Source organism: Alosa alosa, chromosome 11, assembly GCF_017589495.1.
Source record: "Alosa alosa isolate M-15738 ecotype Scorff River chromosome 11, AALO_Geno_1.1, whole genome shotgun sequence".
NCBI lineage: Eukaryota > Metazoa > Chordata > Actinopteri > Clupeiformes > Clupeidae > Alosa > Alosa alosa.
In genome coordinates this window covers 30611868-30683956 of record NC_063199.1, presented here as the reverse complement: position 1 = coordinate 30683956, position 72089 = coordinate 30611868, and the positions used below count along the sequence as shown (strand labels likewise).

General features: G+C 40.8%; 2 protein-coding genes across 2 annotated transcripts in view; both read right to left on the bottom strand.

Moving 5' to 3' along the window:
• Positions 1–395, bottom strand: part of lmf2a (lipase maturation factor 2a) — a 14458-nt gene extending 14063 nt beyond the window's left edge. The window contains 1 exon segment of the mRNA XM_048256095.1: positions 282–395. Coding sequence (XP_048112052.1) covers positions 282–375 — 94 coding nt within the window. The 5' untranslated portion in view covers positions 376–395.
• A 29270-nt stretch (positions 396–29665) lies between these two features.
• On the bottom strand, positions 29666–55782 carry LOC125303999 (alpha-N-acetylneuraminide alpha-2,8-sialyltransferase-like). The gene is made up of 5 exons (XM_048258044.1): positions 55215–55782; positions 51551–51695; positions 35932–36041; positions 32917–33009; positions 29666–31544 (listed from the first exon to the last, which is right to left on the bottom strand). Exons 1-5 carry the CDS (start codon positions 55391–55393, stop codon positions 31085–31087), a joined length of 987 nt encoding a protein of 328 aa, XP_048114001.1. The 5' UTR covers positions 55394–55782; the 3' UTR covers positions 29666–31084.
• Between the last annotated feature and the right edge of the window lie 16307 nt (positions 55783–72089).

Here is a 72089-nt window from a genome sequence, read left to right as displayed (position 1 = left end):
TTGGCTGAATCGGCCATAACGTTACTTCAAACTGGCTGACGTTGATATAAAGTTCATAAGTTACTCTGCGGCAATGGGTAGCTACACATGCACATAGTATGTGCACTTTTGGCGATGTAAGCCTATAACTACACTGTCAACTTCACGACAAAATAACACTAGGTTCATTGCACAGTATCACTGTACTGAAACATGTCGCTTGCATGTTAGCCATTGAATGCTAACAAGAATTTGCCATGAATTTGCTCAGAACAGTTTATCAAGGGAAACGGGTGAGTCACCTGGTATCTGTACGTATAGGGAAGCAAACGCAAACATGTAGATGGTAGACATGCACCAAAGGAACGCTTTCATTGCCAACCGTATTTCCCCCATCTTGCCACGCCAGATTCCTGAGACTGTCCAGCAAGAGTGGTGGTGGAAGTCGGGACGGATGTAGCCACGCACGCACGCACGCACGCACGTGAGGGCGGACACGTACAGTAGGAAGAGTCAGGAAGGAAAACTCATGTCCTGCAGCGAAGGCGCAATATGTTACACCAATCTCATAAAACGGGCACCATCTACAGGCGATGAGATCAGGAACAGGTTTGGCTTGAGTCATTTCTCTCTCTCCCAGCCAATTCCCGAGCCATACAGCAGTGCGGTCGACCTTGAGTTTCGGCCTTTTAAGTTGGAACCACTGCAACAATAGGCACATGAACTGTAGGCGAACAGATTGAAGCAAGATAAAGTAAATACAAAAGCTTCTCTATTCGATCGTCTTAATGTCATACAAGTATTGGCTATTTTCTTCCCTAATCATGACTCAGAGTGATGTAACTTACAAAAACAAAAAATGGTTAAGATCAGCATAATCAAATGTAGCCTACTAAGACAAAGGCATGCAACTGTAGGCTATGTTGTTTGCAGAGTGTAGCCTATGCCTCAACAATTAGCTTTCAATGGCTCAGTTAATGTCCAGCTCCTACACAGCTGACTCCATTGGAGAGTTCTTGGCAGCACTCACCTATCCCGAAGGTCCCCACGGGTCATGGAATTTCTGGAATATCAAGGAATTTTGGAAAGTCTATTCCAGACATGGAAAGTCAGGGAATTTGATCATTTTGGGGGCAAAGTGATGGAATATTGGGAATTGTGTTGTAGCAGGATAAAATATACTTGCCAAAATTATATTTTGGTGTACTGCTTGCTTATGGTCATGGTTAGCCCAACTTTGTTTATTCAGTGCCCATTTAGTCATCTCCCGCTCTAAAAAAGTCAGAGTCTTGAACGCTATGTGGCTGCTCTGAAATCTTTGGTTGGTATATTTGTACCATTCATTATAGTAGGTCATGGAAAATCAGTTTTTTTGTCAGGGAAAGTCAGGGAAAAGACATTGACATTTGTGGTGGGCGGTAAAACAGTGTGCCACCCGGTCTGGGTGGCGTCAGTCCAGGACCCCTGCATCCTCGGACTGGACTTTTTGACGAACATGGGCTGGGGAACGGCCTGTCAACATGGCTCCACCCCCCCGGGCTTCAACCCTACAACACCGCAGGTAACCACTGTGTCAGCCAGGGGAGCAGGAGATATTTTCAAAGTGAAGGGGACCAAATTGTGAACACAAACCCATAGTGAGATCAGATTTCCAGATATCGGATCGCCACCTCTGGCCCACTTTCGACCATCATATTTTAAACTTGCCAGAATATTAAGATAATACCATTGATTGTTTTCAAAATATGTTTTGATAAAAATGGTCAAAACTGTGAGATGAGCAAAACGCCAGATCTGCCCTCAGACCAGCTTCTTGCCATGTGCAATTCTACTTTTATTTATTTATTTTAGATTTATTTCACACTATTTGGGCCAATGGTAGAATACTCTAAAAGCAACATGGGATGTTGATATTTTATGAAGCCATGAATGAATCATCATGCCTATGATCCAAACATAGACTACATGATCAAATAGCCTAGTAAGGCCTATACTTAAATTGTCTGGTATAAACCAAATCAACTCTCCACTATGTGTTTGCAGTTAATATTTATGCAACGTTAGAACATGTTGGCTTAACAAGTTACCAGTCCAGAACACACAGAAAATTGCAACAGAAAGTTGACTTTATAATCAACTAGGCCTACTATTTGTTCCAACAGCATTTAAACAAAGCATTTATAAAATGAAAAAAAAAAAAAAAAAAAATACTGTTACTGTAGGCCTAGTAACTGTACCACATTATCCCAAGCTTCAAAGAGCTCCCCACGTCTGTGACAGGCAGACGTGACACCGCTAAATTCTCAGCTTGTTTATACCCCACACTGAATGCGTAAGAACGCTATACTGTAGGCCCATCACTCTGGGGTGTGGTAGCCTGCTCTCTGGGATGTATGCACCAAAGTAACTGACGTATCCAATTTGTGTCTTGAAATTATGTTTGAAATAAATGTCTTAGAACAAAAACGTTGGGTAGCCTATAGACTTGTATTTATAGGCAATGTTACCCCATCTTGTATGGGAACCTGCCTTTATTTGTCCGGCTATAAATAGAATCAATCCCGGGCATAATTTGAGGATTTATGGTAGCCTAGTCTCCTGCTCAACATGACATTAGCTGTTATGTTTATTGATAACAAACTCAACTAGCCTACTGATCAACTCGTTTTCACTAGCCTAATTGCCAGGCTGAAGCCTACATTTAAACACAATTGTTGCACGACTCAAGGCATTCTAGCCTACGAATTTAAGTACTAAATCATGCATAATTAAACAATAACTCAATTTAGGCTACTTGGCAAAAAGGTTTCTATAGGCTACAGCACAACCCCTATTAAATGAACGGCTGCCTTGTCTCGCAATAAACAGCGGCACTTGTTTCACTTCAATGTCACAATCCCGACACTTTTTCAACTGCATGAAACATAACAGTGAACCATCAAATATCTCCCAGATTTCAGTGTCCATCAGTCTCAACATTTAGCAATATAATCAAACAGTCCAAAAGTAAAGTAAATCCCAGACCAAACCGAAAATTGTATGCTTTTGATAGCCTACCGGTATGCCTCTCCAAACGAAACGCATGTCTAAATGCAGGTTAGGAACTGTTTTCATCTAGACCCCCAACAGGGTGAAAAATTGTGGCAACTATTGCTACATTTCAAAGACTTTTTGCATTTAAAGAAGGGGATGTGGGGTGCTTTCAGACATACTTGTAAGACCGGAGGTTCTGCGGATGTAAACGGTGGGGCCGTATATCTGAACGACATAACCGGTTAGGCGTGCCTGCAGGTGTATGTCCGTACGCACTGTGCGTACCATCAGGCTACTCAACGAGAGAAAATTTCCCTTTTGTGTGTGTGTAATGTGTATTCACACCAAATTGGCCCACCATACTTCCCAACTATGCACAGTATCCCATTAGATGCATGCCATCAGGCTATTTACAATTTTCTATTACGTAATTTAGTGAACGCATTATCAAAATTAACGTGCACACATTTGGTTTGAGCAGGAGACAGAATATGCATGCAGGCACGCAACTAGGCTACTTGTTTTCTTTTACTCGGCTATCTGGTTATCAGCACACAATGTTGAGCTAATTCACTAACTCAATACTCATCATGGATATCACAAGTAGTATCACAACGAAAACAGAAAGTATGGAGGCAGCAAAGCTAGAGGAGTTATTCCAGGTTATTCCAGACAAGTACAAGGTGTGTGCTTGTCAGAACGTTAGACTGCATTACAGCTGTTTAAAGCCAGACGTCACGGTACGCTAGAACAAAACAAGGTAACTTTAGCCTGTATAGGGCTGTATCAAGTTGTCCAAATGAATAGGTCATTGTAGACGTTGTTGTTGTATTATTGCATGTGGGTGTTGTTATGCTATGTAGGCTATTTTTTTGCTGACCAATGCACGGGGCTAAATTTTTTTTTTTGGGGGGGTCAACGGAGCCAAAAAGCCCAGCAGAACAGTCAGGCTGATCCAGGAAATGAGCCTCGTCTTGATCTGCAGTGCTGACTGTCGTTCTACATTGTGAGCAGTTTATACTTAATGACCTTTATGCAAGCTAAACATTTTACATATGATCAGTTATTTTTATTTACTTTTAGCCTTTGTAGCTCAAACCATGCCCTTCCTTAGTTGAAAAACCTTTGTTGAATTGCAAGAAATTGAAGACTGAAACTAGGGAGTAGTCTAGTGGGTGTTGAACGTTAATGAATGTTAGCTCAGATGCTCACATTTATTTTGTGTAGACTTTTTGTGATCTTTGTGGTCAGTGCAACATTTTGCACTGACGGGGCCACCAAGAACTGTGAGCAAGTCAACAGCATTTAGCAAGCAGAAGTGTCCCAGCCCTGTGTTTGGGATGCATATAGACAGGTAGCCTATCTATGCCTTTTACTGTCTATGATCTATGCCCTGCTCATTGTGATGGCTAACTAACTTAGTTCCTGTCAGTTTATGTTTCACAAATACACCAACAATCAAACTAGTCTCCATCACTCAACCAATGCATCACTTAACCAACATTACCTATGGACATAACATTAAGCTGGTGTAAGATTAACGTTCTTGCAGTAAAAACCAAGCATGTCCAATAAACATTCTCAGGTTTATTTCGGCTTCAATAAGAAATGGGAATGACATTTCACCTGAAAATCATCCTACCATGATGTTGTCGTTGTAAGTCACTCTGGTAAAACCAAGTAATGTCAAGTAGGCCTAATGCATGTGTGTCTTGAAGGAAGATGCTGCGCCATCTGGTGGACAAAATATGTAACAGCAATACTGGAAATGCAGCCAAAATGAAGGATCAATATTTGGTTTTCCTTTACTGAATTAAAAATGATTTATTGTGCATTAACAACTTTTGTTTATGCTTGTATGTGCGTGCCTGTGTGTGTGCGTGCATGCGTGTGTGCCTGCGTGCGTGTGTGAGTATGTGCGTGCCTGACTGTGAGTGTGCGTACCTGTGTGTTTATGTGTGTGTTTGTGAGTGCCTGTGTGTGTTTATTTGTGTGTGCGCGTCTGTGCGTGTGGATGTGTTCGTATGTGTGTGTGTGTGCATGCGTGTGTGGATGTAAGTGTGTGTGTGTGTGTGTTTATATAATTGTGTGTGTGTGGCCCCGAGGACCAAACTAAATTTTTCCGTAAAAGTCTAGTGGGGCTACATGCCCACCAAGTTTCATGTGCCCCGGTGTTTCGGTGTCCCAGGTATCGTTGACCAAAATTTCATCAGCCAATCTAAGCAAAATGACTAACATAGTCACATACTTTTCCCAATATAGATATCAAAGAAATTACTTGTTCCTTCTGTATACAAGGTCTCCCGCACACACTTGGCAACCTAAAACATGCAACACATAAATTATAACGACAGTATTTACATTATGTGATACTGTGCAAGTGAAGATCGTCTGGCTGTAAATGCTACATGTTTTTCCTTTTTTTAAATAGAGATGCTTGATCTGACATCCATTCATCTGTCTTTAAGGGCAGTGGCGCCAGCAGAACATTTTGACAGGGGTGGCCAGGGGAGGCCATTGCAAATCTTAGGGTGGCACGATAAAATGGGTGGTGGGGGGGGATTTAAATTAATAGTAATATATCAGGGCCACATAAGAAGAGTTTGGGTCCAAAATGCTATATTCTCCATTTTAAAGCATTTTCATAATTCATTTTTAAAATTAAATGATTATTTTGTTTTCGGATCTGTAATTGGGTAATTGTTATTTACTCAATCAAAACAACACAACTGCACTTTTATTTATTTTACCTGAAAAACACAATTAAATAACATGACTTATTAATGTTTACAAAAATGGATTTATAGCATTTTGGAAAAGAGCTCTTCATATGCTAGGCTATATCGTTTTCAAGACAGTGTAGCCTACCCATACCTGGGAAAGTGTGATGTGATCATGCTTGCATATATCTTAGGTCTTTATATTAGGGAAAAATACTTTGTGTCTGCATCCATGCCACCTGATGCATGCTGGTAGAAATATCTATTCAAAAGCACAGTTGATCTGTGCATGCCATGACCAACTTTCGATTCTTTGATTTGGAAAGCAATTCAATTCAATTCAAAAAACTTTATTTATCCCCGAGGGGCAATTTTCTCTATGCAGGCATAGTGACATATAAGACATAACACAACATATAAGACATAACACAACATTTAAGACAGGACAGACAAAGAAAGAATAGGACAGACAGGAGTGTAAGAGAGGGGGGGGGTTAGTCCCAGGAGATGGAGGAGGAGGGGGCTCCAAGTTCAAAAGGCGAATAGACTCAAAAGTAAAGGCTTCTACATACCTGACGCACCCGTCAAATGACCTCTGGGGCCAGGGTTTGGGCCGTGTAGCACGGTGGCGCTGACAATGTGGACGTTCAAAATGTTTTGTTACAGTAATAGTTCTCTAACAAAGCGTGAAACTCTGCAACATAGTACATTGAGGAGACTAAACTAAGTTACGTTACAGTATGCAATCAAGCAGTATCTCAGAGCTAACGTTAGAATACTGTTTGGATGTCAAGTTTAGCATGCTTACTTGCAGCTGCTTGTATTCGTTATTCATGCAGGGCTCATTTTATTGACTCTGAATGTTTGCAAAATCCCGATGTAAATGGAAAAGTGTTTTCCAAGACTCAAAAGTGCTTGTCCAAAGGAGAAGTACGAACCGTTATTTGATAACTACGTTATGCATTGCATCCACACATCAGCAGCCTTTTAACTGTGTTAATGTTAATTGCAAGGATTCCCACACGAACGTCTTAAAATGACTGAATTAGACATAGGCCTACACTACTGAACTTTATTGAATGCTACCTCTGACTAAGAATGCATTACTTTGCACTTGTATAGTCTTTTATTTTGGAATCTTAAGAGCAATAAACATATATTGCAATGTTAAAGAATTCATGTTTTTTCATTCAGATATGTAAATAAACATGTATAAGTTGCTATTAGTGAATTAATGGGGAGATAATCTAATCGAATCGAAATCAAATCGGACTGAAAAAATGAATTGTTAGATTAATCGATGCATCGAAAAAATAATCGCTAGATTAATCATTTAAAAATAATCGTTTATCCCAGCCCTATAAAGTACCTATCTATATATCTATCTATCTATCTATCTATCTACCTGTGCACACACCTAGGAAACTACTAGCCTCTGTGATGGTACTTCAGACTTTGGTTGCTACTATTCACAACTAACCCTAACTACTAGTGTTTCTTACATTACTGCAGCTTCTTCTGCTGTGTAACGTAGTTAACGTTAATCTTTTCACAACAGCGACACCTCTGTTCAGGAGAATATTGCAACTAGTGTCGCGACCACCACGCGCGAGTATAAATGGTTATGGCGCTTCTGTGATGTCACATTGTCGCACAACTGGTCGGGTGCGTCGAGTATGTGGCGCACTTAAAGGTGGCCTTCCTCCTGTTAGTCCTAGCCAGAGGACAGCGCAGACGCCTGCCGAAGGGCATCCATTCAAAAACCCTGTGTAGGACATGGGAAGAGTCTTTTAGGATGCAGTTGGCTTTCCTTAATGTTGCCTTGTCGTGCAGTGATGTCAGAGACTGAAGAGGGTGGCCAATGATTTTAGAACATGTGTTCACAATGCTCTGGAGGTGTTTTTTATTTTTGACTGAGAGGGAGTGAAACCAGCACATGGATGAAAAGGTCAGTATACTTTCAATAAAGGAGGTGTAAAAAATGCTAAGAATCTTCCTGTTCACTCCAAAGGAGTAAACTTCACTAGGTGACGATCAGCATGGCGGCTTCTACAGTCATCTGTGTACAAGATGAAAAGTAGTGGTGAGAGGACACAACCCTGGGGTGAGCCAGTGGACGTGTATCTGATGTCAGAGAACCTCTTGTTGACCAGCACCGTCTGTGTTCTTTGGGTCAGAAAGTCTGTAATCCACAGAATTAGCTGATGATCCAGGTTGAAATAGTCCATAAGTTTTTTAGCCAGCATGTGAGGTTGAATGGTGTTAAAGGCAGATGAGAAATCTGCAAATAGGAGCCGGGCAAACGAATTTGGGCTTTCTACATGTTCATGGATGGCATTCAATATGTAGATTTTGGCATCATCCACCCCTCTTTTGGCACAATTTGCAAACTGAAGAGGATCCATCTTTGAAGCAGTGGCGCTGATAATGTGAGCTTTCACAATCCTCTCAAAGGCCTTCATAACAAGGGAGGTGAGGGCTATGGGTCTTAGGTCATTCAGGACCTTAAGGCTGCTCTTCTTGGGAATGGGAATGATTGTGGAGTGTTTCCATGACTGTGGGACATTGGCAGTAGATAGAGACCTCTGGAATATCTGCTGGAAAACTCCTCCAAGTTGCTCAGCACAGTATTTCAGTGTGTAACCGCAGATGTGATCTGGACCAGGAGCTTTCTTGATCTGTGTCCTCTTCAGACATTCCACCACAGACTCAACAGCGATGGTGATGGGGTCACTCGGGGTCAAGCTACTGATGATATCCGCCAACTGAGACTGGTGATCTTTCTCAAACCTGGTGTAAAAAGAGTTAAGCTCATTGGGGAGCAATTCCTCACTGTTGCCAGCCACACACACAGGTCTGAAGTCAGGCACAGTGTTGACTGCTGCCATTGTCTTAATACCCTGCCAGGCCTCGTGGAGATTACCTTGTGTGAATTTCTCTTCGATCTTGCTTTTATATGCTGCTTTAGCTTTTTTGATGGCCTGCTTCACCTCTCTGTTGACTTGTTTTTTCTCCAACATAGATCCAGTGTAGAACAGTTGTTTCTTTTTGTTCAGGATAGCTTTAAGTTCTTTAGTGACCCAGGGTTTATTATTAGGAAAGATGGTGATTTCTTTCGTGGGGATGATATTATCTACACAAAAAGATATATAAGATGAAACACTGTCAGCTTGCTCATTTAGGGTGAGATCAGGTTGTAAAAATATGTTCCAAGATGTACACTCAAAACATGCCCTTAGTTCATCAATACTTTGCTCAGTCCACTGATTTAACCACTTTCTCTCTTCTCTTGACAACTGGTGCGTATTCAGGTGCAAGGAGGATAGAGTTATGATCAGCAGTTCCCAGAGGAGGGGGGTAGAGATTTATAAGCCCCTGATATAGAACCATAGCACTTATCAAGAACTCTGTCAAAACGTGTGGCACATGTCATGTATTACTGGAATTTTTTCAATGATTGGTCTATAGGGCAGTGGTTAAAATCTCCCAAAATAAATTTGGGTGAGTCAGGTGAAATCAGCTCCAGTCTATTCACAGTGTTCATTATAGCATCAGAGGCTGTGTTCACATTGGCTTTGGGGTGAATATAAACAAGAATAAAAAATAGTTGGGGAAACTCTCTTGGTAGATAAAAAGGACGGAGTGACACGGCCAGGAGCTCTATATAAGGCATGGACAGACTCTCGCGAAGGATAGCTGTAGAGCACCAGCGGTTGTTGATATAAAGACAAACTCTGCCTCCGTGTGCTTTTCCAGTGCTACATTTGTCTCTATCGTGCCTTAACGGAGTGCTGAAGCCTTCAATAAAGAGTGCATGGTCATCTATGCTGCTATCAAGCCATGTTTCTGTGAACACCAGGATGGAAGCATTCCTATATTCATGCATATAGTTAATATTTGCTTGAAGCTCGTCTATCTTATTCCTTAAGGAACGGACGTTACTAAGGATGACAGAGGGTAGCGCTCTGTGTTTACTTTCTCTTTTGAGTTTAGTTCTGACACCAGCTTTCCTACCCTGTTTCCTTAGTCGTCTTCTTTGATTGTCAGCTTGAGTTAACTCCGCTGGAATATCCCATAGGCTTATCCATGAACATGTCAGCAAGTCAGCTTGCAGGTTTCTCCGGTTTAGTAGAAATTCCCTTGTGTATCTGAGAGGTTGGTCATCATCTAGGAGACTGCTTCCAGTTTTCCAATCAGAGAATCCCATGGCTGATGGAATCGAAAAGTAGCCTTGTGAAGTTGCGGTAGCTTGATACAAAAACAAAAGCGTCGTCCTTTCGCGTTCCATTACTATGCAACTCCAAATCTGAAGTTTTCTGTATCTTAAGCCTTCTGAGATCAAAAAGCAGCAGTGTCTTATATCGTTATAACGTAAAAACAAAGAGGAAGATGATGCACGGACATTAAAAAACATGTTTAAAAAACATTAAAAACCCCGATAAACAGACAATATAACAAAAAACACTATGCCATACACAGCCGGTCGCCACAAGAGCAGCGCCACCACGTCACCTAGCAACTATTACATTACAACAAGCAAGTTTAGGCTATTATTTTGGGCTGCTACTAGAATTAAAATGTCAGCTCAAAGTTGGATAACATGTAGAATTTTGCTGCAATTAATTACTCGGGATCCGCTTACTGTACAGAGTGATGTTTCATATATCCGTGTTCGGTAAGGTCTGCTGTTTATTTTGATATATGGTTTGCTATGTTTTGACCAAAATGTTTGTGAGATATACCACCAGATATATCACAGAGTAATGGGTGTGGAGATAGACGAAGCGCTGTGTGCACAATGGAAGGGGTTCACTCTTTATTACGACATCCCGTTATTACGACGACCCTCTATTACAACATACCGTTATTACGACATGCCTCTATTTAGACATGCCCCTACTCCGATTTTTTTTAGTACCGCTATTCCGACATTACCAATGCTCATTTTCAATTTATCTCTGCAGTTCCTGTATCCTATCAAATTCCAACATCCTAGATGCATGGATGAGCTGTAGTCTAGGGCTGAAACGATTCATCGAGTTACTCGAATAAATCGATTACAAAAATTACTCGAGGCAAAAACCCTGCCTCGAAGCCTCGTTAAATTCCTATGACGCGTATAGCGCAGGGATTTTATTGTTCCACACGGACCGTTGTTCGGAAAGCACACCACTAGCGCGTGAATCGTGATACATTCTGAATCATAGATTATGTCTATGTTCTGAATTAGTCAAGATGTCCGTAAATGGCAGAGAATGTGTAAAGTTTTCAAAAAGTTTTGGGATCATTACATACTCAAAAAAGGAAAAGAACAAGCATCTGAACCGAAAACATGCACTCCATGCTGTTTCACCAAGCGTCAATAAATAAAGTAGGCACTATCAATCTATCTAGCCTATCTATCATCTATCTACGTAGCCTATAGCCTACATTGATGTTGGCTGATTTTAATCACATACTGTATTTGTAGCGATGTCGTGATATAATGTTTAGCTTTTTATGTTTTTAAGTAGTAAACTTATTCACGTTCAATTGCAAGTATGCCTAAAAAAGAACCCATTTTTATACACGCATGCATGCACCCTCATCTTCCCTCACGCACTGCACGCACACACACACACACACACACACACACAGGTTGCTGGGTTACCATAGCAAATAGGCTCACCCCAGAAATTATTTTTTAGTAGCCTAATGGTAAAATTATTTGTTATAGCCTAATGGTAGGCTATTTTTTAGTAGCCTAATGGTAACATTATTTGTTAGTAGCCTAATGGTAAATGCTGCAGGTGTAGAAATCTACATAAAACAGATATTTACTTTGATGTCAAGTCTAGATTACAGCATGAAACTTGTTATGCATATTAATACATTAAATTGCTTTCCCTCTTCTCCCTCCCAGCACTTCACAACATAGTATGGACAGCTTTGTTCGCCCAGCTAAGTCATGCACAAGAGGCTGCAATTTTACAGAGAGCATTTTGAACATTATTTAATTGTTGGCACTGGCACTTATAAACACTAAATGGGTAAATTGCAATAAATGGGCTTAGTTTTGGAGCCAAATGTTGGAGTTAGAATAAATACCTCTGTGCCAATTGCTTGATCATTTTACAGCCATGTCATTTTTGTTATGCATTATTTGTTTTGGTTGTTTAAAAATGCAAAAAAAATGTTATCTGATTAATCGATCGATAAAGTGCTAGATTAATCAATTACAAAAAGAATCGATAGCTGCAGCCCTACTGTAGTCATGTCATCTGCACCTGCAGACATCAACAATCCACCCGCCATCCACTCCAAACAATGTTTTTCCCAATAATTGATATCGGCACACATTTCAGTCAAAACCTTAGGTGATTTTGAACTGGCCATGTGAATAAATGTTACACATTATGTAAAACACAGGTAGCTCTCCTCATTTTATTCTCTAAGCTCTCAGGGGAGAACAGTCGGAAACTCCATGCATCAAACAAACTCTGTGTGCAGGCCACCTATTAATTAATTAATTGTCGTCAATCAATGACCAATTGCGCAAAGACGGGCGGAATTCTTACGCTCCAGTAGCCTAAACCATTTCAGTGAACGTTCAAATAACCCCCAGAGTTCAGTTCATCACGGTGTTCAAACTGGGTGTGCGATATAGCCTATTCAAGTTGATAATAGGCTATTGCATTTTAGAGGACAATGATAAAGCCATATGCAACGCATTTTGGCTTGCCGGCAGGTTGGATAAACTCAATTTACTACACAATAATGTAGGCTAGGCCTATATTTTTTACATGTCAGGCGTGCAGTTGTTGAATTGCACATTACATGTCTGCATATTTATTATGACCGCTTGCCTTAAGCGCGTGTCATATAGGTTTAGTCAGATTTTTTTCTTTTTTTTTTTTTTTTTTCATGTCCAAATTTCCGTCAATGATTCCCGACACTGAAAGACCGGGGTAGACAAAAATTTGGTGGGCATGTAACCCTATATGGATAGCATGGAACCATCGTTTTTCGTTTTGATCTGTAGCCCCCACGCTGGACTGCACCCCGAAAGGAGGGTAGGGCAGACACAGTTTTCTGTGAATATCTCGAGAACCGTAAGGTTTAGGAGGACCACCTTTTTTTTATATGTTGATCTCAAGGGGCCATGTCAACCCATTCCATAACCACTAATTTCATGTATAAAGCCACCTAGTTAAACACAAAAAGTAAAAATGAGGTGTTGTAATTGTAGGTATCTGTGACCTAACATAGTCAAAAACTGCAATTAAATTGGAAGTGTAGGATCATTTTGACACCTTCTGAATGCACGCCAAGTTTCGTGGAATTTTGTTCATGGGGGCCACACAATAAATTAATTTATGTTACTATACACCAACTGGCCTGTAGGTGGCCGGAGACAGTTTTCTGTTAATATCTCGAGAACCGTAGGGCCTAGAGGTCCACCTTTTTTTTTGTATGTTGGTCTTAAGGGGCATGTCAACTCATTCCATTACCACTTATTTCATGTATAGCGCCACCTAGTTAAAAAAATTAAAAGCAAAAATTAGGTGTTTTCATCTCAATATCTCTGGCTGACAAGGTCAAAACTGCACGAAATTAAAAGTGTAGGATCATTATGACACCCTCCGAATGCATGCCAAGTTTTGTGTACTTTCGTTCATGGGGCCTTACAATAAAATAATTTATGTGTACATTCAGTGACATACACCAACAAGGATTCCTGGACACTGAAAGACCGGGTACACAAAACTTGGTGGGCATGTACCCCCACATGGATAGCATGGAACCGGCATTTTAGTTTTCATCTGCAGCCCCCGCTGGACTGGACCCCGAAAAGGGTAGGGCAGACACAGTTCTCTGTGAATCTTTTATGGTATGTTGGTCTCAAGGGCCCACATCAACCTGGCTCATAATCACTCATTTGTGATTTGCCCCGTAAAAATGAAAATCAGTAGGATTAAAAAAGCCAAAATAAATATTCATCATCATCATCATGGCTGCATTTTCAGTATTGGCGAAGTAGTCGTTTGTCCACTAGATGGCGATCGTTGCAGTGAGACGTAATTTTGTTGGAAGTTAAAAGTGGGTTGGAAAAACAATGGACGCTTCATACAAGGACTGCAATTTACCTCGCTAACATCTAATAAGGATAGGGGCCGATGTTCACATGAAGTGTAATTCCCATTTCTTCTTGAAGCCTAAAATAAATCTGAGGATGTTTATCGGACATGCTTTGGTTTTACTGCAGGCAATGCGTTAATCTTGTAATATCAATAAGGACCTAGGTAATGTTACCGTTAAGCGTTGGTTGAGTGATGGAGGCATTTGATTTATTGCATTTGTAGAAAACTATAAATGCGGTTATACCAAGCAAAATGTATAGCAGCACTGTTTTTTATCTTTCGACTGTCATTTATTGCACGTGCTACAAAAATCATTCTGTGCAATGGAAGATTTACCAACGTTACACCGGTCTGATACAGTTTTGCCTATACATGCGAGACTGAGGCGCCTGTTTATTTTGTTTTAAGTGCGCAGGGTGTGAGAGGGGAATCGATGTGCTTTGATTACAGCTTGGTAGTTGTAGTCTGTGAAATTAAAAGCACGCGTGTGTGAAGTATCCAAACAATGACACCTTCATTTCATTATGGCTGCTTTAGCAAAACACCTTAAGCTACTGTGTAGTGGGTCCCATTTAGAAGTGGCTACTTCATTCGCTTTCCTTGACTCATGGAGCTGCGTGAATGTTATTACAACTTTTCCCACGATATCACAGTTTAAGTCCGCTTTGATACTGTAAGGCGTAAGCCATTGGTTTCCAAAGGAGATTTTATTTGTGTCGCCAGAATAGCCTATTGACAATACCTTATAATCCTACCTGTAGCTTAGGGAAGCTAACAGCTTTCTATTAGGATCTAGTTTGTTAGTTACCGTTTTGTCATAACTCCCTGATGCATTTTGCATTTAGAATAGCCAGAGCGTGTATATCTCAATCGAAAATTAAACAATATCGGTGCCTATGGACTAGGCTGGGTGAACCCAGCCTGATCTCTCCCGCTATTTTTTTTGATTTCTTAAAAGATTGAGCTTGGTCTGATGAAAGCCAGACTAGCCATGGACCTCAGTTAAACAATGCAAGGGAACATGAATCAGCCTATATTTGCACTAACAATAACGGACAAAAGCTCTTCAACTTTGGCCCGTTAAAATGTGTATGAACAGTCTAGCGACGATTTCATCAAGGCCCATTTGGACATGTCAGTTATTTGCACCACTGGTTAGATGTAAAACAGCATTTCGTTTCAGACTAGGCTACTGTTACTTAATTTTGTGCATTAACAATAACGTTTCAGACTACTGTTACTTAATTTGTGCATTGACAATAAAGTATTACATGAACTAAAGATGACTAAAAATCTTATGTAGAAGAAGAAACATTCACAAAAAAATCCATCCATCTAAAATGACCTTTGTTTTGATAGCTGTTGAAAACGTATGGAACTGACAGAGATGTTTTTGTTTAAAAATACATAAAAAATAAATAAATAAATAAATAAATAACATTATGCTGATACCTTTTGCTTTTCCCAAATACAATGTAGCCTACAGGTGTAAAGTGACCTTTCATCAATCCAGTTGCAATGGATGAACTGTGATGAACTGCCCTACTTGTGATTGTTTAGAGATTTAAAGGTTTTATAACAATTCTACATCTTCTTTGGCTATTCTACAATCTATTCACCTTTTCAGCACCAGTAGGGTAATTTCTGTGTGCAGCAACACACACTCAGGCATGCCAAACAAGCATACACAAAAGTTTCAAGAGTGGGGATGGAGTAAAATATGGAGACAAATTGAAGTGTGATTTATTTTCGCGGAACGGATGTACAGGACAGAGCGGCGGTCATATTTTGTACCGCTATGCTATTTCTCTCGACTCTAGGCTAGCGCATGCATTATCATGGCCCTATAATTGTGCAAAGACAGACGGGATATCCGACGCTCCTTTTACAGTAAACCACTTCACAACGAACGTTCAAATAACCCCCAAAGTTCAGTGTCCATCAGTCCCAACATTTAGAAACATAATCGAAAAGTCCAAGCGTGAATTGGGTGTTTTGATTTTGAGAGAGACTGGAGAAGGGCCGAATGTCTCACAGCAACTGCGATAATCTTGTTTCTTGAAGGCTATCCTTGCCTCCAAATATCCACATCTAATGAGGGTCGGCGACTATCCCCATTGACGAATGTCAGTGTACAACACTAAAGCGCACGTAACTAGGACATAATCACATTCATTGATTTAAGTACAAACATATGGGCTAATTATGTAGGCCTAATGAATAGTCATATTATACTCTTCAGCCGTGGTCTTTGCAAATTGATTGAATTTTGTTTGTGTGTTCGTGTGTTGTTTAAAGTTGGGACGATTACTGTAGGCCTATATGCTGCCCATATTTGAATAAAAAAATAAAGGCCCACCCTAGGCCTATACTTCGCAAAAGTCCACTCCGTTGAAAAATCCTGGCTACGCCACTGTTAATGGCCTCGTGTCGGAATGGCAGGACATTTGAAAGAAAAGGTCAAGTGTCGCTACTCCGACAATGGAAAAAAAAATGTCGCAATAGTGGGACGCTTGAAAATCAATGTTAATGCCGCCACTTCGACAATTAGACGCCAATGTCTAAGTAGCGGCATGTCGGAATAGCTGCATGTAACCACAATGGAAATATGATTAAATGGCATGTATATCCAACGTTAAGTTTCTCGCGAACCGTTTCACAACACCTAGCCGTTAATTTAATGGGAAAGCTCAGGTTCTGCTCTTTCATGTGATATCTGTGTGACTTATGTGTGATAAGTACTCCGTGAGCAATTCAACAGAGAATAATGGGTGTGAATTTGGACACATTTTGTGACCATCAGGGGTGGCCACAGGGTGGCCAGAGTTTATGTTGAGGTGGCCGGGCCACCCCTGGCCACCCCTTGGTGGCGCCCCTGTTTAAGGGTCTGTCCAAGTATATTTTACCTGGCGATTTCTGTCCATTATTAAGGCCGACACCTGCATGTTTTGGTCCTTCAGGAACCACATACTGCGCTTAAGACCCTCTAACTCACACCAGGAGCTGTTTGGAACTTCTGAGCTCTGTAAAAACCATTTGGTAAAATTACACATGAAACCTGATTTGTGCGTCTGTGACATTAGCATACCTGGACAAGTTGAAGATCCAAAACCTTGTTAATTCGGTCCTCAATCACGGAGTATGTACCATATTTGGCACAGTATCCAGGATAGTTTAATCTATGAATATCAAAGATAGTGTTTGAAAATAAAATACTGACACTTAGATCTGCTAATACTGTTTTGGCCTGTTTCGTATATCAGTATTATGAGCTGGATCATACTACCTGCAGTCACCACCAGAGAGCATCAGTCCACCTCCAATGTCCTTCAGCTCTCTGATGATCCCCCTCTGCTCACTCTGGCAGGCCTGAACGATTGTAGGGATTTTGTACAGGCACTGATTGTGGAAATAACTGTTGCCACTGATACACTGCAGCCCAAACAACTTCCCCGAAAATTGGATCGCACCGCTGAGTAGGAGGTTGCAGGCCAGCATATTTCCGTGTAGCATCTATTGATTCTGCCAGTTTCAGACACATGCTAACTTCTTTGATCTTTCACTGCTGACAGCGATCCACCTTATAATTGTATAATATTATAATATATATATAATATTATATATTGATGATACATTGATGACCACAACATTGGTGACCACTAATGACAAAATTGTGTGTGTGTGTGTGTGTGTGCAGGGCCTAGCCTGACGAGCCAGACCCACATCAAGATGCTGCCGCTAGGGTGCGTCTAGATTTCTAGGCTTTGCAGGGCCACCATCACTTGTGTAAAAGCAGTAATGCAAAACTTTCTTGCAGAGCACAATATTTTCCATAGGCACTAGAGCACTGGCCTCATAATGAGATTTTGCCTACTGAATGAGATTCAGGAAGATGATCCAGCAGTGCAAGATGAGTAACGTGTAGGTAGCTCACACAATACACTTCCTCTCACACCAACCTCAAGCTTGTTAAGAACTTAATCAGAACTTATCATCCAACTTATTTTACATCCGGAAAACATGCAAGCAGTTATGTGGTTGCCCTGCAACTAGGGCTGCACAATTATCGCAATATGAACCAACTAGACGGTGGGCCGGGAGCTGCCATCTACTTTAGTTTTTGTAAAAGGTCAAAAGACAACAATAGGACTTGGTTTCGCCAATTGCAATATCAACCGACGCAATTATCTAATCGCAAAAGCTACAAATAATCTTTCACAATTAATCTTGTCACATTTATGGCTTTCATATTCATGTCATCCTCCCTGACTGGGAAAGAATAAAGCAATTGCAAACGCGTATATATGCAAAGTGCAGCCTTTTTTCTGTCTGAGTTTACATTTAAGTTTGGCCAAGCCGAGTGAAGCTCCTACCATACTTTATCCTCCCTGACTGTGCCACTTCTGATTGGTGAGCGTGCAAGAAGCATAAAACTGTGAGCTTGTGAACTGTGAATCTGTGAGCTTCACATTCATTCAGGAGTGCTGTGTCTCCCACACACTAGGCACACTCACCAATCTGCAATATCAAGCAATCTGGAGCATGCATTGACAATGCCAGAGACTTGTCTCCACTTTGTACCACTTGACAAGTTCAGTTGTTGAGTGCATCTCTGAATCAGTAATTAAGCTATTAGATGTAACAGGCAGGTCAGCATAGTTGATCTGCTGACTGTTTGCAGGTTATCCTCCTGACTACCAGAGGTACATTTTGTCCTCTCTAGAGGACATTTTTAAACTTGTCTACAGGATCTCCCAGACCATGCATACTACTGAGCTAAATTATTTGGTTTTCTAAAGAGGACATTCAGGAACAAATGTATGGGGGTGGGGGTTTGGGAACTTCCTCTTTATTTCTTAAAATATCCATGTGGTGAAGGACACTATTTTCCAGGAAGAAAAAGAGGAAGTTCCCAAAATCCCATCCCCATAAATTTGATACCATTTAAAAGTCCTACATGTCCTCTTTAGAGAACAACAAATTTAGAGAACTGATGGATTTATGGCATGTCTTGTAGGCAGAGAAAAGCTGTTGCTCTCAAACACGGTCCACTTACTGTAATAAACAAAGTCAGTGTACTGGTGAAGGAATAGATTAAATAGACAGATATGGAAGGTTTGCAAAATGATTTCATGCTCCCTTTAAAGAGTATTTTTAATATACAAAATACAAAAATACAGTATTTTATTTTGATACATGGCCTAGCTACTGTATCTTGTAATGTATTTTGATATACTTAAAATTAGGGTATTTGATATTTTATTTTAAAATACATTTTGATGTATTTTTGTCCATCCCTGATGGATAACTACAGACCAAACAGTTGGGACCTGAACATTTGTTGTGGTGTAACCTCAACAAACTCCTGTGTATAAGTTTGCACCAGACTAAAAAAAAAAAAAAAAAAAATTATTATTTAGGTGAATCGAGTTTTCAGGAGCGTAAAATTACTACAGGTCATGCAGCCTGCTAAAAATAAGTCCATACTGTTAATATTCCCCTTCCACATACACTTTCACACAATATTCAGATTCAGATAGAATAGAATTGTAAGGTTACATTACAGTTTATTGTTTAAAACGTGTTTAAAAGTGTGTGTGTATGTGTGTGTACCAGTGTGGTTTATATCATGCATCGTCATCATTCAGTATCCCGAGAGCATTGCTGACAGTCTCCTCCACTGTAAGTTGCTTCATCTCATGCTTGACTCCTAAGTCTCATCTCATGCTTGACTCCTACTGTAAGTCCTGAACTCCTGAAGTGCAGCAAGAACAAGCTCAGCAGCAGCAGCAGACAGAAGCAGCCCCTGGTGCTGCTGAGGGAAGATTCTCAATCCGCTAAACAACAACTCATTTACTCAGGATATGAGGTTATTGGTTACCCATATGTTCTCACTATACAAAGACCTCATTCAACCGTGAGAAAGAAAACTTGATACATGATACACAAATTGAGGTCTGTTGAGGTTAACATGAAATTGAAAATGAGATTAAAACTGAGATTATATTTTGTTACGGTCAGATCTCTCCAACATTTGCTTAGCATTGCATTATCAATCAAATCCAGGATGAATATCTAAAAAAAAAAAAATCTGTAAATTGCAGTTTGGCATACTCATGATACCCCCAACACTAACTCAAGATCAGATCATGGGTGAAGTATTATCTGGGACAGATATAATGAAGGGTTCCAGTGACAGGGGAGCAGTGTTCTCAGGTGGTTTTGCCAAAGTCCTTTTAGGCAAGTCCCTCCACTCGGCGGCCATATACCAACATTTTATGGGCACTCATCGGGCACAGTCTTTGGGTCGAACTGCGCGTGCGCAAGGCTTCACGACACCAATCTTGCTCCAGCGGCGAGATCACAACACATGATTGGCACGATGTCTTCACAACACACCACATGATTGGCTCAATGTATTCACATGTCGACGTTTTGCCGAGGAGGGGGTGGGATATGTGTAGACAACGGCCATATTGGCGTGACAAACTAGCCCCAAGCATTTCTATGGAGTATTTTTTGAGTGCTGTGTCTCCTCATTAGAAAGTCTCTGGTTTTGCTGAATCTGCAGGACATGTCAGTGCCCACCAGGGGGCGTTGGGCTGAATGCACAGAGATTGATATTTTCTTCTTGAGTATTTGAAATAAAATGTGATGTGTGATGTTACTGTAGTTGGTATACATTGGAGTACAGTACAAATTTAGTGGGGCAATTACATTTTTACATTACCGGGTTCCGTGAAATAAAGTTCAATCAATAATGTAATAATAACGTTTTACAAAAACAATATTGCTGCAAATCAGCACAAATGACTGCATGAGTGTACTGTTGTAGTGTTTTTTTCCTTGATGACAAACAAATGCAATAGGAAACATTTGAAACGTGGATTGCAAAACCCTTCTTTCCTGAAAGCCACTAATAGACCGACTGTTATAGAGAAGACGGTCTACAACGCAGACCAGTATGGATACTCAAGCAAAGGCCTCAATTGTGAAAAGATCTGGAATGATGCATGCGTCCAAAAACTGTTGCAACATTTCCAGCTGGCCAAGCAGAACACTCCTCTGCACAGCTGTACTTACAGCTGCAGGCCCTCCCTCAGGCTAGTCCTGAACCCTTTCCCCTGGACATACAGTTAAACCCATTCCAAACACCATTTGTGTTTGAACAGCTCCTCCACCTTGAAACAACATAAGAACAAGATCTATAGCGGCATTGAATGGATCATGGCCAGAGATTTCAGGTGCATATACTGTATATAACACTCTTAGTTGTTGGCTCTAAATCAAAGACAAACATTTTCACCCACCACAAACATTTTCACACACTAGATGGCGGAACCATTCTTAAACACAACAGCAGGCACGCTCTCCTCTAAATCCCTCTTTGGAGTGCACAGCAGTGCCAAGACGCTGGTGATGGCCTTGGGTCAGAAACACGCTTGTTTGTCAAGACATGGTCCAATAAAGTCTTTTTTTTTATATATATATAATTTTATTTATTTAATTTCATCACACCAGTACATAATTATTTAACCCACTTCAGCATGCTCATATTTTACCAGTGCTCTTCTTATGTTACATATATATTAATTTCCTCACACACCAACATAATCATACACACATACAGACAATCACTTCAACCCACACAATACAGACAATCACTTACTCCCGACGCCCCCACATCTACATCCCCACACACACAGTTCCCGATCCATATCTGTCCCATCCCCTCCCTGTCCTTGTACTCATTCTTTTTATAAAGAATCATAAATGTCCTGCCATACATTACAAAATTGTTGTTTTTTATTTTTGTCCTCATACATTGCTTTTTCTATATTTAAGTAATATTTCAGTAGTCCCTTCCATTCTTGCAGAGTTGGAGCCTGAGAGTCTTTCCAATATTTTAAGATTCGTTTTTTGAAAACCAAAGAAGAGAGTATACTGTAACCTGCCACCCTATCGGGTATCTCAGGTGGTCAGTTTTATGTAAAATACATTCCTGGGCTGTTAATTTAAAATCTATTTTACTTATACTGTATCAGCCATCCACTTTTGAATTTCCATCCAAATTTTATTTACCTTCTCACACTCCCAGAAGGCATGTATAATTGTATCCGTTTCAGTGCCACACTTTAAACAGAGAGCAGAGGACAAGGGATCAAATTTCTGAATTTTGTATTTTGTATAATATATTCTTGTCATAATCTTATATTGTATTAGACGTAGGTTTTCATTGATAGTCACACTATTTGTAGCATATAAGCACTCTTTCCAAACTGTGTTTGTATTAGTGATGTTAAGATCCTTGTCCCAACCCTCATATATTTTATGTAATGAATAGTTTCCCATTTGTGTTTTAATCAGACACTCATATACTTTACCTATCAGTTGTCTTTTTTCTCCTGGATTCAACAATATCTGCTCTACTGCTGATGGGCTTGCATCATAATTGAAATTGAAATGTGCAATTGTCCAGCTTTTTAGTTGTAAATATCTGAATATTTCCTTATTACAGTTTTTTTCTGTCGCTAACAAGCGTTTGTCCAACCAGTTGTCACATTTTCAAAACTCTAAATACAGTTAGCACAGCATCGGTCTTTTGTGGCCATACCATTCACACATTTCATGTCGTTTTCACACGATATGTAGTCAGTGAACAAATTTCCTCAATGCTTACATTTTCTTAACAGACAAGCTATACCTCCCAACAAAATTATGGATTGTTTTTGCAGTATTTACGAATGTTAACACACAACATCCCACCATAGCAAAAACAATATTCCAAACCTTAGATACAGTATAAAAACCTCTGCTTCTGCAATGATATCAGTTCAAAAACAATATATCTCAGCTGATAATACAAACAAACAATTGAATAATTGACACACAATTGATTTATGTTGGGTAAATTGGGCCAACCACAGCTGATTCCAGTCTGGCTTAGACTCAGTGGCAGGGGTTATTTTTTTCTATTACATTGACACTTATACAGTAAAAGGAGGACTTTGAGGAGTGATGTTTTTAGAAACAGAAAAAGACAAACACTGTAATGTCTGGACGAGGAAGAGTAAGAGCAAGGGGCCCAGGGAGAAGAACAAGCCCAGTGAGAGATGCAGTGAGAGGTGCAGGAGCAGTGAGAGATGCAGGAGCAGTGAGAAGAGCAGGGCCAGGGAGAAGAGCAGGGCCAGGGAGAAGAGCAAGGTAGAGGTGTAAGAATGGTGGTGGCATTCCAAAGGCTGTAAGAACTGTTGTCAGTGATGAAATTCATGACACTATCATTGACCATGTAATCAATGTGATGTTGATGAAAACATGTGGCCTAACCCTGAAGATCCTGAAGATCGCATAACTTAGATACAGTAATTTTGTGCTTTGCTTTAGCTCCCCCCTTTTTATCTGGGCTTTTTGCTGTTGTTTTTTTGTTCAGAATGCTCCTGTGTGTGTCATGGATATTTTGTTCACTGTAAGCAATACTGTAAAACCTTTTCTGTTCTATCATACTGTAAACAGTATTTCTACTGTACCTCCTGTAGTAAACAGTAAAGGGAAAAATAAACTGATTTGCTTTTTACTGGAATGCTTTTGAATGTGAACATAACATGTGGACATACAGTTCCCAACCAAGAAATTTAGTGTAATTATTGCATGTAAATACCTGAAAAACTGAAACATAAAAGTCTATGCAGTTTTTGTAATGTCAATAATAGCCAGTATTTTGAAACCTGGTGTACTTTGATTGACTGCATGTACCTTGTGAAGTGAAAACAAGTGTTATTCTTTGACAGAATAATTTCATTTTGAGTCAGATTTCCAGTGTATTGGTAAAGTTAGTGTGTGCAGAGAAATATGTGTTAGTAATATATTTAACAAAATGTGTTTTTGAGAAGAAAATGATCCGTTTGGCCAATTGTGTTTTGTAGGTGTGAGTCTGTGTTAAGAGTTTAGAAAAAGTATCTGAAGTATGGGTAAGCGCTTGTTAGCGATTGAAAAAAACTGTAGTTAAATTGAAACTGCTCCGAAGCTGTTCAAAGGGCATTATTTCATTTTGTGATATAATATCTGAGAAAGTGCAAATTCCTCCTTTTTTCCAGGACTGCCAATTTATTATTTCATTCTGAATTGTAATGGAGGGATTATTCCATATGTATTTTTTGGTATATTATGGTATATCCCATAATGTTTTTAATTTTTTTCCACGCCCCTAATGTACTATTTATTACAAAATTAGATTTTTTGATTTTACGCTTAGAGAACATTGCTAAAAATAAATTGTCTGGTTTAAGTAGATGGTTTTCTATGTTTATCCAAGGCTCATCAGTTCTGTTAACAATTGAGTAATAAGCTTGAGCTGAATAATAATACAACTCCATATTTGGTAAGTTTAAGCCTCCTTCTCTTCTGGTGTTCTGTAATAGTTTTCTACTAATTCTATTGGGCTTATTTGACCAAATGAATGAACCAAAAAGTTGATTTATGATTTTAAAGAAATCTCTTGGGGGCCTTACCGGTACTGTCTGGAAGATATATAAAAACTTTGGTAACCATATCATTTTGATCAAATTAATTCGACCTATTAGGTTTATTGGCAAGTCTACCCACTTGTCTACATTATGTCTCAGTTCATTGATTAAAGAGAGATAATTATCCTTATATAGTTTTGTTTTGTTAGAACTTATATAGCATCCCAAGTATCTGATTCTTTCTTTTTGCCATTTAAACTTAAGTAATTCTTTGTTATTAGGCATCTTCTCAGTTATTGGCAAAAGCTCTGTTTTTTCAACATTCATTTTATAACCTGATATTTTAGAAAATGTATCTATGATTTCTAAAAGGTGGGGAATAGATTTATCAATCTTAGTTCAATACAGCATAAGATCGTCTGCAAACAAACTGAGTTTATAACTTTGTCCATCCACCTCCAAACCACTTACCTCTTTTGATTGACGAATTTTCTGAGCCATTGGCTCGATAGCCATAGCAAATAACATTGGCGATAATGGGCATCCTTGCCTTGTCCCTCTTGTTATCTGGACTGCATCAGATAGGATCCCATTGGAATATACAAATGCTATTGGTGACTTGTAAATAGTTTGAATTAAATTAACTATTTCTGGTGGAAAATTGTATGCAACCAACACATCATATAGGTAATTCCATTCAAGGCGGTCAAATGCTTTCTCAGCATCGACCGCCATTAAGGTTAGGTCTACTTTTTTTTTTTTTTAGCCCATTGTGTCAAAGATATACAAGTTCTGACATTTGTCTTTAAATTTCTATGTGGTATAAAGCCAGTCTGATTTTGATGAATAATTGATGGCAGTACTTTAATCATTCTGTTATTTAGCACCTTTGTAATTATTTTGTTATCACAATTTATCAGACTTATGGGTCTAAAATTTGAAGGTGTATTACATTCTCTACCTGATTTAGGGATTACGTTAATAATAGTCTGATACATTGTGTAAGGTAATGCCCCATTGGTATTTGCTCCTTTTACCATTTCTAGAAAGAGACCTCTTATCTGGGGCCAATAAGTTGAATAGAACTCAATAGGCAGGCCGTCCATGCCTGGTGCCTTACCTTTAAGAGAGCTATCAATTGCTTCTTTAAATTCAGGTTCAGAAAAATCTTTCCTCAATTCTTCCATTTGTTCCAATGATAAGTATTTCAATATTACAGATTCCAAAAATGCCTTCCGTTCGCAACTCTCACTTGCTAATTGAGATGTATATAATTCACATGAAAACATTTTGTTATTCATTGTAGTAGTGTGTATTCAGTATTGTAAGAGCGTGTCCCTATTTAAGGTGGTGTGGCGCAGGCCAGACAGAGTAGCGAGATGCAAGCGGACACTCATTGACCACACCTGGCTGGTTCCAGTCACCTTATTGATCTCCTGGACTAAACACCTGTCTGCTCACTGTGATCTTCCTCAGCAGCTCAATACCAGATATGAACCTCATCACTGTGGGTGGAAGAGCATCTCATCACAATACCCTAAAGATTTGTCAAGTCAAAGAAGTCATCTCTTCAGACTACAGCAAAATAATAATAATAAATACAAATAATAAATACAGCTGGAAGCAGCAATGAGGGGGGCAAGCAGACCAGAGTCCCTAGCTGCACAATTAATTGCAGTTTTAGCAATGATCAATATTTCAGTAAATACAACGCGTTTGTATACTTAGCCAAAACCACCCGGACAGCACAGAGCGCAACCATTATATAACCATGTTTTCCTTGTGACATTACTTGGCAGAGGAATATGAGAAATGTCAAGAGTAGAATAGGTTGTGCTGTGTTAATTACACATTTTGAATAATTTCCAAACACACCTTTTCAAAACCAGTTCTCCTTGCTTGGAGATTAGAGAGAGATAGCAGAAATAAGATCACTCTGTGTCTGGGGCCAGTAACCAAGTTTCACTTCCTGGTTTGTGCCAAAGCCTTTGTAGATATATTGAGCTGGAGCGTTATTTTTAAGCAACCGTGTGTTGTTGGTTTCAACCATGCCTGACCTGCAATAGCCACAAATGCATTTTGGCTGTTTGGTTTGGTTCACAGTCATAATACAATCTGTGATTGAATGCCTGATGCAAAACAGGTCACAATAAACATTTCTAGGGCTGTATTCACAAAGCCTTTTATCTTACCACTAGGAATACTCCTAAATCGCACTAAAAGATTTTAGCCAGGAGTTTGAAAAATGACAACTCCTAAACTAAGAGTGAGTCTTCGTTGCTATGGATGACGTCATTACTCATGCACGAGCTTGACTGAAGTGACCACCTTGATTTGCTGATGATTGTAACGCGGGAATGATTCCAAACACCTCCCTTACGATGATGAGTGACAGGTGACAGGTCTGAGAATGCGTGCGCTATACACAAGTAGTGCGAAGGACGGAAGATGATGAATAACTGAATAAAAAGGCCTAGCCTAAATGAATAAAGAGTAAGGCAAAACAAATAGCCTAGTACCCTAATGAAACATAGGCCTACGGATTGATGCAGTATCTTTGCAACATTATTAAATTAATCTGTCACCATATGCCTATGTTTGCAAAGAGGAGAACATTTTAATTTGATTCACAATGAAACGTTACATTCAATTTACATGTTGACAATGAGTCGTTTTGGTTGTTGTTGGTGGCATTATTGCATCCCTTTTATGCCTACAATGCAAAATTGTTCCCTCGCGATTGGAAGCTCCTGTTGCCGCATACGCATTTCAAAACATTGTGACGTGAAATGCCGCAAAAAGCTGTTTGTGAATAGGTCTTAGTGAGTTAGGAGTCCTCTTGACTTCTTTTAAGCTGTCCCAGACTTTAAGCTGTCCCAGGTGCTACTTTTAGGTCTAAAATGCTTCGTGAATTACTTTTAGTGAAAAAAATTAGGAGTCCTAAAGTTAGGAGTGACACGCCCATTATTTTTAGGAGGTGCTCCTAAATAAGCCACTTAGGAGCTACTTTTAGCCTTAAAATTCTTTGTGAATACGGCCCCTGATCTTTGGCAGCCTCATCACAATTCATACCTTAAAAGTTCCCATGAAACCATGAAGTCCTTGTGTGTGAAATATCAAGTTGGAGTGTTATTGTTAGGCAAACTCATTTCCTGAAGTAGGCCTATTCTGTATGATAAAAGTTAACTCCTACCCTCATTCTGTTGAAGTCCTTTTGAGGTATTGAGGTTCAAGTATTGAGTCAGATTGAATCACAAAAACCCTGTATGAACAATAAACCTTCATTTTAAATGTATCAATTTTAAATAAGGAATTTTGACCTTTTAAGGTTTGGAGGGACATTACAGTAGTCAGAGCATGAGATAACTACTGTGCCGAGAGTTGGGATAAAAAAGCTAACAACTTCAGATCCACAGAGGGAGTATTAGTCTCAAACGTTAAAACGATGGCTGATGCTTGAAATATGTCATAATGCCATGCTGAATTACAGACAGTTAAGAGCAAGCAAGTCTATGTATCCACAAATTCATAGCTTTCTTCTGATAGCATGTCCATGTTCTCTGTAAAGACACACACTCACATGCACTCACACAGACACACACACACCGATAACACATTTTGAGATGAGAGCTTCTTAATATAAAGACTTGCACCATCTTGGCAGAAACTTTCAACCCCCCACATATACCCCAGCCCCCACACAATAATAACACACCGATAACCCCCACCCCATTACCCCCACACACACACACACACACAAACACACACACAAACACACGTACCCCATACACTTACATAGTTTGGTTTTGATACGTGAAAGCCTTATTGATTGAACTCTAACGCCGCCATAGTGGTCACAAGTGACAATAAAGTTCAATCTAATCTAATCTAATCTAATGTTTGCCAAAACGAAGCAGACTTAGCACACTAATGTCACAGCCTAGCCATTTTCATGGTGGCCATTTTGGACAAAAAAAAGTGAAATGCACATTGACTGGCAGTTAATGTTTTGTTTCATCTTGTTTGGTCCTGTCTATTTGTTTTTTGTCTGTTCATATTCCCTTTGGGACAATAAAATACAAAATAATTAAAACAATTAAGTTAAATGCATAGGCCTATAGGCAAAGTTTAATGACCTTGAGGTTGTCAGAGGTCATATGTGGTTTTGCAAATGAAAAAGTGAATTCAGCACCCCAATATTGACCAAACAAGGCCATTTGTTAACTTAATTAATCATTTAGTACGTTTCATTGCTTATAAAGTTGAGAAACTGGGTTCAGCTGGAACACTTATAGCCCCAAAGTTTAATGATCTCTAGAGGTCACCAGAGGTCAGATAGAGCTTGTCATATTGCAGATTTGAATTCAGCACACCCAAATTGACAAAATAAGACTGGTTGCCAACTTTGTCTCAAAAATGCCTGAGGGGGTCGCACCGTTCAATGGTCACATGCGTGAATTGCAATCCGTTCGACCCATTGGTGGCACTAGAGTGTAAATTGGTGAGAGTGATCATTGGACGGTCCTGAATCAGTGCGCCGAATTTCATAACTTTAGACCCAGCGGTTAAATTTTCGGCCAAATTTTGACCCTCTGGTGGCGCTAGACGGCTGGGTTTAGAGATCCGTAAATGAGCGTGAGTGGTCAGTGGAGTGTCCCGAAACTTTCTGCCAAATTTCAGCACTTTTTAGCCAGGCATTCTAGGGGCTGCCATAGACTCCAATGTCGGATGTATAATAATAATAATAGGAAAAGCAAGTAACTCAATGGGTGCCTTCGCAGCTTCGCTGCTTGGCCCCCAAAAACTAACAAACACAATGGGTGCCTACGCAGCTTCGCTGCTTGGCCCCCAATAATAATAATGTTTGTAAGATACATCTTTGTGGATGCACTGGTTTGCATCATCAGCGATGTTCCTGGGGTCAACGGAGGTTTTTTTTTTTTAACACCAGACCTCCTCGCCCAGGTGACTCAGCCGGGGTTGATCAGGTCCCAGCTTGCATCCCAGTAGCAACAAGCCACACTCTTTATCCAGAGTCACCTAGTGGCTTTTTCTGCAGCATCCGTGATTGATCCGTGATTATTATATTATTATACTTCTTGAATTTCCCCTTGGGGATCAATAAAGTATCTATCTATCTATCTATGCTATTATGTAATACTATTCATTAAAGTTGTATTATTATTATTATTATTATTATTTATTATTTAGGGAAACTGGAGATCGATTCATTTATTCCAGTGTGGTAATGGCAGCATGGATATGACCATCTTGGTTTGATAATTTAATAAACGCTTCAAGCTTGTTACAGTAAAAGGGCTCATCTCCACAGAGACCACACTGAGATGGATTTGGCCATAATGAGTTGATTGACGCCTTTATTATTTCATGCCTCCCCGACTCCATTTCATGACTAATACATCAACAGAGCTGTTTCCTGTTTCTCTGGAGATCCACACAGATAGATTGTAGTCAGCTCGTCAGCTTATGTTTCCCATGAGTCTATTATTCATCCTGTGTTTTTTCCCCTTTTTCTGGAACAGTATATCTCTTCAATTTAGCGGACAAAGCAAAACAAACACACAAACACTTCATCATTCTTCTAACTCCATCTTCCCAACAGATTAGTATTGACGAGGTCCAGGTTCCAGCAGACCAGTCCAGCCACAGCACAGTTATGTCTCCCTAACATACTCTTCATCCCATTCTATATGAGCGCCCAACTTCTTAATCTCTCTGCTCTTGTTTTACTGAACATAAAAAGTCATTTAATTGCCTTAAATGTGTAAATGCTGTTAGTTGTTTTTTCAAATATCAGACATCAGAGGCACTTCAGCAGACCGGTCTGTGGGTAAATTTCCAGTAATTAGACTCACTTTAGCTGTTAAATGTCTACACGGGTTGTTGTTGTCCAACTGGCTACACTTTAAAGAAATGTAGACATTACAAGGATGGTCATTACAAAGATCCGGGCGGCTATTGGGGTGGGTAATTCTGCTGAGCATACTGCATTATAAGTTGGAATGTACCAGCACAGGAAGGATGTGATAATTTGAGCCCTGGTAGTTCGGTGACACGGGGTGAACAGGAAGGAAGCAATCATAGCAATGCAAGTCGTGAGTTCTGTCTGTCATGTGTCTTGGGGTGTTGAGCAACGTTGCATGTTTCTGCAGGGAATCAGTCATGAGTCAGTGGCAGCTGAGAAATTCCTGAGCAAGCACAAGTCAAGGCATCCATGTCACCACTCACTGGTATTTTCCCCATTAATGGCACTCCCAGTGCTGGTCAGAGCATAGAATGGGATGTAACAATTATAAACCACCAATACACTTTTTGTCACATGTAGCAAATAAAATCCTCACAGATTGTCACACTAGCTGTCTATACTGTGTCTTCAATTTAAAAAAAAAAGATCTGGTATTTCCATACAGTTATTTACATACCCTGGCCATGTAAATAGGAAGCTAAAACAGGTGCACCTGCACACAAAGCACAGTCCCAGCTAAACAAGCACAGGTAGCGTATAATCACTGTTCCAAGGCAGGCAGCTCTTGCACAGGATCATTTTTTTCAGTGTTGCGTGTGGTTGCGTCTTGATTGAAAATTTGTTTGGATGTTGAGTTCAAACATCAACAATCTTTTCACAGTATTGCTGTATACCTTCCCCTTTCAGGAAAATCAGATCAAGGAATAAAAAAGGTCCAGGGTCAATCACATTATCATTGTTCACCTTTCAGGTGGCGATATAGAGTAGCGATAGTGTCCTGCGCTATACACAACTTCCCAGCTGCAGGCGTATGACTCCGTTCTTATGCAACTGCCACAGCTGCAGAAACTCCTGCGGCATTGCATGGTAACTGTTGGGGGGTTCATTGTCATAGTAATGATGGGAGAGTGGCTTGCCGTCCAGTCCATGCGGAAAAGGCCAGAAGCCGTAGACGTCCACGTGGTCGCAGAGGGAGGCGGCGAGAGTCAGCATGAAGATGCCAGTGGAGAGACGCTGAGCACCAACGCCCCGGGTGGCCCAGAAGGCACTGACGCGCCGCAGGAACTCTGGGTGAGCGAACAGGAGCGTCTGATTGGCTGAGGCATCAGCGAGGGTGTGGGCAGCTCTGAAGGACGGCTCTGTGCCGATACTTGAAGAGAATGCCGGCATGTAGATGAAGCTCCGGTCGTACACGCGCACGCTGTCCAGGAACGGCCGCCGGGACCACTGCAGACCTCCAAATCTTAGAGCACACGCACACACATACACACACAAAGACCGATTTTTATGAATCTTTAAAAGAGTGTGAAAAAAACTCTTCTAAGAAAACTCATATGGGATATGAGGGTCTGTACAAATATGTGTGTGTGTGTGGTTTGCAATTTGTGAGAAAGGACTGTGGTTTTGATTTAGTTTTGTTTGACAGTTGCATTTACTATTGTTGAAATAATTTGGCACAGACATAGGCATTCATTGAGCCTTCCTCCTTTATTCAAGGACAAAATCAACTGAGAATTGTTGTATGTAGAAAGAACTAAAAACAAACTTGTGTGATATTATCTAAGATACTTCAAAGTAACCGCTTTTTGCTTGGTTGAAGGCTTTACACTTTCAGACCAAATCAAGACGTTCCATTTTGTGTTAGCGATAGTTATTTGAAGGAGATAGTTAGATAGTGTCAGATTGTCTATCATTGTAGGCCTATTTCTATCTGTCATTGTCTTTCATTGTCTATCATCATTTGTTCGATGGCGTCATGAGGCTAGTTATGGTAACATCAATATTGTAAAAAGTTGTCAAGGTACAGTAAATAGTGGATATAACAATAAAATGTAGTGTAGTAAAAAGTAAGATATTTGGCCTAGAAATGTACTGGAGTAAAAGTAAAAAGTTTAACAAAATCAAAATACTCAAGTAAAGTACAGATACATGAAAAAGCGACTTAAGTACAGTAATTGAGTAAATGTATACAAGTAATGTCCACCACTGCATGGATGCCATTGCAGCATCTGAAAAGAGCAATATACTTTAAGTAAGGGATAATGTATAGAACGCCGGTCATTATCGGGAGAAAGGTCCCGACAGGGCGAACCGAACCCTGACGCGCAGCGTAGGGGTCTTGTTCCGCCCTGAAGGGACCTATTTCCCGATAATGACCGGTGTTGTATACATTATCCCGCTTATTATACGGCTACTTACCAAAACGACACAATAAACTCCACACGATATGACTCTTTAGCCTACATAGCCTAGGCTATAGCCTATTTGTTACCGTTTCATCATGGCTTTTGCTGAGAAACAAATAGTTCGCAACAACACACTCTGAACTTGAATCAAACATTCTTTAGAACACAGCTGATCAACCGTCTGCTTTCACTTTTGAATGAAGTTCCAATCCTTGCGTAGTGATATGAAAGAATTGTGAAAGAATTGCGGTCTGTTATACTTAGCAACGGTCTGTTATTGAGAATTAGCAGACCACCGAACGTTGGGAACACCCATTCAAGTGAATGGAGCATTATTAAGAGCCGTGTAATAATACAGTATAACCCACTGACTAGTAGTAAACCTGGTCCATTTTTAGTGAGTGCATGTGTGTGTGTGTGTGTGTGTACCTGTGTTCTATGATGCTTGGGTTTGCTGTCACTAAGTGAGTCCTCTTTCCGATATGCTCAGCATATTCTCTGGTCAGAGGAGGAAGATTGCATCTATACATGTAGACACAGACACACAAGGAGGAAATGCATTATATTTAATAACACCAAACAAGTGCAAACAAGACACTCTTTACAAAATGGAGCTATTAGCAAATTGAGTACTGAGACTGGCTTTCTTGTGTTTTTATTTTTTGCACTTTTTCGAATGCTTTTTGTTGCCACATGTACAATACCAATCACTTGATGATGTTTTACTGGCTTTATTGGCCTACACACAAACTTATTTTTCTTTATTGAGCATTTGAGACCAAATTTTTAGTATTTAATTATTAAAGGTGTTCTAAGCGATGCCACACGTTTTTTAGGCTAAAACATTTTATGTCACTTACTGCAAAGGTCCCCTAACCAATTGCTAGCTGTCTGTGTCCTGAATACACTGTAAAAAAACGTGTTCTCTGTGGACAGCCCAGGCTCCAAAAACGGCAACAAAAACAACCTGGGCTAACCTAGCCCATAAAAACATAACAAACTTTTCCATCAAATCACAGGAGAGCAAATCAATTGGATGGGAGGGAGGGGGAGGAAGTAGCGAGCTAGCTCTCTGTTTTGTTTGAAAGTCAACAGAAGTGACGTTACCCAGCATCGCTTAGAGTACCTTTAATAAGAATTTGTATAGTTAATATTGTATTGCTTTTTACCATTTTTGTATTTTCTATTAATTATATGGGGTTTATATCATATTAAGCAATTATATTCCTGCCACGGGCGGTGGGTAGGCCTACTGTAGGTTTGGGAATCCTTCCCAAAAGTTATGAGGAGTAATGGCCTGAGCATTTTTATTATGAACACATCACATCTCCAGGATAGCCTAATGTTGTAGTGTCATCCATAGTCTGTCTTGCAGCATGCCAGCATCGGAACCGACAGATGTTTTTGCGGGGTTGAGGTAGCACTGGCATAGGAGTCTCTACACTCTGCATTGAACATTACATGACATCCAGACTACTTGTCATGTCGAGATGTCATTTTAGCTAACATGGTTACTTAGCGGTTTCTCAAACTCAATTGACACTTCACACTTCCAACAACCCACAAACATGAAATCAAGGCTACTTCTGTTTTGAGAGGACTAGAGACACTAAATTAAGTTTTGAGTGTGGCGCAGTAAGCACACGCATAATTTAAAGTGGCTTTAAGCATAGAGCGAGCACATTAGTGTTTGTTAGTGTCTGGTATAGCTTACAATTTTATAAGGCTATGAATATGAGACACTTTTCAAACAGAGGTGAAGCTAAAGGTGAATAAATCTATGCTGGATCAACAGGTAAGACGGGACGGGATGGGAGTGCCATTCACCTCGGCCTCGCCTAGACTAACCTTTACCTGAAAACATAACCAGGGGTGCGTTTCCCAAAATCATAGTTTCTAACCTGTTATGGGAAATTGCTTTGCAACCAACAAAGTTGCTAACTTAATTAGCAACTATGGTTTTGGGAAACGCGCCCCAGTACAGCAGCTTTGACAACCACCGATGGGCTGGAAAGTCTATACCAGACATAAAATGTCAGGGATTTTTATCATTTTAGGGGCAAAGTCGGGGAATATTATTTCCAGCTCAAAAAAGTAAACTATTCTAGAACGCTATTTGGCTGCTCTGAAAGCTTTGGTCGGTGAAGTAATTTCAGTCTAGGCCTACCATTCATCATACAGGAGTACAGTTTTTTTTTGTCAGGGAAAATCAGGGAAAAGTCATAGAATTTTAGAGTGGGAACCATGACAGGTTTGTACGAACAGGTCCTTATACTGAGCGAACCTGAGGAAGCCAAACAGAGAAACACGTTGTTCGCTACCAATAAAACAATTATTACTATATTATTATTATAACTTCAGACCAGTATGCGTTCATAATCTCTACTTTTTAGGTCCTGACACTGACTTCCTTGACCCACTAAACCACAAGCGTACGCACACACACACACACACACACACACTCAGGAGGCCCTCGGTTAAATAATGACCAAAGAGTGAAATCAGATGGTGATATACAGTACCATTATTCAAATTAAGGCCCCATCTGTATCATCATTTGCATGGATCCAAGTAGGTGTGTGTGTGTGTGTGTGTGTGTAAAAGAGAGAGACAGAGTGTATTTGTGTGCGTGATTGTATGTGTGTGCGCATCTGAAAAGGGAAATATACTTTATACCACTGCTTGCTTGGATTTCCCATTGTTATACGTTCTTTAGAACATGTAATAACCATAGGAAGTAGCTCCATTTCTTTGGCCGTGTCACTCTTGTATATTAATCCCCCAAACTCGTTGTGAAGTTTAAATGAACTGTCACGTCAGAGCTGTAAAATAGCGACATTCAGAACATACCAACATTGTAGTATATGATGGAGGTGGCTTTTAGCTAGTTACATGGCAGTAGGTAAAGTAAAATAGCACTTTTTCAAAGTAAAGATTTATCAGAATCCTAGGATATGCCCGCTTGACAATGATAGAGATGGAACTAACGGCTGGTCTTTGGCCATTGCAACAATCAATTTAGAACTAGTAACGGCAGTTTGTCCTGCAGGTTGAGAAATGAGTTGATATGTGGCGGAAAGAAATAGTTCTACAGACAGTTTTAGCAAATTAAAACATTTAAATTATAACAGCAAATGAAAACAACGCAAGTGGCAACAGTGGTATAAGCGGGATAATGGACTCCACGACGTTCAGTTCACAGAAAGAAATGCATTTACGAGGCTCCGCTGGCGTGTCGGGGCCATTTTAGCACCTCGAGCGTGCATTTTTCTCTGTGAACCGAACGCCGTGTCATCCATTATCCCTTACATAACCCACTGACTAGTAGTAAACCTGGTCCATTTTTTTGTGAGTGCGTGTGTGTGTGTGTGTGTGTGTGAAAGACAGTGAGAGATTGTTCCTACTTGTGTGCATAAATGTGTTATTGTATGTTGTCTTGTATACCTGATAATGAACTGGGCTCGGTCAATCTTGTGGCCACAGCCACTGTTCTTCAGAATGCCCCCATTTCCAACCACTGCACAGGAGCTCAGACGATTTGGAAGCGGAGACTCCTACACACACACAGAAAACAAACACAAACACTTTTAAAGGGTCCCTATGCAGTTTAAGCTTAAGTTTTTCCCTGCAGAGCTCCCCTACAGCTTCAGAGTACACTCCTTGCTCGATCAGTCTGCCGTAGGGTTGCCAACTTTCTGATATGAAAATAAGGGGGAGGGGGGGTTGTGTGTGTGTGTGTGAGAGGCTCCACTGGGAGGGGGTTACACTTCTGTACACTGGCTTACCGTGTATGTGTAAATAAAAACTAAATTGTGTCAAATGAACGCACTAAAACAGGGGTCTCAAACACCCGGCCCGCGGGCCAAATCCGGCCCGCGTCCTGCCCAATTCCGGCCCGCGACATATGACAAAATAATAATGTAATCCGGCCCTTGAGGCGACAAACAACGATACTGATTAAAATAGACGATATATCCAGGTACGGTGACAAATCTCATTTGTAGGCCTACTCTGCTCCACTATGTGCAAGACATCCATAGCTTGATTCAAACCCAAAATCGCTGCGCAAAGTTTTCAGGAAATACTTGTATTACACGCGAGAAACACAAAGACGTGCATTTGTAATGACGCGGAAGCGATGCAGGCCATAGTGTTGCAGAAATTGAAGCAGAAATAGCCCTACACCAAATCACGTGCGATGAAGTCTTAGGCAGAGGTGGAAAAAGTATGAAAATATTGTACTCAAGTAAAAGTACCAATACCTTGATGAAATATTACTCAAGTACAAGTTAAAATACCGATCTGAAAATGTACTCAAGTAAAAGTAAAAAGTAGTTCATTTAAAATGTACTTTAAGTAAAAGTTACTTAGTTACTTTTTTTTTTTTTTTTTTGGGTACCAGAACAACCAGTTTTACCAGAGACTTTCTAATGAGGAGATACAGCACTCAAAAAAATCCTCCATAGTAATGCATGGGGTTAGTTTGTAACGCCAATATGGCAGTTGTCTACACATATTACAACCCTTCCGTGGCAAAACGCTGACATGTGAATACATTGAGCCAATCATGTGGTGTGTTGTAAAATACATTGAGCCAATCATGTGGTGTGCTGTGAAGACATCGTGCCAATCATCTGTTGTGATCTCGCTGCTGGAGCAAGATTGGTGTCGCGGAAGCCTTACGCACACGCATTTCTGCCGAAATAGATGCACGATAAGTGCCCAAAAAGTGTTGCAATATGGCCGCCGAGTAGAAGTACTTGCCTGATAAGGATGTTGAGAAATGGAGATCTATGTGAAAAATCACCAGAGTTCTCCTTTAAGTTTGAGCAGTAGTTGATTTTCAAAGTTAGTTGCACTCATCCTTGGGTCGCTTTGCAGTGAACAGTAATCCAGCACAACTGAAAAGCCCCTCACAGGCAGCTGAGGCAGGCAGGCCAACGTTGAGTTGCAGAGAGTTTTTTTATATTTGGAAACGAGCAGAAGGTTCAGCAGATTAAAGGGCCGAACTGGGGGGGAAAGTGGGAAGTATGGGGCAATGGAGGAGAGGGCCCTTGAAAAGTGGAATACAGGGGGCACAACATTTTCATCAGGCATTAGTAATAACTCAGGTAATCCACACATAAAAATCCAAACAACTCCATAAGTAGATTCATGTGTAATGAAGTGGAATAACACAGGGAAAAAATATTGAACACGCTAAGAAAAAGCACTAAGGCAAGGAAAGGGAAGGAACGAGCTGGAATCTGTAAGTAGTTAGAGAGTAGTTATCCTTTCTATCTGCACAAATTAATATAAGCTTGGTTAGTAGCTTACATATTGATGGGCTATAAAAAGGTTTTTCATTACCAAGGTATCACACAAGAAACATTTCATGATGGATAAAAGCAAAAAGCTCTCCCAAGACCTTTGCAACCTTATTGTTGCAAAACATATCAATGAAACTGGTTACAGATGCATTTCAAAACTTCAGAATCTTCCAGTAAGCAGCATGGGAGCCATTATCTCCATGTGGAAGAAACATCACTGCATCATCAACCGGCACAGGATCTCCTCGCAATATTTCTGACCAGGGAGTCAGAAGGATAGTCAATTCCAAAAGCCAAGGACCACTCGGAGAAAGCTCCAGAAAGACTTGAAAGCAGCCAATTCAATTAAATTCAATTAAACAGTTCTGGAAGTAATCTGGAACTAAAGATCAGGATTCACAAGAGGGACCTCTGGAATCTGTTTAGAACAATGGACCAAAATCACACCTGATACTGCGACTAATAAGTTTTGTCATACAGGAAATGTCTTGAAGCTGTCTTTACAAACAAAGGCTTTTCCACAAAGTATTGAAGAAATTTCAGTAGGCACGCTCAATACTTTTTTCCTGTGTCATTCCACTTTAATACACAAAACTCTTATGTTTGGATTTTTTATATGTGTTAATATAATGTTAAAATAATAACTCACTGGAAGTTTAGGCTAATTACTGGTGAAATAAGCGTTCAATACTTAATGAATGTATTTTAACTTCCAAATTAAATGTAAAATGAATGTCAATGTAAAGTTTGACTGACTGGATTTTGTATACAAAACATAGTGAAAACTGTCTAAGGTCACTCTCACTCTCCCTTGCTAAAGAGCTAAATGGTTTAGTCCGCCTGCACGATTCATAAGGTAGTCTATCTTTTGTTTATTGAGCATCGCTAGTAGTGGACCGCTAATTGTTGTGCTGTTGGTGCAATGTCTTTCTCCAAGAAAGCCAAGTCAGGTTACTAAAACAAAGGCCAAAACAGGAAAAAGAGAGACATCAAAATGAGGGGAAACAACTGCTAATAAACTTCTTTCCAAAGAAAGGTGAGCACAAACGTCAAAACACGAAATCCCATGGTGTTTGCTTGAATATCTCAATCATTGGTGCTAAAAACGAACTGAGACAACCCATTGGAATAGCGGAAAATACACTTTCATAGGCTAATCTGATGCATCTCGTAATCCAGCTCCATCTCCATCACTTTCAGAAAGACTGCATGGCGCCAGCTTGATTCATGTCCTGTTGTAGGCTACATGCTGATCATTATCACTAGGCTAGTGGTTTAGGGCACAATTTTTTTTCTCTCCCTTTCTGTTTTCGTTAGTCTTAACTTTTTTTTTACTCAAGTAATGGATGGGATTTTTGATGTAGCGAAGTACAATACTTCACTCAAAAAGTAATCAAGTAAAATTTAAAATACCGATTTTATAAACTACTTAAAAAATACAAAATACACAGAAAAACTACTCAATACAGTAACGTGAGTAAATGTATTTCGTTACTTTCCACCTCTGGTCTTAGGTAAGCTATGTTATTCACCTATTCTAATTCTGAAGGAGAATATCCTTTTGGAGATTATGATCGATCGTCTATGACAGTGATAGTCACGGTGCGTCTGTGAATGGAGGTGCGTGTATACAACGGTGTCCACTAAGCATACCATGCTTGTTTCGACCCTCTGCCCAACATAGCTTGGAGGTTGCAGTGGTAATCGTGATGATAGTGTCCGTAATGGATGTGGTACAGACAGCAGGGCTAGTAGAAATAGGGCTCTAAAGAACTACAAAGTCACCCGCAATATGATGCGAACTTCTGGGTACTGCAGATTACCTGCGATAGGAACTGTTTGACCAGAATACTTTATTGTAGGCCTATATTGTAGTAATCTATTACTAAACCACAACATCTTAGGTGTTGGTATACATCTTAGGTGTTTTTCTGTTAATTTGTTATGTGGGTAATATGAAAAAGGAAAGTAAACCTGCTTACATATGTTCATCCAGTATTTACACTGAAAGGTGCATAATTTGAGGTGCTTGCCATCCAGTGACAAATTAGATGGGTAAATTTACCCCTTCATAAACTTTTGTTTTACTCAAAGATTTTTACATTTACAGTATAACTTTATCTCTGACCACTTTCAAGCCATGGCCTTTTAAATTTTGATATAAAAATCCAATGGTGTTGCTTTCTTAACCCTGATGCCTAGTTTGCCAGGTTTAAAAAAAGTATGAGAGGAAATATTTTTATTTGGTGTGAAACACACACACATACCTGTTTTTTATGTTTTTCATTTATTTTATAATTTGTATTAATATTTATTTTATCATTATTTTATTTATAAGCTAAGGTTGCTAGCACAGGTGTCTAAAACTAGATAAAAACACTTGCACTTTCTGTTTGCAGTTTTGTGTGGTATTTGAAAAAAAGAACATTGCATTTTCAGAAATAGCCGGCCCTCCAATCAGATGACATTGGTAGAATTGGCCCCCAGCTCATTTGAGTTTGAGACCCCTGCACTAAAATGAGTGCACTATTTACTAAAATGATTGCATAATATACTACATTCTATGCACAATCTAGTAATGAGATAATAATTGAGTAAAACGAGTGCACAATTTGGTCAAATGAGCACATATTCTCACGATACACAAAATAAATTCTTGCAATGACGCCTCTAGGGCTCCGTATTGAATTAATGTAGCCTACTATCCACTCTTTCTATTTGGTGCAAAACAAGAATCATTTCATTGCAAAAAAAAACTTCATAAAGAAATAACTGTTTGTAGCCTAAATTCTAAACCAGACATGTCAAAGTCAAGGCCCGCGGGCCGAATCCTCCGGCTGCTGTTTTGCACGCACCAATACATGGATTTCTATGCAACGCCACGAAAACATGCGTGCGCAACCAAGAGGCAGAAAGCACCATAGAACAGCATAGAGCAATGCAAAAGAGCAAAAGAATAAAATGAGTTTTTGTGCTGAAAACTGCACCAATTCAAATCAATGATGGTTAGAGAATGTTAAATATGTTCAATATCCCTAACGGAATACATGTCTTCGCCAAAAATGACAAAATACAATGTTATATTAATAATGCAAATCAACGTCGAACTTTGAAATATAGTCTGAAATGAGATGTTATTATCATTGAGACAACAGGGGTATACAAAAAAATCTGATTGTAGCTTACAGCAGCTGACTATTTAGGTTAAGTTTATAACGTTGTGGGCGGCCACCAAGCCGCCTTCTGCCTCCCGCGCGCTACAAGATCTAGTTTTGTTGGTAAACGGGAAACCCGTGTATACTCCATTGACTCCATGACTAGTATTAGAACCGGCCCGCAGGCCAGAGCCGCCGGCTGCTGTTTTGCACGCACCAATACTCCATTTCCCACCATGCAACGGTGGCCCACGAACTCACTGCAGCGCCGCAAGTGGGCCTCGGCTTCATTATTCATCAGTATTCAGTCAGGGCAGATGTCAACTTTCAGCTACCCCCCTCCCCAGTGTTGTGCCTGAACACGCTCATTGAACGAAGTTCATGAACTCGCTCATATTTTGAGCTTAACGTGAACTGAACGTACTGTATTAGCCTACTACTGCCTGATGAACGTTACTGTGAACTCGTTCATTCTGGTGTCTGTGAACGGCACGCTCTTTCAGTTTAACTTCGTTGAATGGGGTGTCAGATTTCTACAGAGCCTTCCACGTGAAAACCCGGCTAAAACACACCGTAAAAAGGCCTTAATATGGCAGCATGCAGGTCACCATTTGTCAAACTATGGGCTGCGATCCGCAATGTGGACAATGGTCTGCAGAGAAATTATTCCCGGGCCATCGTCTGATAATTTGCTGCGCAATTGATCAAGGAGCCGCGGACAGAAAAAGAAAACAAACATTTCTCAATTAGTAGGACATACTTGTTTGGTGTCATCAAACATAGAGGCATAGAATTAAGTCGTGGTGTGGGCGTTTATTCAATGCATGCGTGTGCACGTTGGTAGCAAAGCTAAGCTTCAACCTATTGGAAGGCTATTTAATTATGAAACGTCATTTTTAATAGAACGACGTGGATTTATGCAACTTCCATAAAAAACAGAGCACAGACTATATAAAACACTGTTTGGCATTAAGTATTAAAGTCAGCCAAAAGCTATTAATTAGTCTTAGTTAAAGATAGTTAAAGATCTCCAGATCAGTGATTTACGCATGATCTGATCCGCCATTTACCATTCACAAAAGCTGGTATTGTGTTTCCTGAATCCTTACATTCAGGCATTCAAATGAAATGTAATTAGCATATAAATATTCTATCAGTGTATGATGCTTGCATGAGGAAAACATCCCAAAACAACGGCACCCATATAACTGCTGTTGTTTTGAGAAGTATTTCTCATGCAAGCATCATGCAACAATGCAAAAACAATGAAACTATTGTAGGCCTAATTATATTTTACATTAGTAAAGCAGTACTCTGATGTGCATGGTTTCACAAACTTTTGTGAACAATCTTAGCACTTTAAACATTGACTGTTTTGAAGTGCATGTATAGCAATATAGTATAAAAAAGTATAAAAAAAAAAAAAAAAAAAAATACAGTACACGTCTTGGTTCAATAGGTTACGTGCAGTCATTTTAATATGTTTTAATAAACATTGAACCAGTCCGGCCCTCGGCTTGTAGCAAATTTGTTTTTTTGGCCCTCTAATGTATTTGACTTTGACATCCCTGTTCTAAACCAAACAACTCTGAAATGTATAAAACTGAACTGGCAGATATCACAGAAAAATATCTTTCGAACATCACAAACAGCTCCAGAGGCACAGCTCTGAACTAGTAGGCTAGTCTTGCACAGATGCACTTTAAAACTGAGCAAGACATGTCATCTCACGCTACTATCAGCGTAATATAGGCCTACGTGACTCGCAGTGGCTCAAACAAAAAGTGCATTCTCTGTTAGGATAGTGATGACAGACAAACCGAGAGGGATAAATTACATCAGCAAGGTTTCCATTTATCTCATACGAATCGTGCATTCTTCATTCATAGTCTAACTTATTATACTGATCTGTCATGGATTTGCACTGAGTTGATTCTCAATAATACGGAACAAAACACATTCCATATCAGTTCAATGCGGAACACATTTTTTTCAAATACGGGACGATTCCGCAGAAACTGAAACTGAAAAAGAAACTGCATAGTTCCCCTTTAAGTCTAGTGCCATTTATAGCCCAGACGTGTGGGCAACGTGTGTTCCTGCTCTGCCCTATAATCTTGTTAGTAAGGGAGACCGGGGCTGGTTGGAACACTTTTCACTCTTGGTTATATTTCTCTGTCTTACAATGCGTTGAAATGGTCAAATTGTGATTAACTGAAAGCTTGGGATCTCAGATACAAAATGTATACATTCAATGTCAACAAATGATCCCTTGTTTTGAGTTATTTATGATTAAAGTGGTGTTGTGCATGTGTGCCAACCTGCCCCATGCACGGGGTTGGTTGGCACATGTAGTTGGGGTCCTTTGCAGTACTCCTTTTGGTTTTGTTTGAAGTGCTCATCTATATCACTGCCTGTAGGGCTTTGCTGATGTCTTTCCTGTGTGTTTTTCTTCAGTAGGGCCCACCGTCAAGACCAATTTGGTCCCTACCGATTTCTTTTTACTTCAAATGTTTAAAAATGTCTGAAATGCTTCCAAATGTAAAACTATGTTCAGTAATTACAATAACAATGTTAAAATAAAGATTGATGATGTTTTTATGCATAAAATACAAAGTTTATAGATTTGTCACAAAATAGCCATAGGGAATGTATGTGCCAACCAACCCCAAAATCAGTGTGCCAACCTGCCCCGCCCACATTAGGTCAAACTTTTTTGCACAAATGCTGTTAGCCTGCTAATATCAGTCACCTCAGGTTTTCAAACTTCATTTTAAATTATAGATGAGTCTCCTAGCAATCAATTATAATCAATATTTTTTTTATATCCCTAACTATTACCCTTCTAGGATGTATTTAGTGGGAGGTGTTTTGACACTACAAAATTAAAAGTTGTTCTCACCTAAAGGGTTAATTACCTGGAGACCAGTTACATACGTGAGTTTACGCTACTCAATAAGGCCGTCAGTTTAGTGTTGGAATTTTGTTGCAGCTCCCTCTAGTATCCTGGATATTAACAGTGTTTCAACCTGCCCCTGTTCCAACCAGCCCCGATCTCCCCTAGTGGGCAGCCGTGGTAGCCTGACGAGCCAGACCCACATTAAAATGTAGGGTCTGGGCACTCACCGTTCGCAATGCTCAGTCCGAGGGACGGGATAATCAGTTGTCTTTTAAATTCCCTCTGCACGCAATAGGACAGCGGCAGCGCTATGAGTCCCATGCGTTTCCAACCAGCGGAGCTAGTTGGCTAGTTCAAACGTTTGCCAACTTAATAAAAGCTTAACTCGTGTCACACTGTTCGCCAGCAGCAACATCCATCTTATTTGTTTTCAAGTAGCAGGGAATTCAAGCCAAACCGTTGCAACTCTGCCAATCAATCATTATGTTAAGTCCACCTAACGACTCTATACACGATTTCATTGGCCTGATTAAGTTTCGATTTCTGGAGCTCACAAGCCAACGGAGAGTTGCTAGACTAGCCCTGGCAGCAAATGTAATTTGCCGCTAGGGGCGCGTCTAGATTTCTAGGCTACAGCCGTGGCCTACTGGTTAGCACTTCAGACCTGTAACTGGAGGGTTGCCGGTTCGAACTCCGACCAGTAGGCACAGCTGAAGTGCCCTTGAGCAAGGCACCTAACCCCTCACTGCTCCCCTCGAAAGGCCTGTTGATGCAGGCAGCTCACTGCGCCGGGATTAGTGTGTGCTTCACCTCACTGTGTGTACACTGTGTGCTGTTTGTGTTTCACTAATTCACCGATTGGGTTAAATGCAGAGACCAAATTTCCCTCACGGGATCAAAAAAGTATATATACTTATACTTATTGCCGCGGTCGGGGAAAACAGGTGCGAGTTTCAGTGTTTGTGTTCGCGTGAATGGATGTTTGTGTGTGGTCGCGTGTGGCTGTTTGTTTGCATATACTAATGTTTGTTACCGTGTCTGCGTTTATCGTTGTGTGTGAATGTTATTGTGTGTGCTTTTACTGTTCCTCGCATGTACTGGCACTTGTCAAAAAGTTGGTATCTGCCACTAGCCAACTAAAGTCAGGTGTGCACCCCCGCGATAGTAACTAGGGACAATTAACAAGGCGCTGTATGGAGGAGCTAGACAGAGCCCTCTGTCACAATGTCTTAAGCTACTGGGACCTTGAATTTCCCTTGGGGATCAATAAAGTATCTATCTATCTATCTATCTATCTATCTACATTACATTACATTTGGCCAATGCTTTTTAACCCAAAGCGACCTCCAACAAGGAAAACAATCAAAGTAGAGTGCGATAAGTACAAGTTAGTGCAGCACTGAGTGCTACTTCCATACAGTCAAGTGTCAGTTCTAGTCAGGTGGTAAGTGCTAGAAAAGTCTAGTTGTAGGTGTGGGAGCCATTAGCTATTGTTGATGTTGTGGTGGTGGTCTACACTAGAGGGCAGTGTGCTTGTGTTACAGTAGCTAGGTCATAGGTCACAGTGGCACAGGCGCGCCAGGTAATTAATTCACAGGTGTAGCGGGTGGGTAATGATGCTAGGGTGGCGGGAAGATCGCACGGTTTTTACCGCTGGCACGCCACAGCTAGATTAGCCCTCACGTTTGCATATACTCTGAACTGTGTAACCTACATTCGCTATTAAATGGGAACACCACCCAAAGGATTCTAAACGTTGTGGACTTCAACTTTATTCGAAGTGGACAGGCCTATAGAGCGTCAAAAACAGGATCTAGCCCTCACCCTGCTGAGTGTCTGATTTGTGTTAAGACAGTCACTACAGTAGGTACCGATAGTAGTTGTAGGTAGTGCTACGAAAACAGATACTCTCTGAAGAACTGGGTCTTCAAGAGTTTTTTGAAGCTGGAGAAGGGTGCTCCTGCTCTAGTAGGAACTGGTGGTGCATTCCACCAATGGGGAACAACAGATGAGAAACGTTTGGATTGCCCTGAGCGTACACCAGAGCCAGACGTCGTTCATCTGAGGAGCGCAACGGTCGAGAGGTAGCATATGCCTGTATGAGGGCATTCAAGTAAGTGGCAACCGGAGACTACTTTGTAGGCAAGAGTTAGTGATTTGATAGATAGATAGATAGATTTTATTGATCCCCAAGGGGAAATTCATATATAGGTAGCCAGTGTAGCTCAGTGAGCAACGGGGTAACGTACCCTTTTGGGTTGGTTTAAGACCAGACAAGCCACTGCGTTCTGGATCGTCTCAAGGGGTTTCGCTGTGCAGACTGGGAGACCTGTCAGGAGGCCGTTACCGTAGTCATGGCCTGTACATGGAGCATATTAAGTCAGGTAAGGCCTGATTTTTCGTATGTTGTAAAGTGCAAAACGGCACGACCGGGTGACTGAGGCAACCTGGGTTGTGTTTCTAGAACGCGTAGTTGGCTAACTTCCATCACAACCTTTGTATTTAGAACCATGTTTCTTGGATTTGGTATCTCTCGAAAGAATAGTTTGAATTCTCATTCGCAAAAAGTTTGGTGGTTGGAAGCAAGTCGCTTCCAAGTGATGTCGTCAGTGTCAAAGGACAGGACAGGAGCCTAACCAAAAATCACTAAGTGGTTGTGTTTCTCAGGTGTTACAACGTAGTTGTTTAAGCGCAATTGGAAAGAAGCTGCTTCTGGGTCGTGTTGCTCTGGTATGAGAGGTTATGTAGCACCTGCCAGAGGAGAGGAGCTGAGAAAGGTTGTGTCTAGGGTGTCTGGAATTTATGGACCCTTTCAAGAGAGTTCCATTATCAGCATCATAGTTGGCCCCACAAGACTTCCTTTTTAACATTCCATATGTTATCTTAATGCAGAGGAAGTAGATTGGGGGCCAAATAGAATGTTCAAGCATTGTTTTTGTTGTTATTGTTGAAAGGGTCTATAGTAATTCCCTGCCTGTTTCCTAGTTGTTGAGGAAAACCATTACCAGAAAGCATCTGAGAACAGTTTAGCCTTGAAGATGACATAGAATAGATGAACAGAGTATTTTACTTTGTTTCTGATGTTAACATAAGGTATATAACTTTGGTCTATCAAAAACATGCAGATGCTATTTTACAAGCCCATTTACAACCCTATAAGTAGACTGGGGAATACCATTTGACACATTTTAGCAGATATAGTGCCCTCTAGAATTAGTTAACTTAAAACAGGTATAAAAAAAAATGTCATCTTACAATAAAAACAACGAAGAAGCTTGAAGGGAAGCAAATTCATTCTGAGAAAAATGAATATATCATAAAGAAATAAATATTTTTTACAAAAACACATCACCCACTTTTATCTTTTATTGTCACCTCTAGAAAATTGTAACAAATGTACGCATACAGAACCATTTTTCCATGTATATTCAACATAACATGCTGACTAATGTTACTGTATATCTACAACGATCCACCCATACAACAAACACACTCCCTTTCATTTCTGGGGTAACAGATATGTGTGTGTGTGTGTGTGTGTGTGTGTGTGTGTGTGTGTGTGTGTTAGAGATGGGGACTCGAGTCTGAGACTCGGATTCGAGTCGGACTTAAGTCGCAAAAACAGTGACTTCAGACTTGAAGTCGCGACTCCACTCAAAAGACTACAGACTTGACTCGGACTCGAGCTTCAAGACTCGTGAACAACCTGTATACCATGCAATTATCACCTTTTTCAGATCTAAATTTATTCATGTATTTCTAGTTTATTCTATTGCTGCATATACTTTAGGAAACATATGACGAGTTGCATGTCCCCTTTGACATAATGTGCAACGTGCACGATATATGTGTGCCCACTCACAAATAAAATAAATACATTGACCATGGCGACAACAAATCCTCCTGGAGTTGTGCCTTTTATCATTACTTTCAGTTACAATACAATAACAATAAAGAAATAAGCGAACAGCTACAGTACCCTCCAGAATTATTGCCACCTCTGCAAAAGTTGACTAAAAAGAAGAAATAAAATCATCAAAGACTCTGTAGTTTTTAGATGATATAGCCTACACATACAAAATTAATTTCTGTCAATTAAACCTCTTCTCAGTGCAGAATCTGCAGATTATTTATGGGTATCCTCATTTATTGTGATGTCCAAGTTCCATGATAGTGTTTGTTTCACACATGCAGTGTGTGGTTTGGATGAGCCAGACGGGCAGCTTGCCTGTCTTCAGCTTAAAGTTTCTGTCCAAAATTGCCAGTATAATTGCCAGTATCTCAACACCTCACCACACCTCTCACCTCCTGTCTTACCTGTTGATCCAGTAACAGGTTCTGGTAAAAACTGGTGCCATATGTAAGCCTTGCCTGCATTAGATTGTACCAGGCATTAGAATGCGCTTGCTCTGTGCGTAAAGCCACTAAATTATGCCTGTGCTTATTGCACTACACTCAAAACTTAATTTAGTGTCTCGCTCTCAAAAGTTTTGACAGAAGTAGATTTCATGTTTGTGGGTTGATGAAGTGTGGAATAACTGCTCAATTGTGTCTGAGAAACCGCTAACCACGTTAGCTAAAATGACATCTCGACATGAGTATAGCCTAGGAATTGTATTCGTGGTTCAGGGGTTTCTCCTCCAATTTTTGTTTTTAATTCTGGCAGCTCATCCAAACCACACACTGCATGCGTGAAACAAACACTATCACGGAACTTGGACATCACAATAAATGCGGATACCCATAAATAGATCTGCACTGATAAGAGGTAGCCTGACGTTGTCATACTCAAATTCTAGTCAGAATATGAGTCTGATACTGCTCCATTGGGACGTAATTATGGGGCGTGTTTCAACCGATACAGGGGGGGAATGCCTCTGCACTCAAATGGATAGACCTAACCAATCAGAGCAACAAAAAAGCTTACCGTGAGGTGTAGAAAGAAAACACACGAACCATCCTTCTTCTCCCATATCCCCTCCGTTTTTAAAAATAATTCTGTTGAACAGTGATATGCTACAAACATGTTAAACAGCTGGGAAAGGCTGTCGCAAATCCCTCGAACAGGTGGTCAATCAGAGATTTCAAACGAACGAGGGAACATGTTGCAATGCAACAGCGCTGTTTTCCCTTGATGAAAGTGAAACCACCAGTTTTCCCACATCTCAACTTTGGCCAAAGTTTTCAGAAATAATCGTTTTCAGTGATACAAACTCATTAGATAATATGCATTTTCCATATGGGGTCTTAAAAGCCATGTATCCTTCTAGCCACAGCGTTTTTGTTTCAAACATAAGCCTAATCTAAGCGTGCTCAGATGACGTGATAGACCAGGCGCTGTTGCTCACCTGTCCATCATCGTAAAGCCTGATTTGATTGGTCCGCCCGATTTAGGGCGAGCGTACTTGCCCCACAATGGAGCAATGCCAGACCGAACTTCCCGTGGGGCGGGACTAAGTTCAGAATGGCACCCATGCTAGATAAGAGGTTTAATTGACAGAAAAATAAATTTTGTGTGTGTAGGCTATCATCTAGAAACTACAGTCTTTCTTAGCAGCCCATTGGTGGTTACTGGTTGTGCTTTGGGGTTAGTGAGTCAGGCGCGCCTGCAGGTGTACTAGTGTTAATTTCGTCAGATGAGACGAGAGGAAATATGTTCGTCAACAACCTTTTTTTTCATGACTAAGACGAGACGATGACGAGACGGCAGTAATGTCCTGAAACACTGACTAAGACTATCTTAAGATGCATTATTGTTGACGAAAAAAAGACTAGACTAAAATGTTTTGCATGAAATAAAAACTAAGATAAAATCTCTCTTCATTTTAGTCTACAAAATGAGAAGATGGAATATCTAGCTGTTAACGTTTTCAAAATATTCCGAATGAGTTCATAATGCAGCTTTCCTGTAGGCTAGTCTATTTGCTGTTGCTGCAACCCTGTGGCTGCAACACGAAACTACATGGAACAAGAACACTGGAGATTTCTGCCAGAGTTAGCAAGCTAACTACCTAAGCTTTATGCCACAATGCTACATACCCAGAAGTTGAAGCTTCTCTCATACAAATTAACATCCCCCAGAATGTCCATACGAAAATGTTCATCATGTAATGTCAACTATTTAACTAGTTAGATTGATGATGCAAAGTTTGCTAGCAAGTAAGCTAATATGGAAAGTTCGCTAGCAAGTTAGCTATGGCTAAGACGGAGAGTCTGTTTGGGGAATGTGTGGTGTTTGGGCGCATATCGCCATCTAGCGAGGCGGAGTAAAACATTAATACTTTGGCCTATGACAGTGTTTCTCAAACCTTTTCAGTTTCAGGACCACTTAACTAACCCTATCTAAAAAAAAAAAAAAAAAGATTAGACCTACTTCAACAGTAGCCTATAATTAGTCTACACAATAGGCCTACTGAACCACCTTGCTTATTGTCTTTGTACTTTGCTTATTGTGTGGATTCATACTGTATGATTTAAACTGGCATATCTTAGTTGCAGAACTGTTTTTACATACAAGTTGGTTCAATATTGCAAACAACTCATCTATATTATATTTTACCACGCCTGCTTTCAAGGACTACTTAGGATACCTTTATGGACCACCAGTGATCCCCGGACCACACTTTGAGAAACACTGGTCTACGAATATGACAGTGGTCCAGTCAAATCTTTTACTGTCTATGGTCAAATCCCAGCCGAGCTATAACTGTAGCTCGACTTACCTGTGCATGTAAACATACTGACTGACAAAAAATCAGAATGAGTAATTATAACAGACGAGTAGCCCTGTGGACACACAATATTGTTGGAAAATTGAGATGTGTGAAACACTATTTGACTCAAATGGTAATCAGAAATAATTTGTTATAAAAAAAAAAGACTAAAATGTGTTGACTAAAACTGACTAAGACTAAGATACTTTTAGTTTTCTTTGACTAAAACTAGACTAAAATGATTTGAGACTTTTAGTCAACTAAAACTTGACTAACAAAAATTATATTTGAATGACTAAATATGACAAAGACTAAAAAGGACATTTCGTCACAAGACTAAGACTAAGACTAAATTAAAAATAGGTGACAAAATTAACACTAAGGTGTACGGCCGTACGCACTGTGCGTACCATCAGGCAACTGTGTGCGGGCGGGCGTGTGTGCATGTGGGGAGGGGAGGGGGCCCTTTCCGATTTTGTGCCCAGGGCCTGTGGTCATGATAATCCGGCCATGCCATCAGCTATTTATTTTACTTAACTCAGGGTTTTTAACTAACCAGCAGTCTATAAGTCAGCTCTTTATTTTGCTTATATCTCAGGTTTTATATTTGTTTTGCTGATTGCAGTCTGTGAGCTGAAGAATATGGCAGTTGCGGACAGCTACGGTTTTGACCGTAGCTTCACGGGTAACAAGAATATAGGTATAGAGCTAACAAGAAAATTAAGCAAAGTAAGAGGGCAAAAGGTTATCTGTGGATCGAGTCCTGTCTGCATAAAGAGGCGTGTCGTTGACGTATTGATGAGCGTAGGTAGCAACCGGCTAACAGCAGCAGAATAAATAACAGACGCACACTTGATATAAGGTTGATTTCTCCAGACTGGAATGCTCAAAAATGCTAAAAATGTACCAGAAATTGTCAAAAGTGTGTGTGTGTGTGTGTGAGAGAGAGAGAGGGGGGGCAGGAAAGAGGGAAGGAGAGAGTTTTACCTTCATGAGCAGAGAATAGGTATGTGGGTCAACAGTATGTGAGTGGTGGAACTCGGCGTCGTACCACAGCACTGTGCTAAGAGGGGTGTTCTGCTGGGTGACTGCGAATAGGTTCTGCACTTTGCAGCACTTCTCCACCTCGCTCCTGTTAGACACACGCACACACACACACACACACACACCAAATTACAGTCTGTTTATTACACTGGTAAACTGCATTGCCATTAGTTCCTCATGCATGTGTGTGTATGTGTGTGAGACACACAGACATAACAAGACTGAAATACTTGTTACTGAAATGGTTGTGTCTGGCCACATACAGTCCTTTGTGGTAGTTACATCCGTTTAGCATGTGAGCAGTTGACTGTTTCTCCTACTGAGATGAATGAGGTACAGTATACCGTTATATAGTACAGAGAGTAAGGGTCGTGCCTCAATGAGTACCAGGTCACCAAATTGTACTTGGCTTGGAGAGATTGTCTTCCAAGTCTCTGGGACTTTTGAGAGGTTGGCAGATAGGAATGGCAACACACACATACACAAACACACACTAGTTTCCTTTTTGAAGAAAATTGACATCAGCATCTGTTTCCACCTACATAAGACCCACCATGAGACATGAGAAGTCACTTCATGATGAGCCCCTGAGCTTATAAACACCCCCACCCCACACACACACACACACACTGTTTACCAGACATTTGCTGGGAATCTGAAGTGGTCCTCGGAGAGCGATCTGTGGACCTAAGCTGAGCCCTTTATTATTATTATTATTATTATTATTATTATAATAACTACAATATGCTACAAAATATGACTGCCGCTCAGTCCTGCACATTCTCTCCACAAAAATAAATCAGTCACTAAATTTACACATAAATTAATTTATTGTATGGGCCCCCATAAACGGAATTCCACAAAACTTGGCATGCATTCAGAGGGTGTCAGAATGATCCTACACCTCCAATGTTGTGCAGTTTTGACCCTGTCAGCCAGAGATACCTGCGATTACAACAACTCATTTTTTTTTTTTTTTCATTTTTAACTAGGTGCCAAATTAGTGGTTATGGGATGGGTTGACCTTGAGACCAACATACTAAAAAAAGTGGTCCTCCTAAAAATATTTAATAATATTATAACATAAAAATATAATTATAAAACTTATTCCACTGCTTGGCTGAATTTCCCATTGTCCTACGTAATTTAGAACGACCATTAGATCTGCACTGATAAGAGTCTTGTAAGTAAACTACCAGTGCTTTTTTTAAAGTTCTCAATGTCTCGTTTTAAATGTCAGGGCCCTCGGAAGTCTACCAATGAAGTGTGGAGATACATTGAGCCTCGTAAATGGTGTAAAACAGTGATTTATTTGCATGGCTAGGCCCGATGCGAAGCACCACCATTGAAAAAAGCTGTTGGTAGCATCGGCTAACTAGCGCCAGATTTTGGAGTGCAGGGGACAAGCCGAAATGGGCTATGAGACATACGTTCACACTCGGTATCATGTTTCAACACACTTTAGGTCAATATCACACCGGAATTCTCCTTTAAGTGCCTTGTTCAAGGGCACAATGGTGGAAGCTGGGAATTGAACCCACAACTTTTCTGGCTATTACATGCTAGCCCAGCTACGCTCCACCACTATGCTATACTGCTATGTATGGGGTTTTAGCCACACTCTTTGTTTGATCTGACAGTATTGTGCTGTCAGGGCCTTTTACTGTGCTCTGCCACTCGCCTTGACCAGCCACAGGAGATTAACATAGCTAGATAGGGCCAAGGTACTTGCGAGGACAGCTCAGCTCGTGATTGAAGAATACAGATTGTATTTTTTTAGCTCTGCATGTTAAGTTGAAAAATATTAGGAGGACGGCACATAGAAAAGGAAAGAGTGGACAGTCAGAGGCCAGAGTGCTTTGGATGCCTAGTTATGCAATGTGTTGCTGTTGTTGTTATCAAATACCATAATTTTAAGTGTACCAAAAATAAACTACAAAATACAGTAGCCATGCCATAACCTGACTCTCGCCAGATGAATTTTGTTCCGCCTAGCTCCACTCATCCACTCATGTGAGTAGAGCTAGGCGAAATGAAATTCATCTGGCGAGAGTCAGGTTAGCCATGCCATGCATTTTGAAAATACTACAAATACTATTTTAAGGGAGCATGAAATGGTGGTACAAAATGGACACTAGTCTCTGACATTGTCAATGCATGCCCAGATAGCTTGATATCACACTGTGTAACGTTGTTGATCAGAAGGGATCATTAGTTGAATATAACAACTGTGTAGGTTTTTAAAGGCAGTATTAGGCTTTCAATGCATGTAATATATTTTAAAGGAACCATGTAAGATTGTGGCCAAAACTGGTACTGCAATCACTTTCAAATTACTGTAGAACGGTGTATGTATCCCCTCCACCTCGACTCGAGGTTGCCAACCCGGATGCCGAAACACTACTGACTTCGTGATTAGTAGATAGGTAGAGGGTGGCACATCAGGCCAAAACACAACATGACATGACAAAACACAACATCAGTTGAGGGCTTTTTTCAATGACAATATCCTGGCCGGACTACTGTTGTCATTGATATAAGTATTTGAAATGAACATGATTTCTTAATGTCTGGTGACATATCAGGGCCATTTTATGATTAATTGAAATACATTTTATACATATGGTTCCTTTAAGTCAATTTATCAATTAGTTTCCACAAAATTCACCAGAAGTCATTTAAGGGGTTATTTTTCAAAAAAATATTTTATGTTATGGGGCCCAAATTCTCCATCAGCAAATAATTAGCATTTTTGATTTTAACCGTGACCACCTATTTTTGAATGGAAAAATATGCAAGACAGCCTGGGACAAGTTGTGCGTGTGTACTGTGTATGGTAGTGGGCCTATTTGGAAGAAAGTCCAGGGTCTTTTTCAGTCCCAGTCCATCCCTGTTCTATAGGCCTAGTTTTGAGGAAAATACCTTGCATGCATCCACCTTGAAAACACAAACTGATCAAATTGGCTTATGGGCCCATCCCGTTTATGAACAGAAGTCCTCATATATTATGTACACATCAGTGGCCACACTGACATGTCTCATGTCTTGAATTTCCCCTTGGGGAAGTATCTATCTAGCTAGCTATCTATCTATGTTTTCTACAGTTAAAAGGTTAATCATTTATATTTTATGTGTTTGCGTTCACCATATTATACAGTAAATGTCAGCTATTAACTTAATTCCACACCACGGTACACCTGACTGCCAGACACCCAAGATGTCCGAGAAGCGACGCTGGCTGAACACGGAGATTTTTTCACATGGATGCATGGCTGGTTTGATGTGCCGTGGTTGAAGGGGCGCTGCGCGACCTCTCGTTGTAAATGGGGGTTGTTCTCCGTGAAGCCCCAAGGACAATGGCTGGCCTCAATAGCCTGTGCTAATGAATGAATATTCCATTTCGAACACATTTACGCTACCACAGCGCGACCGTTCTGTTTCTGCTGTTATACAACATAAGGTTTTAGGATAATATACTCGTGCATAGCTATGCTTTAATGAGCGCGCGGCTGCGGGCGTTACGCGGGGTTGTTTTATCTGACTGGTATCTTATTCCTCATCACGGCATCGCAATACATTGTATTGAAGCAGTGGTTAGGCTACATACCTGAATGCCTCGTTGTTCGTGGCATTTTTCCTCCACGGAGACTGCTGCTGGATCTCCCTCATGAGACTCCTCAAGTCAATGCTCCGGTTCTGAATCCAAAACCAGCACAGCGCGAGTACAACCAGCACTATCGCCAGCCAGAGGCACTTTCGCGTGCACCTGAGAGGCGTCATCCTCATATAACGGGTAGGCTACTCACGATCCGGGCAGATATCCGTCATTTGATTTGGTGACAGACAGGCAGCCAGACAGACCAGTTAGCTAGTTCTGCAACACTCTTTTAGGCGCCATAGACATGCGATCGTGAGGAGGATCACTTGCAGCTGCTCTGCAGAGATTCTGTATCCATCCAGGCAGACTTAAATTCGTTTTACCGTATACCTACGCCCCCACACACACATTAGCTCTCCAGAATGTGTCCTACCCAGACAGCTCCCCAATAAATTATTTATGTGCAGAAATACAGCTGAACGAAACGAAATTGAGTGGACACATCTGTTCCGTTATTCCCGTGCTGTCCTCCCCGACAGCAGACGAGCACTGACGTCACATCACCAGGGTCTCTGAGTTGTGCTCCGGCTCTTTGTATGGAGGAACGACGCGGTGCTGGTGACGCGCGCGCACTGCGCTTGTGTGCACGATTAAAAAAGGGATTAGATTAGCCGCCAAAGTCCAGGCCAGAAAACACACACACACACACTCACAAACACACACACAAACACACACACAATCCTTGGATGTATCATCTATATTCCATAATTCCCTTTCGCATCCAAAGGTCAAGATGTTTTTGTTTCTGAGAGTAAATTAGCCCATAATAACAATTGAAAGCAGGGAATAGTGGAAATTACATATATTTGTTGTCCTTTTTTCTTTCTTTTAAAAATGCTTTGCTTAATAACATAAATAAATACATTAATTGGTCCACTTGGTCTGAGTACCGAGTATTTCCAGCCAAATAATAACACAGTGACAGTATAGTTATTTCAGTAAATGACAAATGTTTATACTGCCTTACAAAAATTAAATGTTTGCGGCAGATTTGCAGCAAACTTGTGGGTGATTTGTGAGAAACAAATGTGGCAAATGTGTATGACATCTCACTTGTAAAATGGAACAATATTTCTCTGGGTCCGGGGACATGGACCTCGCAAGGGACACGAATCAGCCTTGTCTCTTGGTTCATGAATCAGGGACATGAATCAGCCATGTCTCTTGGTTCGTGAATCAGGGACACAAATCAGCCTTGTCTTTTGGTTCAAGCTCAACTCCTCCTGACAAAACACTTAACCCCAAAAGTGCTCCATATGGGCAGCTTGGTGCCTTGCATGGCAGCCTACGCCATTGGCATAATATAAATCAGCAATATAAATGCAGTACATTAACCATTAGTAACACTAACTAACAGTAAGTTACTTGTAGTGCACATAAAAGTTTACTAAATAAAAAGTTTACTAACTAACTGTGTATAGCTGTTTTGTTGTTGACTGACACCACAGAGAAGTTAGTTTCACTTTGCCAATGAGTTCAAATAATAGACGAGTGCAAATGTGTGTAGGCTATACTATGCTAGGTTTTAGTAAAGCATGGTTTTGTGGAATAACTGTTCCATACGGTCTTGCGTGCAAGCAGATTCCTTCAAATGAAACGGGGTAGCGGAGTTTTGGCAGCACTGAATCATCACAGGTCAAAATGCAAGATGTTTGGATGATTATCATGTCTGACATCAACAATTATTCCCTGTAAACCCCCTGTATGCAGTTTGCTTGCATAAAATGATTCCGCGGATTATGCAACAACATGCCAACAAACACGGGTATGCAGTGTCTATTCATAACGGCGAAAAAATTATGTGGAATAAACTGACAATTGGAATAGCCCAGGCTATTTTGGACTTGAGACTTTGAATAAACAAACGACATTCCAACTGCAAGGTTCCAAATTAAAGGGACACCAGGCAACGTTTTCGTGTTAATGAATCATCTTCGTAAGTCGTTATATATGGTTAAATGACTCATTACGAGGCGAATGAAGGCTCTCTCGCCCGCCCCTACTGCCTGTAGGAAGAATATCCCACGCCTAAATTCTGCTCACTGCACATTTATTAAAGGCTAATGTATTATAATATAATATTCAATGTTCATTATTGAATGCTTAGCTGGAATGATGCTTTTCCATACCATCTTATTTTTAAAGCATGCCTACCTATAGGCTATGGGTTTTCTACAGGAATAGCATGTTTGAACGGGAACTGCAAGTATAAACTGCTCACAATGTAGTTTATAGCAATGTGGTTATCACAGAACAAAGACCTATTTTATTCTTATTCTTTCTATTTTATACACTCATTAAAAACGTCATTAAAAACTTTTAGTAGTGCTGATTCGGTGCTGTGAAAAGCTGAAAAGTGGCTCAGGGATTCCATGCAAGTCTAAATAAGACTGCAGTTGCTGAAATACCAGTTTCTCAAGGATCTTTGATAGATATGGGAGCTTATAGAAAGGTCTTGAAAGGACCGAAGTATCAAGACTGGGTTTTTTTTATCAGAGGCTGTACAACAGCATGCTTGAACTGTTTAGGCACAATATGAGACAAGGCTGATATTTAGAATGGGAAAGATACTGGGTATACTCTTGGAGAAAATATTTGCAGTTCTTATGCAGGGAATGCAGTATTTTAGACTGCATTGTGCATTGTACTGTACAGAAATGCAGTATTTTGGACATGAAAATACTATACTGCACTGTAGCCTACTGTGGTATAACTGAACTGTACTTCGAAAAAACTGCAGTTATTTTTTGCAAGGGGATATACAGCAAGCATCAAAAGCAAACAGCCAAGACACTGAAACTGGGCATTTATTGCTGTGTAAAGTGATTCACACACAATTATGTTTCTTTCTCCTAGTCCTTTATAGGGAAAAACACTATATTTGGTAACTTCCATTGACATCCAAAATGGGGTGGGATGATTGTATTGGCAGCACTGAGGTGTCAGATGAAACTGTAAAAAAATGGTTACATTTTGGCGCTCAGAGTTCAGGTAGGAGGGCCCCTTAGCAGGATTTTGCTTAGGGCCTCATGGAGGTCTGAACCGGCACTGCTGGGTCCATTAGTCTCAACAGTGTCTTTAATCAGACGAGGGTGGACAGTATCTGTAGGCCCAGATGAAGTTTTCATTTGCTTAATGGTTTTGCATAGGTGGGAGAGAGAGACTGGTTCAAACTGATTAAGGGTTGCAAGGCAGGGGACAGAAATCGATGGGTCATAAGAAGGTGGAGAAATAATTGCTCTGATGCTAGAAATTTTATCTACAAAAAAATGCAGGAATGTTTCACTGCTGACTAGTGACATCAAGCCAGGTAGACTGGTGAGAACAGTGTCAATGGTGTTGAATATAACATGTGGTTTATGACTGTTTTGCACAACAATAGTAGACAAGTATTTAGTCTTTTCTGATTTAACTTTTTGGTATTTGACCCAGCTGTCTCTTAAAATGTCAAAAGATATTTGGAGCTTATCTTTTATCCACCTTCGTTTAGCCCTTCTGCATTCTCGTCTGATTGAACGAGTATTGTCAGTCAGCCAAGGTTCGGTTTTCGCTTTGGAACGAAGGGTTTTAAAGGGGGCAATAGTGTCCAGGATACTATCAGGTTGAGTGAAATATGGAGGTTAGCTCCTCTGTGTCCAGGGAAACCATTGATTGAGTCTCAGCAACACTTGCAAATGCAGCAGAGAATCGTTTAGCAGTGGCATAGAGTTAATAGCCTAACTGTACATACACACCGCCGCCGACTGGAGCTTCCAAAAAGTCAGGAAGTCATTCATTTTCAATGGAAGCCAGCTTCTCTCAGCTGCCAGATGCGGCAAATCCGTTGGCGTCGCGTTTTGGGTGTCTTGAGCGACTTGAGCGTCAAGCAGAAAGTTGAAAGTCAGTCAACTTTATGGTAATGAGCTATGACGCGGTTCAGCGACCAACGACCAGCAACCAATCGAATAGACGGAAGTATTAAGATAGAACATGATCGAACGTAAAATGCTGTCACGTCAGAGCGGCCAAAGTGACCAAAGCTTCCCTGGACTTTTTTGACAAGCGTCCTTGACAGGGCGACCAGAGCTTCTTTGGAAGCTCAAGTCGGCGGCGGTGTGTACATATAGTAATCCGGCGGTGACGCGCAGAAGCGCACAGGTCGTCAGTATGACAAGGGAGTGATATGTCAAATAACACAGGCATGTGATCCGAGAAAACAGCATCACATATTTCATTATTAAACACAGGCAGACCACACAATAAAACAAGATCAAGCGTATGCCCATGTTCTTGGGTAGAGCTGGTCACAAATTGTGTACATGATTGAATGAGTCAATGAGGTTTAAAAAGTCTTTAACCAGTGGCTTGGACGGGCAACAGACGTGAATATTGAAGTCTCCAACAGTTAAAACTCTATCATATTTAGTCAAAATCCAGGCCAGGAAAAGTGAGAAGTCATTTATAAAGTCTTTATTGTATTTCGGTGGGCGATATATCACGGCACATAAGACCAGCTGGGGAGGATCCACTTCAAATACATTTATCTCAAAACTTGAGTAGTGGGCCCCCGATAGTTGTTTGCATTTTTAAAAAAAAATTGAACACAGTAGCTACGCCTCCTCAGTGTCCAGTAGGCTAGTCCTTGGGGAACTGAAATATGTACAATCGAGCGGGAGTTCTAAAAAGGGGCTAGACTCACCAACATTAAGCCAGGTCTCAGTGACAAACAACACATCTAGTCCATGCGTTTTGAAGAAGTCAGTCAGGATAAATTACTTGTTTGTAAGAGATCTTGCATGTACTGGGGTGATCCTAGTTGAGGCCGGGCCACTTTCATTCCGGGGTGCCCGACCTAGTGGCCGTAGGTAAAATATAGTTTGTAGACCCTGAAGAATGCTATTAAAATTGTCTCCTTAATTCCAAATGGAGACACAGTTGACCGAGTAGATTCCAGTGTAGTTAAGAGCAGGTAAAACTTGAGGCTGGCTTGCGAAAGAATAGTTCTTTATTCTGGATGTAACAACAGAGTTCTGGTAACCCTGTTGTACGCACAGCACAGCACAATGTTGCAAGGTGAAGCCAAGGTAAGAAACTGAAGCAAAGATCTGGGAAACTCCTGGCTAATTATAATACCAGAATATACATTCACGTCTGGGGTCAAATTGGAGGGGGGAAACAGACAGTGATATAGCCTTATTGAATTAAGACGTCTTGTGGGGGAACAATTAGTTAGGTACACCATTTGCTATTGTAAGGTGACAGCATTCTGTCTGCTTACAATAAACATCCTGTCCTCGCAGTTTCTGCAGTATTAAACAAAGAACCAAAAGAATGACATACAGAAAACCACTAAAATCTAACAATCCCCCCGTCTGATCATAAATCAACTACATATATGATCACAATAAAGGCAAAGACAAACAAATCAAAATGATCAAACAATTTCGAATAAAACTTAAGATTGTTAACAATCAAACATTTCCTGTAGTGTAGTGGTCAAGAAAAAACAAAAAAATGATTCTTAAATCGTAAACAATCAAATCATTCCTATAGTGTAGTGGTCAAGAAAATCTCTCAAAAGTAAGAGTCTAAAACTCGTTTGTGTTTATAATCGCCAAACGATAAAACAATTCAAACAAAACTTAGATTGTTATCAATCAAACCTTTCCTTTAGTGTAGTGGTCAAGTAAATCAGAATCTCAAATGTACGAAGCTACAAAATACCAAAAATGTTTCTAGATAATTAGGATGCCAAGTTCCTGAACTCATTGGTAGGCGCAAAAAACCTATTTGTAAAACAACCTCTGATTTTATCAATTGCAGAGGGGAAAAAAAACAAATGAGGTAAAAATTCACCTACTACCCTACAAATTGCAGCGGCACTTGCATTCCACAAGCCAGAGGGGCAACTTGCATCCTTTCTACTCATATGCTTACTGAATTTTCAGTTATCACCTTAATGTCAGTCAGCTAATTCTAACTGGGGCTATGTGTGGTGTTCTTGTAGTCAGGTAACTGATATTCAAATCCTGAAAATTGCATAAATGGACAGAGTAGGAACCAAGGTTTCCATTAAAATCTGAATGATTCCCAATAAACAACACTCTTGTGTCAGAATTTTACATGTGCTACCCTTATCCGCCAGTATAATGTCCAGAGCCATTTTATTCTGTAAGGCTACTTTGTGAATGGCATATAATTCTTCATTAATTGCGGATAGGGCTTCTATAGTATCATTGGCAATCTTGTCCATAACAGAAGGTAACTCTGTATCCGTTAAGAAATATTGGGTCGGAGCGGCATAACAACTCCCTTCCCTGTTTGAGGGCAAACATGGGTATGCATGTTTCCCGCAAACAAATAAAGTCCCATTCACGCCCATCTTGACATCCAACATCTAGTTAGCCGATGCTACCAACAATTTTTCGATGGGGGTGCCTCGGGCATCGGCCTAGCCATGCAAATAAATCACTGTTTTACACCATTTACGAGGCTCAAAGTAGCTCCATACTTCATTGGTAGACTTCCGAGGGCCTTGACATTTAAAACGAGACATTGAGAAATTTGAAAAAGCACTGATAGTTTATTTAAAAGACAATTTATACAGACAGTACCTTCATAAAGTTTACCGTTCGCCGCCATCTTGAATTTAGTCACGATAAGTCGAAAGGCAATCTGAATGAACAGGTATGATAAGGGACCAGATTCCAAAAATAATTTAGTGGAAATGCATGGATTCCAGTTGCTGCTACTGGAAGCAACTGGAATCCATGCATTTCCATGGAATTATTTTTGGAATCTGGAATCAGTCCGTTTCCAAACAGTAAGGTTTTCATCAGGTCCCTTTCCACAGTTTATCAAGAGCCAGATAGTATAACGTTAGTTAAAACGCTACTGGTTAATGAGCAAATGTAACGTTAACGTCAGTGCTTAGCTGGGAGCGATGTTATGTTTGAATGTCGTTAGCTAACGTTATCGAAACCTACAGCTAACCTACAATTTAAAGTGACGACTTATTAACGTTGATTAGGTGGGTTTCATAACTTTCCTTACATAATAAATATCAACGGATAGGATAAGTGCTAACGTTAACTATTCCCCTAACGTTAGAACTACCGAGTTTGGCTACTTGTGACCTATCATTTCATACATAGCCTATAGTATAGAATGCTACATAACATAATGTTTAACGACATAAATGAGTCAAATACCAAAAATCGGACCACTTACCTTGTCTGTAGTTAGAGAAATGTGCCTCTGGAGGAGAGTTTTACGAGCAAGTAAAGTAGCCTATCACGGCAGGCCAAAACGTTCAGAAGATTCACAGCTCCAGTGGTAGAAAGATTGCAGCGGACCAGTTGATTGCTTTCAGGTGCAGGTCACGTCATAATGCTAAAAGTTGCCGCCAAGGCGGTCAATGTTAACTCAATGGGAATTTATTGCTCTTTTATCGTAAATATCTCAAAAAGTATAAAGTTCACAAATGTAAAAAATACATTGTACAATTGTCCGTTACAACCTTTGTAGGAGTGTTTGAATGACGTCAAACGGATCAGTGGTTTTAGTGTTATTAAACGTCAAACTTGGTCGGAAGAAGAATAATAAAAGACGATATAAGAAGAACAGTGATAATAGTCCATTGCATTTACATGCAATGCAATTAACATAGTTAAACATTTACAGAAATATTCTGTCTCTCTCCCTCACTCACATACACACACTTTTCTCTAAAAGAGTTATTCCATTGTCAGTAGTTGTGGGTTGTGAGTTAAATGTGGTGTTAGTGCTTTAAATTCTGTATTTTTGTACCATGTACCATGACCTACTCAGCTACAGACACGCACACACACACACACACTATAAAACTGAATTTCCCCTTGGGGATCAATAAAGTATCTATCTATCTACACACACCCACACACACACACACTCACTCTCAAAGTATTTTTCAACAGACGCAACCTTTGCCACCTGGGGCCTGTACTACGAAGGGAGCTTAACCTACCCAGATGTAACCCAGGGTTACTTTGTTAAACCGGGGTTGACAAAACCTGGTTATCTTAAGTGGTGTTAATCGGTACTACAACGCTGATTATGAAGTTGATTTGTTGAGCCGGGGTTAACCTAATTGGAGTTTGTGCACGTTCACATAAAAGGGGCGGGTTGCAGCGCAAGTCACCACTTTCAATGATGACGCGATCACCTTATTTTACGGATGAGGAATGCACAATTATTATGCCAAGTTATGAGGAATTAAAACCCACTCTACGACAAAAATCAAATACGTCGGCAGTGAACATAGCAAGGCAAGACTGTTGGCAACGTATTGCAGATCGGATAGCCTAAATGCCTAAAAGTAGGGGTGTAACGGTTCATGCACTCGTATTGAACCGAAACGGTACGGGCGTCACAGTTCGGTGCATGAATTTACACGGTGAATACACGGTATAAAAATACATAAAACTCGTGTGCGGATTAATTAATGTCATGCGCAATTACTGTTAAGTAGCTAGAGTTACGGGAGTTCTTTAGCGACACCTAACGCTAACCTAATGCTTTCAGAGAGTCAGGCACAACATACTGGAAACCTCTTGATGTTGGTGCGGGGTCTTTAAAAACTCGGTACAGAATTCCATCCTTCACCTGGAACCTTTGCCATTGCCTCAGCAACTTCAAGGCCAGGTGGTTTTCTTGAGCACATTCATGCCTTGATGGTCTCAGTTTCCGATCAACAAAGAAAATCACTCTTGCAATGGCAGCATCCTGTTGCTGGCGGGCCCTCAGCTCATCCGTCGACCATGTGTGAAGTGTGTCTTGACCACCATTACCCAGGCCCTCCAGATGATCACCAAGGGAAATGGCCCTCTGCTGAGTTCCACGGTCCCAGGCATCCTGTGTGTCCAAAGCAGCTGACACGTCATCACCTGACATGGATAGGGGTTGCTCACCACTGAGGAAAGAGTCAGTCATGGTCTGAGGATGACAAGTGAGGCGAACATGTCCTGAACACAACTGTTGTCCACTTCAGAGGCTTGCTGCAACAGATCTGTGTATGACTCAGACAAGAGCCACTGGCTGACAGGCTTCACGAAAGGGTCACGACTCAGAGCATCAGCCACCACATTTTGGTCCCAGGGACATGTTTGATGTCAAAGGTATATGGAGCCAGCTTTGAGACCCACCGCTGCTCACATGCATCTAACTTTGGCTTTGTCAGAATGTACGTGTGAGGGTTGTTGTCTGTCCAGACGGTGAAGGTGTGACTTTTGAGCCAGTGACTAAACTTATCACACACGGCCCACTTCAAAGCCAAAAACTCAAGCCTATGTGCTGGATAATTGGCCTGGCTCCGACTGAGGGACTTGCTGGCGAATGCTATAGGCCTGGCTTTGTCTTCACCCTCTTGAACCTGAGATAAAACAGCCCCTAAGCCATCAAGGGAAGCATCCGTGCACAGGATGAACGGTTTGTTGAAGTTGGGATGGGCTAAAACTGCACTGGACATCAGTGCCCCTTGAGGTCCTCAAAAGCTTTAACACAGGCTGGAGTCCAGTCCCCCGGAGACAGCTCACGGTAGGTGCCAGGTCTCCTGAGCTTCCTGTCATGCCTACCTCTACGCTTCTGTCCAGCAGTCAGCGCAAACAGTGGCTTGGCGATGGAGGAACAGCCAGATATAAAATGTTGGTAATACATCACCATTCCCAGGAAGGAGCGAACTCTCTTCTGAGGTGTGCACCGTCCCCATCATTAGGTCCTGTGTGGTGAAGCTAGAGATGACATCAACCTTTTCCTGATCGACAGACACACCAGCCACATTCACAACATGCCCTAAAAACTTAACAGACTTGCGCAAAAAGTGGCATTTCTTCTGGGAAAGTTTCAGGTTGTGTGTTCTCAACCTGGTGAATATAACCACAAGACGCAACAGGCCTCAGCCTCAGATGGAACAAAGACTAGAAGATCATCCAAATAGCATAAAAGGGAGTGGAAAAATTGAGGTCACCAAAAATGCTCAACATCATGCGCATGAATGACGCAGGGCTGTTACACAGGCCCTGAGGGAGCCTGTTGTACTCATAAAGCCCGAGTGGAGTTGTGAAGGCTGTGTACTTCTTGTCAGACTCATGGAGGGGGATGTTGTAAAACCCAGATGTCAAATCCATGGTGCTGAACAGTGCATTTCCACCAAGGGCAGCGAGGCAGTCAGACTGGTGTGGCAATGGATGTGCATCCTTCACAGTCTTAGCGTTAAGCCAGCGAAAGTCTGTACATATTCTGAGGTCCCCGTTCTTCTTCCAAACCATAACCAAAGGCGAGGCGTATTCACTGATGGACTTAGTGATTATCCCTTTTTCCTCCATCCAGGACTTCCCTCAGCTTGAGATAGTGGGCAGGGGGAATCCGGCGGTAAGGAAGCCTGAACGGGCGATCGTCAGTGAGGTGGATTCGGTGGATGAAATCCTTGGCCTCTCCACAATCGAGCTTGTCCTTGGAAAAGACATCTTGGAACCTGGAAAGTAGCTCAGCCAGCCTGGACTTCCACTCATCTGAAACCTCACAGGCATCAATGTCGATATCTCCTAGACCACAGGCATCCAAACATCGCTTGGGTGGGCACAGTGATGCCTGGAAGTCTGTGGAGGACTGAACAGTGCTGTTACAGGCCAGGCCCTGGGTCAATGGCAGATCCTCGACAGCCAGACATGGTGACACATCGGCCAGCTTGGTGTTGCGGCGCATCAGGGTTGGGGGGTTCAGAACTCTCATGGGAATCTAGTGGTCCCCTCCCCACTAGAATGTTCCCTACCAGAATGTTCTTAGGACCTGAACGTGCTGCTGTGGGCTCCACTACTACTGTGCTGCCAGGTGACACTGCAACATGGCTTGGCAGCTTGCCCCACACCAGATACTCTTGTTTCGGAAGCAGATTGATGGCTCGCCTCAGCTTAACTGTACCAATTGGACCTACTGACTTTTTTTTTTTTTTTTTTTTTTGCAAACATCATTGACATTACAGAAAATGCAACACTACGACATGCACATGAATACTACATACGACAAACAGACGTACATTACATAAACACATACTGTAACTTAACAAGACATCACATTGACTTGGCTTCCACAAACATAACACAACATAACATTAATAACAGAAAGGCTAAGGATGATTTATGTCCCAGGATGATTACAGATATGATTATCAGGGATGAAATTGATGACCGGAATGAAAAGAAGGGGGGATGGGGGTGCGGATGGTAGCTCTAAGAGTGTGAATGAGGTGGTGTTGGGATGGGGGTGGGGATGGGGGGGTGAGGGGTAGTGAGTATGTGAGGATGTATGTGTGTGTGTGTGTGTGTGTGTGTGTGTGTGTGCATATGTATAAGGCTGGTTTGCTGTTGGGCCAGGAGGAGAGAAGCTGGAACATAGAGAGGGAGAGAGGGAGGGTTTCAGGAGAGGAGTTGTAATTATTCTATTAATGATAAGTATAATAATAGGAATAACTGATTGCCTGGTTGATTGCCTGACTGATTGCCAACCTGGGCACCCATTAATGGCCACAGTTCCACCCAGCCCCTGCAGTTATACTGCGACGAGCTGACAGAGGGGAGGACCTGCGTGCCACCCATCGCCTCAGGCCCCCAGCATATGCACACATCCCCCACTACCACGACCAACCACACCTCGCCCCCAGACCTTCACCCAACACGCCACTCTTGACCTAAATATGTACAGTATGTGAATGGCTAGGTTGAGGGGTCTATCTAGAATGTAGCATTAAAAGAAGTGGGCATGCATGGTGAATATCTGTCAGGATTTCCCCATGCACACCACACTTACCCTGTGTAAGATGTATGCCTCAACAATGTGTGCATTAAAATAAGTGAGGCATGCAGATAGACACCTGATGAGGCATCTACCTGCACTCCACTCTTACCCTAGCCTGTTTTGTAGTTTTTGTTTATGTATGTCACCTAACATGTAGTGCGATTAAAAGAGAGTAAAGCGTGCTGTGTGCTTCCAGGACAAGGCGTGTGCATGAGCCGCATGAGGAGGGTGCACACCGGGGCCCAGGGCCAATAGATAACCCACAGGACCCAACCAATGCCAAAACCACACAGCGACCATGGACCGAAGTCTCCCAAGCCATCCAATGGGGCCCCGCAGAATAACGATGGGAGAGGCAGAGAGAAAGAGTGAAATAAGTAAAGTTATCAGAGAATGTAAATAAAAGGGGAGGGAAAGAAGGGGATGCTATTTATATTACTACTACTACTAATAATAATAATAATAATAATAATAATAATAATAGTTCCAGCTACCCTCCCTGCCTAGTGTTCGATGATATGTGTATCTGTTGATGAAGTGTGTTATGATCGTGTGGAGATGGAACTCAGGCAAAGAGGGTCAGGACTGTAAGTAGGTGATAAAGGGGTACCAAGGAGAGGTTGTATCCTGAGTATTGATTAAGTTTGTAGTTGATAGGTTTTCTAATGATATATAGTCTGTTAACAAGTTTTTCCAATGAGTGATGTGAGCTTTTTTCCTAGATTTCCAGTTCATGAGGATTGTTTTCTTGGCGATAGTCAGCGCTACCAGTAGTGTTTTATTGCCGGAGTTGCTTAAATTGACTGTGGATGTATCACCAAGTATGCATAAGGAAGGGGATGCTGGGATGTGACAGCCAAAGATGGAAGAGAGAGATTTTGTGACACTCACCCAGAAGTGGTTGATTGGAGTGCAATGCCAAACCGCATGAATGTATGTATCTGGGTTATTTTGTGTGCAGTGAGTGCAAAGATCCGAGCCAAACCCCATTTTTGCCAATTTATGTGCAGTGAAGTGGAATCTGTGAAGAACCTTGTATTGTATTAGTTGTAGATTACTATTCTTTGTCATGAGGTAGATGTTTTTGCACATTTTGGTCCAGAAGTCGGCACCGGGAGTAATTGATAAGTCTGATTCCCATTTGTGATATGGCAGGCCAATTGTTTTTTCTGAACAAGATATAATTTTGTAAATTTGGGAGAGTATTTTTTTGGGAGAGGGAATATTAAGCAGCTCTGAGATTGGTGGGGGAATGTCAAGGTTAGCTGTCTGGATGTTAATTTTTCCTAGGATAGATGATTTAATTTGCAGGTATTGTAAGAAGTGTTTACTCTCGATGCCGTGCTTCTGGACCAAACAGGAAAATGAGGCCAGATTATTGTCTTGAAGAATGTGTTGAAGGTGAGTGATGCCCTTTCCCATCCATGTGTGAAAGTTAAGTGTTTTTTTATTGACGGTGAAATCTGGGTTATTCCAAATCGGGGTGCGAATTGATGGTGCTATAGGTGAATCAGTGATGTGGTAGAATCTCCACCAGGCTGTCAGAGTAGCTGAAATTGTTGGGGCTTTGAAGGATGGATGTTTTTTGACCGACTGACTGCAGAAAGGGAGATCTGAGATTTTAATTTCTTTACAGATTGTTTGTTCTAGGTCTAACCAGGTGTTGTCTGAGGGGGTGGGGTGTAGCCATTTGTGGATGAAGTGGAGCTGGTTGGCCAGGGCATAGTGCTGGAAGTGTGGGGCCTCTAGTCCTCCCATTGCTTTTGGTTTTTGGAGAGTGGCGAGTTTGATCCTTGGGGTCTTATCTTTCCAGTAGAATTTAGTGATTAATGAATCGAGAGACTTAAACCAGAGGGTGGTGGGCTGGGTTGGAATCATAGAGAATAGATAGTTTATTTTGGGCAGTATTGTCATTTTGATTACTGAGATTCTGCCCATGATGGATAATGGGAGGTTCTTCCAGCGTTGAAGGTCATCATCTATTGAAGTGAGTAGAGGGGAATAATTTAGGCTAAATAAGTCTGACAGCCTGGGGGAGACTTTTATCCCTAAGTAAGTGATATAGTTAGTGCAGAGTGGGATAGGTGAAGAGTTGGCTGTCACATCCCAGCTGTTGGGATGTAATGGGAGAACTGCAGATTTATTCCAATTGATTGAGTATTCAGAAATTTTAGAGAATGTGTCAATGAGTTTGATGGTTTCTTCTACTGATGTTGTGGGGTCTTGAAGAAAGAGAAGAATGTCGTCAGCATAAAGGCTGATTTTGTGATGCATATATGGAGTCTGGACACCTTTGATGAGGGGGTTCTGACGGATGGCAGCTGCTAGGGGTTCAATGAAGATTGTAAATAGTGAGGGGAGAGTGGGCACCCCTGTCTAGTTCCCCGTGAAGAGTGAAACTTTGTGATGTTAGTCCATTGGTGATTACTGTGGCTGAAGGAGAGGTATATAGAAGTTTAATCCAGTTAATGAACGACTCCCGAAGCCAAACCTCCCTAATGTGGAAAACAGGAAATTCCAGTTCACCCTATCAAAAGCTTTTTCTGCGTCCCAGAGTTGCTATGATGGTATTATCTTGAAAATTTGTAGAGTGATACATTATATTTAACAGTCTGCGGGTGTTGGTGGATGAAATTCTACCTTTAATGAAGCCTGTTTGGTCTGGGTGGATAATGGATGGGGTGACCTCTGCTAATCTGTGTGCTAGCATTTTTGCGATTATCTTATTGTCCACATTGAGGAGAGAAATTGGTCGGTAGCTGGATGGCAATGTTGGGTCCTTATTGGGCTTGAGGAGCAGTGAAATTGAGGCTGTGGTGGAACTAGTTGGAAGACGTCCTTTCTGTTTTGATTCATTAATCATTCTGATGAAAAGTGGAGCTAAGATGGTCCAAAATTGTTTGTAGAACTCAGCAGGAAAGCCATCCGGACCTGGTGCTTTATTATCGGGCATCTGTTTCAGAGCATCAAACAGTTCTTGTTGAGTTATAGGTGATTCTAGGTTTTTATTTCGGTCTCATTGAGTTGTGGTAATTCGATGCTGTTTAGGAAAGAGTCTATGAATTCCTGGTTGGGGTTTATTTCTGAAGAATATAGTTTATTGTAAAACTGGTAAAAAACATGATTTATTTCTTCAGGTGAGCTGGTTAGCTTCCCTGCTGAGTTCTTTATGACCGGGATTGTTGATTTTTCTTTGTTACGTTGGATTTGATTTGCTAAGTATTTACCTGATTTATTGCTATGGTGGAAGTTTTCCTGCCTTAGACGGTGAATCATAAATTGAGTGTGTTTATTGAGTATTTCATTGAGTTTGAATTTATGTTTCCTAAGTTTTGCCTGTGTTTCTTCAGTTGGGTTGCTTGCATTGGTTTCTTCTAACTGTTTAATTTTATTGTTGAGTTCTACTTCCTGTTCTTTTTCCTTCTTTTTTTTTTTTTGTATACTGAATATGAGATGATTCTTCCTCTGAGTACTGCTTTTCCTGTTTCCCACAGAAGGGAAGGAGATGATTCAGGGGAGCCGTTCATTTCTAGAAAGAATGCCCACTCTCTCCCAACAAAACTGATGAAATTTGGGTCTTGTAAGAGGGATGTATTAAAACGCCATTTGCTAATTGGTCGCTGTTGGTTCGTTATGTTCCATTTAATTGTAACTGGGGCATGATCGCTAATGACTATGGGATGAATAGTTGAATCAGAGATATTTTTCATTATAGAGTTGCTGGTTAGAAAATAATCAATACGGGAATAGGAGTGGTGGAAAAAAAAAAAAAAAGAGTAGCATTTGGAGTCTGGGTGCTGAAGCCGCCAACAATCGCCAAGGCCAGAATCGCTCATGAACTGTTTTATTGTTTTTGTGGATTGCCAGATTCGTTTGCTTTTAGAGTGATCAGATCTGTCAAATGTGGGGTCTAACACTGTATTAAAGTCGCCTGCAATTATGATGGGACAGCCCGATAGAGTTGAGATGGAGGTGAAGAGGTTCTGAAAGAAAACTGGGTTGTCTGTATTAGGGCCATAAACATTAACAATTGTTACAGGGGTATTGTGAATTGAGATGTTTATGATGACAAAACGTCCTTCTGGGTCTGTGATGGTGGCGTTATGGATGAATGAGATTCTTTTGTTAATCAGAATGCAAACTCCCCTTTGTTTTGTATTGTAATGAGATGAGAAAATGTGATTGAATTGTCTTGATTTGATGCGGGTGTAGTCTAATTCTGAGAGATGAGTTTCTTGTAGGAGACATATGTCAGCTTTTAAACTATCCAAATGATTTAAGATTTTCAGCCTCTTTGCCTGAGATCCAATCCCACGGATGTTCCAGGTCAGGAATGTAAGTGGTACCATGTTGTGATTGTACAGTTATGAAAATGTTTGATAAGGTGGGTATTGTGTGTGTGAGAGTGTGTGCAGGTGTCAGTTAGATAGGAGAGGGGAAAGGGGGGGTGGAGGAATAGGTGTGTAATGTGGTGTGCGAATGAGATGTAAAGGGTAGGGGCTGAGAAGAATATAGAGCATAAAGAGGTAGGAATTTGGTTCTGGAGTGGTGACAGCATGAACATTTCCTGTTTAGCATTGAAAACATACAGATCATAATTTGACTTTAGCCTATATACATAATAAACAAAAAGACAGGACACACAAGCAAACATGTATAGACAAAACACCATGAATAACATTAAACATTGAGAGAGCAAAAGAGAATGGGTGGGTAGGGGGAGCAAAAGGAATGAAACATAAGAAGAGAGAAGAGAGAGGTGATCCAAGCATCAGTAGGCAGTGGGTTAGAGAGAGTTGAGGGTGACAATGTTATAATCAAGATGTATGTTGGCATGATGTATGATGTGCTATAGCCAGGTGGTGATATTGGGGTTGCGATACAGAGTTCCATTGACATACAGTTTATCGACTGACAGTGCTGCTCGTTTGCCCTCTTGCCTGAGTTGTTTCATTATGGGCAAGAGGGCTCTTCTTCTTTCCTGTATTACTTGTGGGAATTGGTCGTTTAGTCCGA

Coding starts and splice junctions, on each gene's coding strand:
- LOC125303999 (XM_048258044.1), bottom strand. CDS start 55,393: ATGAGGATGACGCCTCTCAGGTGCACGCGAAAGTGCCTCTGGCTGGCG. Junction 36,042..51,550: donor CCTATTCTCTGCTCATGAAG/GTAAAACTCTCT, acceptor GTGTGTGTGTAG/GAGTCTCCGCTTCCAAATCG. Junction 33,010..35,931: donor CGAGCCCAGTTCATTATCAG/GTATACAAGACA, acceptor CTACATGTATAG/ATGCAATCTTCCTCCTCTGA.